Source organism: Carcharhinus amblyrhynchos, unplaced genomic scaffold (genome assembly GCF_965287045.1).
Source record: "Carcharhinus amblyrhynchos unplaced genomic scaffold, sCarAmb.v2.hapA scaffold_699, whole genome shotgun sequence".
NCBI classification, from domain to species: domain Eukaryota; kingdom Metazoa; phylum Chordata; class Chondrichthyes; order Carcharhiniformes; family Carcharhinidae; genus Carcharhinus; species Carcharhinus amblyrhynchos.
Genome location: NW_027650439.1, coordinates 6227 through 77503, shown reverse-complemented (window position 1 = coordinate 77503; position 71277 = coordinate 6227). Strand labels below are relative to the sequence as shown.

At 53.9% G+C, this 71277-nt stretch overlaps 1 protein-coding gene across 1 annotated transcript; it reads right to left on the bottom strand.

Moving 5' to 3' along the window:
- Nucleotides 1-13752: 13752 nt before the first annotated feature.
- LOC145339840 (autism susceptibility gene 2 protein homolog) lies at nucleotides 13753-70991 on the bottom strand. The gene is given in 20 exon segments (XM_080184372.1): nucleotides 13753-15936; nucleotides 18628-18850; nucleotides 20898-20981; nucleotides 23683-23760; nucleotides 25753-25885; nucleotides 28195-28266; nucleotides 30345-30374; nucleotides 33240-33308; nucleotides 36662-36757; nucleotides 38268-38494; nucleotides 40850-40964; nucleotides 40966-41116; nucleotides 43345-43789; nucleotides 44675-44726; nucleotides 47025-47117; nucleotides 48083-48112; nucleotides 49219-49254; nucleotides 50849-50941; nucleotides 52981-53157; nucleotides 70272-70991. Coding segments are annotated over 20 exon segments (3588 nt in total). The 5' UTR covers nucleotides 70539-70991; the 3' UTR covers nucleotides 13753-14819.
- Between the last annotated feature and the right edge of the window lie 286 nt (nucleotides 70992-71277).

The following is a 71277-nucleotide window of genomic DNA, read 5'->3' as shown; positions in this document are numbered from 1 at the left end:
GCCTTCGGCTGGTGGCGGGGCGCTGCTCCTGTCCTCCGGGCGCGGGGCGGCCGAGGTTTGTGCAGTGAAGGAAGGTGTCGTGGGGGAGGGGGAAAGATGAGCGATCCAAGATGGCGGCGGAAAAGTCCCGCCTCCCCGGACAATCTCGCGAGATCCTCTCCGCCCGGCACATGCCGGGAGCTGTGGGCGCCCGGAGCCTGCCGGGAGTTGTAGTCTTTCCCACTCTCAGCCCCTTCAGACAATGGGACATCTCTCTTCCCCTCTCTGGGACTACATACTGTGACCCTGGCTAGAATCATTGAAACCCTACAGAGCTGAAAGAGGCCATTCAGCCCAGCGAGTCTGCACCAAACACAATCCCACCAGGCCCTATCCCGATATCCCCACATATTTACCCACTAATCCACCTAATCTGCTCATCTTTGGACGCCAAGGTGGATTAGCCATGCTAAATTATCCATTAGTGTCCAAAGATGTGTAGGTTAGGGTGGATTGGCCATGCTAAATTATCCATTAGTGTCCAAAGATGTGTAGGTTAGGGTGGATTGGCCATGCTAAATTATCCATTAGTGTCCAAAGATGTGTAGGTTAGGGTGGATTGGCCGTGCTAAATTGTCCCTTAGTGTCCAAAGATGTGTAGGTTAGGGGGATTGGCCATGCTAAATTGTCCCTTAGTGTCCAAAGATGTGTAGGTTCGGGGGATCGGCCATGCTAAATTGTCCCTGAGTGTCCAAAGATGTGAGTCAGGGGCAATTTAGCACGGCCAATCCAACTAACCCGCACATCTTTGGACTGTGGGAGGAAACCGGAGCACCCGGAGGAAACCCACGCAGACACGAGGAGAATGTGCAGGCTCCACACAGACAGTGACCCGAGCCGGGAATCGAACCCAGGTCCCTGGTGCTGTGAGGCAGCAGTGCTAACCCCGCTGTGCCACTGTACCGCCCCTAGTATCACTGGATTCTTCATCCAGAAACTCAGCTAATGTTCTGGATTTGAATCCCGCCATGGCCCAGGGTGGAATTTTAAATCAATAATTCAAAAAAAATCTGCAATTAAGAATCTACCAGTGACTGTCAAACCATTGTTAGAAAGACCCATCTGGTTCCCTTTCGGGAAGGAAATTTGCCGTTTTTACCCTGGTCTGCTAGCGGCAATTTTTGTTTTACAGATGCCCCATAGAAAGCATCCTTTCTGGATGTTTCACAGCTCGGTCTGGGCTCCTGCTCTGCCCAAGACCGCAAGGAACTACAAAAGGGTGGTGAACGTAGCCCCCAATCCCATCACACAAACCAGCCTCCCATCCACTGACTCCGTCTACACTTCCCGCTGCCTCGGGGAAAAGCAGCCGACATAATCAAGGACCCCCCGACCCAAACGCACCCCGGACATTCTCTCTTCCACCGTCTTCCGTCGGGGAAAAAGATACAAAAGTCTGAGGTCCCGTACCGACCGACTCAAGAACAGCTTCTTCCCTGCTGCTGTCAGACTTCTGAATGGACCCACCTCGCATTAAGCTGATCTTTCTCTACACCCTCGCTGTGACTGTAACACTACATTCTACACCCTCTCCTTTCCTTCTCCCTGCTATACTCTATGAACGGTATGCTTTGTTTAACGCGCAAGAAACAATACTTTTCACTGTATCCCGATACACGTGACAATAATAAATCAAATCCTTCTCCTTCTCCCCTCTGTACTCTATGAACGGTATGCTTTGTCTGTATAGCGCGCGAGAAACAATACTTTTCACTGTATCCCAATACACGTGACAATAATAAATCAAATCAAAGCCTCTCACCCACTCGAGCCTGTCTCCTGAACTGGCTGCACTCCTCTCTTGTACTCATTAGAGTTTAGAAGAATGAGGGGAGATCTCATTGAGACGTATAAGATGATGAATGGGATGGATAGGATAGAGGTGGAGAGACTCTTCCCGCTCAGAAAGGACAGTAGGACTAGGGGACACAGCCTCAAGATAAAGTGGGGGGCGGTTTAGAACGGAGTTGAGGAGGAACTTCTTCACTCAAAGGGTGGTGAATCTCTGGAATTCTCTGCCCGTTGAAGTGGTGGAGGCTGCCTCGCTGAATATTTTTAAGACGCGGGTTGATGGGTTTTTGATAAGAGAGGGGATTAAGGGTTATGGGGAGAGGGCGGGAATGTGGAACTGAGCCACGACAGATCAGCCATGATCTTATTGAATGGCGGGGCAGGCTCGAAGGGCCAGATGGCCTACTCCTGCTCCTATTTCTTATGTGTAATCCCAAGTGCACCCCCTGACCAGGGTGGAGCTTGGCTTACTGACCAGGGTGGAGCTTGGCTTACTGACCAGGGTGGAGCTTGGCTTACTGACCTCTACCTCGCAGAGTTTGAGTACCAACCCTCAAATGCTGCTTCTTACCTCTCCGCTGGACACTGACCCCCAGCGCCGAGCGCTGTTTCCCGGAGGGTAGGGAACGAAGGGATCCTTTCCAGGCTGGCGTTCCACGGGGGTCAGCGTAGGGACCACAGCGTTTCACTATCTATACGGACGATCTGGAAGATGGAGCTGGGAGCATGGCCCCTCGAGCCTGCTCCACCATTCAATGAGGCTGATCTCTTCCTGGACCCAGCTCCACTTACCCGCCCGCTCCCCTTAATTCCTTTACTGTCCAAAAATCTCTCTATCCTTGCCTGGAAAACATTCAACAAGGGAGCCTCAACTGGGCAGGGAAGGCCACAGATTCCCTTTGTGTGAAGAAGTTCCTCCTCAACTCAGTCCTAAATCTGCTCCCCCTTATTTTGAGGCCATGCCCCCCAGTTCTAGTTTCACCCACCAGTGGAAACAACTTCCCTCCTTCTATCTTATCTATTCCCTTCATCATCTTATATGTTTCTATAAGATCTCCCCCCTCATTCTTCTGAATTCCAGTGAGTATAGCCCCAGTCTACTCGGTCTCTCCTCATAAGCCAACCCTCTCAACTCCGGAATCGAACCCTAGTGAATCTCCTCTGCCTCCCCCTCCAGTGCCAGTATATCCTTTCTCAAGTAAGGAGATCAAAACTTGTACACAGTAACTCCAGGCGTGGTCTCACCAGCACCTTATACAGCTGCAACATAACCTCGCTGTTTTCAAACTCCATCCCTCTCGCAGTGAAGGATAAAATTCCGTTTGTCTTCTTAGTTACCCGCTGCAAACCAACTCCTTGAGGTCCAAGACGGGACATAAGGTCAAGAATGTAAAGTGAGGCACTTTGGGAGGGAAAGTAAAGGACCTGAGGCTTAGCTAACTGGAGAAGGGCTGCAGAAAGTGGCGGCATGGAGAGATCTGCCTGTCCCTGTGTATCGGTCGGGGAAAAGCCAGATAGCATGGTGAGTTAGCACTGCTGTCTCACAGCGCCGAGGACTGGGCAGGCACCGGGGTGTGGGCGACTCGGGGATTTTCACAGTAACTTCATTGCCGTGTTAATGTAAGCCGACTTCATAGCGAGGGGGATTGAATATAAAAGTAGGGAGGTCTTGCTGCGGCTGTATAGGGCATTGGTGAGGCCGCAGCTGGAGTACTGTGTGCAGTTTTGGGCGCCATACTTACGCAAGGATATTTTGGCCTCGGAGGGAGTGCAGAGGAGGTTTACTAGGCTGATACCGGAGTTGAGGGGGTTGAGCTATGAGGAGAGGCTGAATAAACTAGGCTTGTACTCGTTAGAGTTTAGAAGAATGAGGGGAGATCTCATTGAGACGTATAAGATGATGAATGGGATGGATAGGATAGAGGTGGAGAGACTCTTCCCGCTCAGAAAGGACAGTAGGACTAGGGGGCACAGCCTCAAGATAAAGGGGAGGCAGTTTAGAACGGAGTTGAGGAGGAACTTCTTCACTCAAAGGGTGGTGAATCTCTGGAATTCTCTGCCCGTTGAAGTGGTGGAGGCTGCCTCGCTAAATATTTTTAAGACGCGGGTTGATGGGTTTTTGATAAGCGAGGGGATTAAGGGTTATGGGGAGAGGGCGGGAATGTGAAACTGAGCCACGACAGATCAGCCATGATCTTATTGAATGGCGGGGCAGGCTCGAAGGGCTAGATGGCCGACTCCTGCTCCTATTTCTTATGTTCTTATGTTTCTTATGACTTGTGACACCAAAGAAAATTACAGCACAGGAACAGGCCCTTCGCCCCTCCAAGCCTGCACCGACCCATGCTGCCCCCCAACTGAAATAAAACCCTTCCGGGGACCATATCCCTCTATTCCCCATCCTATTCATGGATTTGTCCAGACGCCCCTTAAAACTCACTCCCGTATCCGCTTCCACTCCCTCCCCCCGAGTTCCAGGCACCCACCACCCTCTGTGTAAAAAAATCTGCCTCGTACATCTCCTTGCCCCTTAAACCTGTGCCCCCCCGCGTAATTGACTCTGGGGAAAAAGCTTCTGACTGTCCACTCTGTCCCTCCTCATCTTGTAGACTTCTATCAGGTCTCCCCCTCAACCTCCAGTGAGAACAAACCAAGTTTCTCCAACCTCTCCTCATAGCTAATGCCCTCCGTACCAGGGGCAACATCTTGGTAAATCTTTTCTGTAACCCTCTCCAAAGCCTCCACATCCTTCTGGTAGTGTGGGTGACCCAGAATTGAACACTAGATTCCAAGTGCGGCCTCACTAAGGTTCTATAATGTGACTTGCCAATTTTTAAACTCAGTGCCCCGGCCGATGAAGGCAAGCATGCCGTATGCCTTCTTGACCACCTTCTCCCCCTGCGTTGCCACTTTCAGTGACCTGTGTACCTGTACACCCAGATCCCTCTGCCTATCAATACTCTGTGTGCCTGTACACCCAGATCCCTCTGCCTATCAATATTCTTCTGCCATTTACTGTATATTTCCTATCTGTAGTAGACCTTCCAAAATTCATCACCTCACATTTGTCCAGATTAAACTCCATCTGCCATCTCTCTGCCCAAGTCTCCAACTGATCTATATCCTACTGAATCCTCTGATGGTCCTCATTGCTCTCCGCAAATCCACCAACCTTTGTGTTGTCTGCAAACTTACTAATCAATCCAGTTCCATTTTCCTCCAAATAATTTCTATATATTACAAACAGCAAAGGTCCCAACACTGAGCCCTCAGGTACACCACTTGTCATAGCCCTCCATTCAGAAACACACCCTTCCACTGCTACCCTCTGTCTTCTTTGACCGAGTCAGTTTTGTGTCCATCTTGTCAGCTCACCCCTGATCCCATGTGACTTCCCCTTCTGCACCAATGTGCCATGAGGGACCTTGTCAAAGGCCTTACTGAAGTCCATGTAGACAACATCCACTGCCCTACCCTCATCAATCATCTTCCTCACTTCCTCGAAAAACTTGATCAAGTTCGTGAGACACGACCTCCCCTTCACAAAACCATGTTGCCTCCCACTTATTTCCACTTATGTGCAGGTTAGGTGGATTGGCTATACTAAATTGTCCCTCAGTGTCCAAAGATGTGTAGGTTAGGGTGGATTGGCCATGCTAAATTGTCCCTCAGTGTCCAAAGATGTGTAGGTTAGGGTGGATTGGCCGTGCTAAATTGTCCCTTAGTATCCAAAGATGTGTAGGTTGGGGTGGATTGGCCGTGCTAAATTGTCCCTTAGTGTCCAAAGATGTGTAGGTTAGGGTGGATTGGCCATGCTAAATTGTCCCTTAGTGTCCAAAGATGTGTAGGTTAGGGTGGATTGGCCGTGCTAAATTGTCCCTTAGTGTCCAAAGATGTGTAGGTTAGGGTGGATTGGCCATGCTAAATTGTCCCTTAGTGTCCAAAGATGTGTAGGTTAGGGTGGATTGGCCATGCTAAATTGTCCCTTAGTATCCTAAGATGTGTAGGTTAGGGTGGATTGGCCGTGCTAAATTGTCCCTTAGTATCCAAAGATGTGTAGGTTAGGGTGGATTGGCCATGCTAAATTGTCCCTTAGTGTCCAAAGATGTGCAGGTTAGGTGGATTGGCCATGCTAAATTGTCCCTTAGTGTCCAAAGATGTGCAGGTTAGGTGGATTGGCCATGCTAAATTGTCCCTTAGTGTCCAAAGATGTGTAGGTTAGGGTGGATTGGCTATGCTAAATTGTCCCTTAGTGTCCAAAGATGTGTAGGTTAGGGTGGATTGGCCATGCTAAATTGTCCCTTAGTGTCCAAAGATGTGTAGGTTAGGGTGGATTGGCCATGCTAAATTGTCCCTTAGTGTCCAAAGATGTGTAGGTTAGGGTGGATTGGCCATGCTAAATTGTCCCTTAGTGTCCAAAGATGTGCAGGTTAGGGTGGATTGGCCGTGCTAAATTATTCCTTAGTGTCCAAAGATGTGCAGGTTAGGTGGATTGGCTATGCTAAATTGTCCCTTAGTGTCCAAAGATGTGTAGGTTAGGGTGGATTGGCCGTGCTAAATTGTCCCTTAGTGTCCAAAGATGTGTAGGTTAGGGTGGATTGGCCATGCTAAATTGTCCCTTAGTGTCCAAAGATGTGTAGGTTAGGGTGGATTGGCCGTGCTAAATTGTCCCTTAGTGTCCCAAAGATGTGTAGGTTAGGTGGATTGGCCGTGCTAAATTGTCCCTTAGTGTCCCAAAGATGTGTAGGTTAGGGTGGATTGGCCGTGCTAAATTGTCCCTTAGTGTCCCAAAGATGTGTAGGTTAGATGGATTGGCCGTGCTAAATTGTCCCTTAGTGTCCAAAGATGTGTAGGTTAGGGTGGATTGGCCATGCTAAATTGTCCCTTAGTATCCTAAGATGTGTAGGTTAGGGTGGATTGGCCGTGCTAAATTGTCCCTTAGTATCCAAAGATGTGTAGGTTGGGGTGGATTGGCCGTGCTAAATTGTCCCTTAGTGTCCAAAGATGTGCAGGTTAGGTGGATTGGCCATGCTAAATTGTCCCTTAGTGTCCAAAGATGTGTAGGCTAGGGTGGATTGGCTATGCTAAATTGTCCCTTAGTGTCCAAAGATGTGTAGGTTAGGGTGGATTGGCCATGCTAAATTGTCCCTTAGTGTCCAAAGATGTGTAGGTTAGGGTGGATTGGCCATGCTAAATTGTCCCTTAGTGTCCAAAGATGTGTAGGTTAGGGTGGATTGGCCATGCTAAATTGTCCCTTAGTGTCCAAAGATGTGCAGGTTAGGGTGGATTGGCCGTGCTAAATTATTCCTTAGTGTCCAAAGATGTGCAGGTTAGGTGGATTGGCTATGCTAAATTGTCCCTTAGTGTCCAAAGATGTGTAGGTTAGGGTGGATTGGCCATGCTAAATTGTCCCTTAGTGTCCAAAGATGTGTAGGTTAGGGTGGATTGGCCATGCTAAATTGTCCCTTAGTGTCCAAAGATGTGTAGGTTAGGGTGGATTGGCCATGCTAAATTGCCCCTTAGTGTCCAAAGATGTGTAGGTTAGGGTGGATTGGCCATGCTAAATTGTCCCTTAGTATCCAAAGATGTGTAGGTTAGGGTGGATTGGCCGTGCTAAATTGTCCCTTAGTGTCCAAAGATGTGTAGGTTAGGGTGGATTGGCCGTGCTAAATTGTCCCTTAGTGTCCAAAGATGTGTAGGTTAGGGTGGATTGGCCGTGCTAAATTGTCCCTTAGTGTCCCAAAGATGTGTAGGTTAGGTGGATTGGCCGTGCTAAATTGTCCCTTAGTGTCCCAAAGATGTGTAGGTTAGGGTGGATTGGCCGTGCTAAATTGTCCCTTAGTGTCCCAAAGATGTGTAGGTTAGATGGATTGGCCGTGCTAAATTGTCCCTTAGTGTCCCAAAGATGTGTAGGTTAGGTGGATTGGCCGTGCTAAATTGTCCCTTAGTGTCCCAAAGATGTGTAGGTTAGGGTGGATTGGCCATGCTAAATTGTCCCTTAGTGTCCAAAGATGTGTAGGTTAGGGTGGATTGGCCGTGCTAAATTGTCCCTTAGTGTCCAAAGATGTGTAGGTTAGGGTGGATTGGCCGTGCTAAATTGTCCCTTAGTGTCCCAAAGATGTGTAGGTTAGATGGATTGGCCGTGCTAAATTGTCCCTTAGTGTCCCAAAGATGTGTAGGTTAGGGTGGATTGGCCATGCTAAATTGTCCCCTTAGTGTCAGGGGCACTAGCTGGGGTAAACGTGTTGGGTTACAGGAATGGGGCTGGGGTGGGATTGTCGTCAGTATAGACTCAATGGGCCGAGTGGCCTCCTTCTGCGCTGGAGGGATTCTGTGAGGACATATTTCGTGTGTGTGTGTGTGTGTGTGTGTGTGTGTGGAGCGATTCCGAGGAAATCGAGGGGTTCTGGCCTCCTTTCCGTGGCTGGGCGTGAAGGTTGACGTAGAAACGAGGGGCCGAGGGAGGCTGTTTGGCCCTTCCAGCCCGCCCCGCCATTCATTCCCATCATCCAATTCAATAGCCCTCTCCCTCGCCCTATCCCTCCATCCCTTTCGCCCCAAGAGTGAAATCCCCTTCCTTCTGAAATCGCGCAATGAACCAGAGAGGTGGATAAGGGTGAGGTGAAGAGAATGGGAGTCAAGTGAGGTTCACGACACTCTGTGGGGATTGCGCACATTCCCCCACCCTCTGGGTGAGGACATTTTCCCCCCTCACCCTCCGTCCCTATAAGGTTCACCCCCTTATCCTCAAACTGTGACCCCCCCCCGCCCCACCACGGGGAACATTCCCACCCTGTCTAACCCCGTTCCGAATTTGATAAGTTTCTATCGGATCCTCCCCTCTTCCAATCCCCGGTGAACAGAATCCCAACCCACTCAGCCTCTCGTTTCGCTCGTGGCTGATCGTATGGGAATCCAGCTCCTGATTCCACCCCCCCACTCCTCTTGCTCCCTTTTTTTCCCCCCCAGGAGTTTTATCTAATTCCTTCTACATCTCACAACAGGAGGGCGGGCTAGTGTGGGGCAGACGCAGTTCAGTATGGATCAACTTTGGCAGCAATAAGGGGAAGACAGATTATTACCATCCACACCCTCTGGGTGAGGACATTTCCCCCCTCGCCCTCCGTCCCTATAAGGTTCACCCCCTTATCCTCAAACTGTGACCCCCCTCCCCTGGGTTCTGGACTCCCCCCTGCCCCACCATGGGGAACATTCCCACCCTGTCTAACCCTGTTCCGAATTTGATAAGTTTCTATCGGATCCCCCCCTCTTCCAATCCCCGGTGAACAGAATCCCAACCCACTCAGTCTCTCCTCGTATCGACGGACCCGGGGATCAGCCTGGGAAACCCCTCGCTGCGCGCTCTCTCTATAGCGAGGATGGTGAGTGTCCCCCCCCCCGTATATCTGCTGCCCTTGTCCTTCTGGGAGGGTAGAGGTGGTGGGTTTGGAAGGTGCTGTGGAAGGAGCCTTGGCAAGTCGCTGCGGGGCATCTTGTAGACGGTACACACTGTGTGGGGGTGGGGGTGGTGGGGGGAGTGAGTGTTTGTGGTTAGTGTGTCGATCGAGCGGGGAGGGGGGGGTGTGCTGCTTTGTCCTGGACGGTGTCGAGCTTCTCGAGTGTTGTTGGGAGCCGTCCAGGCGAGTGGGGGAGAGCGTCCCATCACACTCCTGACTTGTGTCCTTGCAGGCGGTGAGTTATCAGATGGGTCAACCCAGTCTAACCCCATCTAATTAACTAAGCGCTTACATATCATCACTAACTCTGTAACAGTGAGATCGACCCAGTAACATCGCTGCCTTCACTTCCCCTGGCAGCAAAAACATTGAGTCTCTGTATACCTAGGGACAAATACACCCTAAGCAGCAAGGCTTTTGGACTGTGGGAGGAAACCGGAGCACCTGGAGGAAACCCACGCAGACACGGGGAGAACGTGCAGACTCTGCACTGACAGCGACCTGAGCTGGGAATCGAACCTGGGGCCCTGGAGCTGTGAGACAGCAGTGCAAAGCAGGTGTTGCCGTGGGATTCCAGGTCAATCACTGAAGGCTAGATCACGCCACACGGGAGGGTCAGTGCCCAGGGAGAGTCTACATGACTGGAGCGCCACGCTGCAGGAGGGTCGGTGCTGAGGGAGTCCCGCACTGTGGGAGGGTCGGTGCCGAGGGAGTCCCGCACTGTGGGAGGGTCGGTGCCGAGGGAGTCCCGCACTGTGGGAGGGTCGGTGCTGAGGGAGTCCCGCACTGTGGGGGGGTCGGTGCTGAGGGAGTCCTGCACTGTGGGAGGGTCGGTGCTGAGGGAGTCCTGCACTGTGGGAGGGTCGGTGCTGAGGGAGTCCCGCACTGTGGGAGGGTCGGTGCTGAGGGAGTCCCGCACTGTGGGAGGGTCGGTGCTGAGGGAGTCCCGCACTGTGGGAGGGTCGGTGCTGAGGGAGTCCCGCACTGTGGGAGGGTCAGTGCTGAGGGAGTCCCGCACTGTGGGAGGGTCGGTGCTGAGGGAGTCCCGCACTGTGGGAGGGTCAGTGCTGAGGGAGTCCCGCACTGTGGGAGGGTCGGTGCTGAGGGAGTCCCGCACTGTGGGAGGGTCGGTGCTGAGGGAGCACCGCACTGTGGGAGGGTCGGTGCTGAGGGAGTCCCGCACTGTGGGAGGGTCGGCGCTGAGGGAGCCCCGCACTGTGGGAGGGTCGGCGCTGAGGGAGCACCGCACTGTGGGAGGGTCGGTGCTGAGGGAGCCCCGCACTGTGGGAGGGTCGGCGCTGAGGGAGCGCCGCACTGCGGGAGGGGGTTTGCGTCCCCACTCAGTGCGTCTGATCCCTGGGCGTCCAGACGATGGGAGTTCCTTCTCTTCCGCCACTGCATTGCAGAGCTCTCCGGCCAGTGGGATGCGCAAGTACCCCCCCTCACCCCCTACCCTCATTTCCCGGGAAGTCTCATGAGCCACTGCCATTGGCACAGGGGGCTGGTTCACACCCAAACCCTGCTGACCCTGCGTGCGGTGTTCAATGTGTTCTCACCAGTGATTGAACTCTTCCCCCTATCTCCCCCACCCCCCGTGCCAAAACCGGACGGGGGTGAGAGGGAATGAAACTTGAAACCGCCAGTGGAAGGGTCAGTCATGCCCTGTTGTCCTCGGTGGTGCCCAATGTTCACGGCAAGCCTTGACGGTGACCCCACACACGCCTGCTCCCTCCCCTGTAGCCCATCCCTGCCACTCCCCTCCCCTCCTCCATTTCCCAAAGCAGCCCCACAGTACAGCAGGAGGCCATTTGGCCCATCCACTCTCATCGACCACCGTCGCCCTATTCCCATGACCCTATACATTGACGTTGCGAGTCCCCCCCCCCCCGGCACAGAGCAGCACAGCGGGGCTCACACTGCTGCCTCACGGCGCCAGGGACCCTGGGTTCGATTCCCGGCCTCGGGTCACTTTCTGTGCGGAGGCTGCATGTTCTCCCCGTGTCTGAGTGGGTTTCCTCCCACGGTCCAAAAGATGTGCGGGGTTAGGTGGATTGGCCGTGCTAAAATGCCCCTTCAAGTGCCAGGGTGCACAGGTTAGGGGGATTAGTGGGGTAAACACGTGGGGCTATGGGAATGGGGCTAGGTGGGATTGTGACTGGAGGAGTCAATGGGCCAAATGGCCTCCTTCTGCACTGTAGGGATTCTAAGGGACAATTTAGCACGGCCAATCCACCCTAACCTACACATCTTTGGGACACTAAGGGGCAATTTAGCATGGCCAATCCACCCTAACCTACACATCTTTGGACACTAAGGTACAATTTAGCATGGCCAATCCCCCCTAACCTACACATCTTTGGACACTAAGGGGCAATTTAGCACGGCCAATCCACCCTAACCTACACATCTTTGGACACTAAGGTACAATTTAGCATGGCCAATCCCCCCTAACCTACACATCTTTGGACACTAAGGGACAATTTACCATGGCCAATCCACCCTAACCTACACATCTTTGGACAGTAAGGGACAATTTAGCATGGCCAATCCACCCTAACCTACACATCTTTGGACACTAAGGTACAATTTAGCATGGCCAATCCCCCCTAACCTACACATCTTTGGACACTAAGGGGCAATTTAGCAAGGCCAATCCACCCTAACCTACACATCTTTGGACACTAAGGTACAATTTAGCATGGCCAATCCACCCTAACCTACACACCTTTGGACACTAAGGGACAATTTAGCACGGCCAATCCACCCTAACCTACACATCTTTGGACACTAAGGGACAATTTAGCACGGCCAATCCACCCTAACCTACACATCTTTGGACACTAAGGGACAATTTAGCACGGCCAATCCACCCTAACCTACACATCTTTGGACACTAAGGGACAATTTAGCACGGCCAATCCACCCTAACCTACACATCTTTGTACACTAAGGGGACAATTTAGCACGGCCAATCCACCCTAACCTACACATCTTTGGACACTAAGGGACAATTTAGCATGGCCAATCCACCCTAACCTCAGTGCAGAAAGAAGCCCTTCGGCCCATCGAGTCTGCACCAAACACAATCCTACCCAGCCTGTACCCTCATATCCCTACACATTATACCCACCAATCCCTCTAACTTACACATCCCTGGACACTAAGGGGCAATTTCTTAGCATGGCCAATCAACCTAACCCGTGTATCTTTTGGACTGTGGGAGGAAACCGGAGCACCCGGAGGAAACCCACGCAGACACGGGGAGAATGTGCAGACTCCACACAGCCCGGGAATCGAACCCTGGTCCCTGGAGCTTTGAAGCAACAGTGCTACCCCCACTGTGGCACCCAATTCCCTCCCACCTGCACCACTCCCTGAGTAATCACCCCCTCCCTTCCGATATCATTAACCCACCTCCTGAACAGGAGTACAGAGTATAGGGCTAATGGAAGAACTCTTGGTAGTGTTGACGAGCAGAGAGATCTCGGGGTACATGTGCATAGATCCCTGAAAGTTGGCACCCAGGTTGATAAGGTTGTTAAGAAGGCGTACGGTGTGTTAGCTTTTATTGGTAGAGGGATTGAATTTCGGAGCCGTGAGGTCATGTTACAACTGTACAAAACTCTGGTGCGGCTGCACTTGGAGTATTGTGTACAGTTCTGGTCACCACATTATAAGAAAGATGTGGAGGCATTGGAAAGGGTGCAGAGGAGGTTTACCAGGATGTTGCCTGGTATGGTGGGAAGGCCTTATGAGGAAAGGCTGAGGGACTCGAGGTTATTTTCGTTAGAGAGAAGAAGGTTACGAGGTGACCTAATTGAGGCATACAAGATGATCAGAGGGTTAGATAGGGTGGGGAGTGAGAGCCTTTTTCCTCGGATGGTGATGGCTAACACGAGGGGACATAGCTTTAAATTAAGGGGTGGTAATTATAGGACGGATGTCAGAGGTAGATTCTTTACTCAGAAGGTAGTAAGGGCGTGGAATGTCCTGCCTGCAGCAGTTGTGGACTCGCCAACTTTAAGGGCGTTCAAATGGTCAGTGGATAGGCATATGGATAACACTGGAATAGTTTAGGTTAGAGGGTCATTAGATTGGTTCCACTGGTTGGCGCAACATCGAGGGCCGAAGGGCCTGTACTGCGCTGGAACGTTCTATTAAACGTACTCGGTGGGGGATGAGACGCCAAGACCCTTCCCTCCTGGTTTCCCCGTCCTTGGTGCCCCTGTGGGGAGAGTTGGAGGGTGGGACGGGGTGGAGGGGGAGGGCCGCCGAGACTCCAAAAGCAGAGATCCGACGGAGCTCGAGGTGCCGGGGGGAGCGGAACAGAAAGAACCACAATCCGTTTTCCCAATTTGTTATAATTCAGACTGATTCTCTTAAGCAGAGGAGTCGGGAAGTCTTTTACAACGTAGATACAGTTTACAAAAGAGATGCAGTAAAAACTGTCCGGGGGGGTGGGGAAGGGAAGGGGAGAGAGGAGGGGGAGGAAGAAAGAGAGGGGGGGGGGAAAGACTTAAAAGGAAATTTTAAAAAAAGGCATCGCTTAAAAGCGCACCCCTCCCCGAGCCCCTTTTGAAAAATGTACAAAAAAAAACAAGAATTTTGAGGTGTCTCGGCTCGCCTAAGCCAAGCAATCTCTCGCTGGTTATAATATAAATATTTACACGGCGCCCGTTACGTTGGAAAGCCTGCTCGCTTCCTTCTTTTCTTAAAAAAAAAAGCAGAGTTCTACATGTGCATTAAATGTCACGCTGGGTCTCTCCAAAGTCTGTGCCAGTCCAGTGCAGTCCTCGCTGCTCGCAGTGCCGCTGCTGCCCGCTTCGATCATCCTCGCTGCTCCCCCCACTGCTCACAGTGCTGCCTCCGCTCCATCATCCTCGCTGCTCCCCCCTCTGCTCGCAGTGCTGCCTCCACTCCATCATCCTCGCTGCTCCCCCCACTGCTCGCAGTGCTGCCTCCGCTCCATCATCCTCGCTGCTCCCCCCTCTGCTCGCAGTGCTGCCTCCGCTCCATCATCCTCGCTGCTCCCCCCTCTGCTCGCAGTGCTGCCTCCGCTCCATCATCCTCGCTGCTCCCCCCACTGCTCGCAGTGCTGCCTCCGCTCCATCATCCTCGCTGCTCCCCCCTCTGCTCGCAGTGCTGCCTCCGCTCCATCATCCTCGCTGCTCCCCCCACTGCTCGCAGTGCTGCCTCCGCTCCATCATCCTCGCTGCTCCCCCCACTGCTCGCAGTGCTGCCTCTGCTCCATCATCCTCGCTGCTCCCCCCACTGCTCGCAGTGCCGCCTCCGCTCCATCATCCTCGCTGCTCCCCCCACTGCTCGCAGTGCTGCCTCCGCTCCATCATCCTCGCTGCTCCCCCCACTGCTCGCAGTGCCGCCTCCGCTCCATCATCCTCGCTGCTCCCCACTGCTTGCAGTGTCGCCTCCGCTCCATCATCCGGATGCTCCCCCCCTGCTCGCAGTGCCGCCTCCGCTCCATCATCCTCGCTGCTCCCCCCACTGCTCGCAGCGCCGCCGTCACCCCCTCCATCATCTGGAGTCCCTGTCCTTCTGGGCGTAGGCGGCCAGATCGCGCAGCTCGCTGGCCGAGAGCGGGGTGGCCCGGGGGACGGGGGAGCCTGGCCTGCCTCCCCCTCCGCCGCCGGTGGAGGAGGAGGAGGAGGAGGAGGAGGAGATGAGGGGGGGCGGGGCCCCCAGGGTGGCCATGGGCGGGGTCTTACTGAGCAGGCCGGCCGCCGGGTGAACCAGGGAGGGGCTGACGCGGGGGTAAGGGTGGTGGTGAGGGTGAGGCCCCAGGTAGCCGAGCAGCCGGGCCCGCTGGTCGTACTCCTCCTGCAGCAGGAGCTGGGGCGGAGAGGGCTGCTCCAGGAAGCCCCCGGCCTCCTGCTCCCGCCGGGCCTCCGCCAGCAGGGTCTCGGGCACCATCGAGTCCCGCAGCAGCGCCCGCTCCCGGTAGGCCCTCTCCGCCTCGTAGTAGCGGGGCTGGGCGGGCGGGTAGCGGGAGGGCAGAGGCGGCGGGGCCGCCACCACCACCTCGGGGCCCCGCCAGGGCTCCCAGCCGGCGGCGGCGGCGACGGAGGGGTGCCCCACCCCCCCCAGGTAGGGGCCGGCCAGCACCCGGCCCCTCTCCAGCACCCCCAGGCCGTTGACCTGCCCCACCACGGCCAGGGGCACGGGCAGCGGGTGCAGGGCGTGCAGGGCCCCCGCCGGCAGGTGGGCCCGCTGGAGCTGGGCCGGCTCGAAGCCGGGCAGAGGCAGCGCGGGGCCCGGGGCCGCCGCCACCACCATGTCGTGTTCCTCCTTCCGCTCCTCCTTCACCTTCACCTCGTGCCGCCTGGCCAGCTCGCGCAGGAGGCCGGGCCGGGGGGCCTCGGGGGGGCCGCCCGGGCGGGGGTAGGGCGAGGGCTCCCTGCCCGCCTCCCCCAGCCTCCTGGGCGGGGGCTGCTGCTGCTGCTCTCGGCCGCGCTGCTGCTGCTGCTCCTGCTTGAACTGGTCCCTGGGGGGGTCCCGACTGGGACCCCGCGGCTCGACGCTGCCGCCGCTGCTCCGGGGGCGACCCCTCTCCTCGTCCGCAGCCGGGGGGGCGTTGCCGGTCTTGTGGGCCGCCGGAGAGACTCGGACCTGGTGACGGCCGTACACAGCTTCCCTGCAGGGAGACGGGAGAGGCAGCCGGTTAACCGGGGAGGTGGGGGGCAGGAGGGATTAGCAGGCGAGGAATGGGGGGAAGAGGGGGTGGGGGAGGAGGAGAGGGGAGGGTGGGACGCTCGAGAGGGACGGGGTGTGGGGGGACGGAGGGACGCGGCGGGGGAGGAGGAGAGGGGAGGGTGGGACGCTCGAGAGGGACGGGGTGTGGGGGGACGGAGGGACGCGGCGGGGGAGGAGGAGAGGGGAGGGTGGGACGCTCGAGAGGGACGGGGTGTGGGGGGACGGAGGGACGCGGCGGGGGAGGAGGAGAGGGGAGGGTGGGACGCTCGAGAGGGACGGGGTGTGGGGGGACGGAGGGACGCGGCGGGGGAGGAGGAGAGGGGAGGGTGGGACGCTCGAGAGGGACGGGGTGTGGGGGGACGGAGGGACGCGGCGGGGGAGGAGGAGAGGGGAGGGTGGGACGCTCGAGAGGGACGGGGTGTGGGGGGACGGAGGGACGCGGCGGGGGAGGAGGAGAGGGGAGGGTGGGACGCTCGAGAGGGACGGGGTGTGGGGGACGGAGGGACGCGGCGGGGGAGGAGGAGAGGGGAGGGTGGGACGCTCGAGAGGGACGGGGTGTGGGGGACGGAGGGACGCGGCGGGGGAGGAGGAGAAGGGAGGGTGGGACGCTCGAGAGGGACGGGGGGGGGGCGAGGGACGGGGAGCAGGGGATGGAGGTCCCCTGTGTCCAGGGTTGCTTAGGTTAGAGAGATTAGTGGGTAAAATATGTAGGGATGTGGGGGTAGGGGGTCTGGGTGGGATTGTGTTCGGTGCAGACTCGACGGGCCGAAAGGCCTCTTTCTGCACTGTGGGGTTTTTATGATTCTATGGACACTAAGGGACAATTTAGCACGGCCAATCCACCCTAACCTACACATCTTTGGACGCTAAGGGACAATTTAGCACGGCCAATCCACCCTAACCCACACATCTTTGGACACTAAGGGACAATTTAGCTTGGCCAATCCACCCTAACCTACACATCTTTGGACACTAAGGGACAATTTAGCATGGCCAATCCACCCTAACCTACACATCTTTGGACACTAAGGGACAATTTAGCACGGCCAATCCACCCTAACCTACACATCTTTGGACACTAAGGGACAATTTAGCACGGCCAATCCCCCCTAACCTACACATCTTTGGACACTAAGGGACAATTTAGCATGGCCAATCCACCCTAACCTACACATCTTTGGACACTAAGGGACAATTTAGCTTGGCCAATCCACCCTAACCTACACATCTTTGGACACTAAGGGACAATTTAGCACGGCCAATCCCCCCTAACCTACACATCTTTGGACACTAAGGGACAATTTAGCATGGCCAATCCACCCTAACCTACACATCTTTGGACACTAAGGGACAATTTAGCTTGGCCAATCCACCCTAACCTACACATCTTTGGACACTAAGGGACAATTTAGCACGGCCAATCCACCCTAACCTACACATCTTTGGACACTAAGGGACAATTTAGCTTGGCCAATCCACCCTAACCTACACATCTTTGGACACTAAGGGGCAATTTAGCACGGCCAACCCACCCTAACCTACACATCTTTGGACACTAAGGGACAATTTAGCACGGCCAATCCACCCTAACCTACACATCTTTGGACACTGAGGAGATAGGGCCGTAGTGAAATGGCGGAGGCAATGGCGTGTGGGGTGCCTGACTTGCTCCTAGGTCAGGGGGCGAGGGGGCTGTCCCAGGGCTGAGGATGAGAGGGCCATTCGGGAAGGGAGCGGGACAGGCTGGATGGGCCAAATGGCCTCCTTCTGCACTGTAGATTCGATGGATTTTGAATTAAACAAAATGAAGGAGAAACAGAAAGGGAGAACCGCCAGACAAACACAATGAAACTTAGAATCAAAACGCGACTGAGAGGGGGCAGTAATACACCCCGGTCCCCGCGGTCCCCCCACAGAGCACGGGAAGCCTCGATGGTCGTCCGTGTACTCTGCTGACCCCCCCAGGGACACCCGGCTGCCCCACGCTGGAGGGGCAGACAGTCAGGGTCAGACCGGCCCCTCTCTCGGTCCCCTGCTGGACCTGACGGTGGTCAGTTTGGCCCGGGAATGGCTTCACGAAGATGAGGTCACCCCCCCCCGCTCCTTCCCCATTTCTCCCTACTCTCCACCTCCCCCCCAGTCAGAGGATCTGCAAGGGAGAACGCACCAGGGGAACAGTTAACCGCTGAGCTTTGGCCCAGATTCTGATGAGGTCAGTCTGCTCCGGTATCCTTGACCAACAGGTCCTGCTGAGTGCAAAGCGGAAAATGTTGGCAGGGTGACCACCACCCCCCCCACCCGCCCGATCGACAACAGCCGGTGGAAATGATCCCGAAAGGTGAAGACAGGCTCAATAACAGTGACCGTCACAACCATTGCTGGTGGCCATAAAGACCTTAGTACCTTGAGGGAAGGAAATCAGCCATCCTCACCCGGTCTGGCCTACCTGTGACTCCAGCCCGCACCGCCCCCCTTCCCTACCCCAGCACACAACGCTGTGATCGACTCTAACTGCCCCGAGTGAAGTGCTGAGTGAAAGGGGCCATTGGGGAAGGCCAGCAATGATGGCCTTGTCAGGGACCCCCACGTCCCTCCTCCCAAAGGGGCACCCGGAAGCTTCTGTGCCTCTCACCTCTCCTTCTCCTCCTTGATGAAGGCGATCTCGTGCTTGTCCGAGTCCAGCTCCTTGTCCAGCAGGCCGCCCCGCTCTCGCTCGGCCTCCGCCAGCCTGGGCCACACCGGGGGAGAGGTGGGGAAGGACGGGGGTGTCTGGTGGAGGCGGTTCCAATGGTCGCGTGGGTGGCCCGTGCTCTGGGCTGCGGCATTGTCCTTGTGGGAAAAGACAGTGCTGACCGCTGGAGGGGAGAGGGGGAGAGAGAGAGAGAGAGAGTTAAAGCAGGTCACATCCACAACATTAGGGAGTCCCGCACTGTGGGGGGGTCGGTGCTGAGGGAGTTCCGCACTGTGGGAGGGTCGGTGCTGAGGGAGTCCCGCACTGTGGGAGGGTCGGTGCTGAGGGAGCGCCGCACTGTGGGAGGGTCGGTGCTGAGGGAGTCCCGCACTGTGGGAGGGTCGGTGCTGAGGGAGCGCCGCACTGTGGGAGGGTCGGTGCTGAGGGAGTCCCGCACTGTGGGAGGGTCGGTGCTGAGGGAGTCCCGCACTGTGGGAGGGTCGGTGCTGAGGGAGTCCCGCACTGTGGGAGGGTCGGTGCTGAGGGAGTCCTGCACTGTGGGAGGGTCGGTGCTGAGGGAGTCCCGCACTGTGGGAGGGTCGGTGCTGAGGGAGTCCCGCACTGTGGGAGGGTCGGTGCTGAGGGAGTCCCGCACTGTGGGAGGGTCGGTGCTGAGGGAGTCCCGCACTGTGGGAGGGTCGGTGCTGAGGGAGTCCCGCACTGTGGGAGGGTCGGTGCTGAGGGAGTCCCGCACTGTGGGAGGGTCGGTGCTGAGGGAGCGCCGCACTGTGGGAGGGTCGGTGCTGAGGGAGTCCCGCACTGTGGGAGGGTCGGTGCTGAGGGAGTCCAGCACTGTGGGAGGGTCGGTGCTGAGGGAGTCCCGCACTGTGGGAGGGTCGGTGCCGAGGGAGTCCCGCACTGTGGGAGGGTCGGTGCCGAGGGAGTCCCGCACTGTGGGAGGGTCGGTGCTGAGGGAGTCCCGCACTGTGGGAGGGTCGGTGCTGAGGGAGTCCCGCACTGTGGGAGGGTCGGTGCTGAGGGAGTCCCGCACTGTGGGAGGGTCGGTGCTGAGGGAGTCCCGCACTGTGGGAGGGTCGGTGCTCAGGGAGTCCCGCACTGTGGGAGGGTCGGTGCTGAGGGAGTCCCGCACTGTGGGAGGGTCGGTGCTGAGGGAGTCCCGCACTGTGGGAGGGTCGGTGCTGAGGGAGCCCCGCACTGTGGGGAGGGTCGGTGCTGAGGGAGTCCCGCACTGTGGGAGGGTCGGTGCTGAGGGAGTCCCGCACTGTGGGAGGGTCGGTGCTGAGGGAGTCCCGCACTGTGGGAGGGTCGGTGCTGAGGGAGTCCCGCACTGTGGGAGGGTCGGTGCTGAGGGAGTCCCGCACTGTGGGAGGGTCGGTGCTGAGGGAGTCCCGCACTGTGGGAGGGTCGGTGCTGAGGGAGTCCCGCACTGTGGGAGGGTCGGTGCTGAGGGAGTCCCGCACTGTGGGAGGGTCGGTGCTGAGGGAGTCCCGCACTGTGGGAGGGTCGGTGCTGAGGGAGTTCTGCACTGTGGGAGGGTCGGTGCTGAGGGAGTCCCGCACTGTGGGAGGGTCAGTGCTGAGGGAGTCCCGCACTGTGGGAGGGTCGGTGCTGAGGGAGTTCTGCACTGTGGGAGGGTCGGTGCTGAGGGAGTCCCGCACTGTGGGAGGGTCGGTGCTGAGGGAGTTCTGCACTGTGGGAGGGTCGGTGCTGAGGGAGTCCCGCACTGTGGGAGGGTCGGTGCTGAGGGAGTCCCGCACTGTGGGGGGGTCGGTGCTGAGGGAGTCCTGCACTGTGGGAGGGTCGGTGCTGAGGGAGTCCCGCACTGTGGGGGGGTCGGTGCTGAGGGAGTCCCGCACTGTGGGGGGGTCGGTGCTGAGGGAGCGCTGCACTGTGGGAGGGGGTAGGGGTGACGGTGCTGAGGGAGGGTCCCAGATCTCGACTTGAGAGAGTCGCTGACCAAGTATGACATTCCGTGTTGGGAAACCCACGCACCCTCCTCAGCCAGGTGGAAAATCCTACGGGAAGACCGCGTCCGGCCCGAGGAACAGGCCCCGTCGGGAAGTGTTTCCCGAGTGTGGAGGGGAGAGTGGGGGGGGGGGTGGTGACGCTGAGGGTCTTGCCCCTGGAGAAGGGGCAAAGGGACAAGGCGGAGAATTGCGGCCCGGGACGGCGGGGAGCTGGAGGGTTCGCGTTACCGAGTTCTCACTTACCCACTGCCGGGTTCCCTAGCCCCCCAAAGGCTCTGCTCGTCAACTGTCCAATCGCACCGTAGGCTGGAGTCCTGCCGTAAGGATCTGCGGCACGAGGGGGGTGGGGGGAGAGAAAGAGAACACACGGCGGGTTACAACATCAGCTCCCCACTGTCGACCTTGACCCTTCTCCGCCCCCCCCCCCCCCGCCCCTCCCCCATTATCTCCCTTGCGTTCCGGAGAGACGTCCAGGACTGCTAGGCACCCCCTCCCCACCCTGTCAGCAGCCACGCTGAAACCTGGACCGTCGCCCAAGCGGCGCGAATTGTCACGAGAGACGCCGGAGCTCTGAGGCACAGAGGGATCTGGGCGTCCTAGCGCACGGATCACAAAAGGCTGGTCGGCAGGGACAGCGAGGAACTGGGAAAGCGAATACCGTCTATCGGGCGGGGAATTCATTACAGAAGCCGGGACGTTGTGTTTCAGTTGTATGGGGGGGGGGTGGGGGGCGGCATTGGTGAGAACACATCTGGTATATTGTGTGTGGTATCAATCTTATTTCAAGAAAGATGTGGATCTGTTGGAAGCAATTCAGAGAAGGCGTACCAAACTATTTATTTATTGTCACAAGTTGGCTTACATTAACACTGCAATGAAGTGTTTCAAGTGTTTTGGGAAGCTGTGTTTGTCTTCGAACCATTTGACTGCAGAACTCAACTAAAGCCTTCCACCCCAGTATCACGTGAGCATTAGTCTGTGCTCTGTTAAACCTGTCAAAAGGGTTTTTGTCTGTGGGACGTTTTGGTTTAGATTGGGACAGCCTATATATTTTTCTTCGTTCCTGGGACCTGGGCGCCGCCGGCTGGTAAGTTAACGTGCAGTTAAGTTAAAGTCCGTTGGAGATAATTTTCAGTAAAGTTAATGCGTAGTTAAGAGTTAAAGTTCAGGAACAGGCAATGAATGAGTTGCAACTGTTCGTGTTTGAGTTGGTATTGGAAGTGCTAAAGAGGGGAATTAGTGAATGATTAAAGAGTTGATTTTACGAAGTTTACTTGCGGCTGTCACAAGCAGGCTTTCATTAACACTGCAATGAAGTTACTGCGAAAATTCCCAAGTCGCCACACTCCTGAGGGAGAATTTAGCACCTAACCTACACATCTTTGGCCACTAAGGGGCAATTTAGCACGGCCAATCCCCCCTAACCTACACATCTTTGGCCACTAAGGGGCAATTTAGCACGGCCAATCCCCCCTAACCTACACATCTTTGGACACTAAGGGACAATTTAGCACGGCCAATCCACCCTAACCTACACATCTTTGGACACTAAGGGACAATTTAGCATGGCCAATCCCCCCTAACCTACACATCTTTGGACACTAAGGGACAATTTAGCACGGCCAATCCCCCCTAACCTACACATCTTTGGACACTAAGGGACAATTTAGCACGGCCAATCCCCCCTAACCTACACATCTTTGGACACTAAGGGACAATTTAGCACGGCCAATCCCCCCTAACCTACACATCTTTGGACACTAAGGGACAATTTAGAACGGCCAATCCACCCTAACCTACACATCTTTGGACACTAAGGGGCAATTTAGCACGGCCAATCCACCCTAACCTACACATCTTTGAACACTAAGGGACAATTTAGCATGGCCAATCCCCCCTAACCTACACATCTTTGGACACTAAGGGACAATTTAGCACGGCCAATCCACCCTAACCTACACATCTTTGAACACTAAGGGACAATTTAGCATGGCCAATCCCCCCTAACCTACACATCTTTGGACACTAAGGGACAATTTAGCATGGCCAATCCACCCTAACCAGCACATCTTTGGCCACTAAGGGGCAATTTAGCACGGCCAATCCACCCTAACCTACACATCTTTGGCCACTAAGGGGCAATTTAGCATGGCCAATCCACCCTAACCTACACATCTTTGGCCACTAAGGGGCAAATTAGCATGGCCAATCCACCCTAACCTGCACATCTTTGGCCACTAAGGGGCAATTTAGCATGGCCAATCCACCCTAACCTACACATCTTTGGCCACTAAGGGGCAATTTAGCATGGCCAATCCACCCTAACCTACACATCTTTGGCCACTAAGGGGCAAATTAGTATGGCCAATCCACCCTAACCTGCACATCTTTGGCCACTAAGGGGCAATTTAGCACGGCCAATCCACCCTAACCAGCACATCTTTGGCCACTAAGGGGCAATTTAGCACGGCCAATCCACCCTAACCTACACATCTTTGGCCACTAAGGGGCAATTTAGCACGGCCAATCCACCCTAACCTACACATCTTTGGACTGCGGGAGGAAACCCACGCAGACAGTGACCGGAGGCCGGGAATCGAACCCGGGTCCCTGGCGCTGTGAGGTAGCAGTGCTAACCCCGCTGTGCTGCCTCATCCGGGGGATGGTGGGGGGAGCAGTCTTGCCATATTTGATATGAAAAGGAAGATCCAGGCAACCGTGTGGTCCTCGCCAGGGGAAGCGAACTTGCCAATTTGGGTCTTTTTGGCTCCTTCCAGGCTCGCGTGGCAAGGCGGGCTCGGATGGCACCCGTTAAATCCAGGGACCCTGCTGTCCAAAGGGAAGAACGGGAGGTCCGTTCCTGGAATCACAGCAGGGAAGAGGGGGGGCTTGTACGCTTCCCAGGATGGGGGTCTGAACAGTGATCCACCCTGCGCGACGGGAGGAGAGAGACAGAGGTGGAGCGGGAGAAAAGGTTGTGGGAGGGCAGAGTATGCCAACCCCCGGCGCCCCTCTCCTCCAGACTTACCGAGGTGGGGCGAGGGACTGAGGAATGTGTTGAGGGCGTTCGGGGGAACAAACGGCGAGGATGCTGCGTGCCCAGGATCTGAAATGAGAGAGAGAGAAGGGGCAGGCTGAGTGGCGAGTAACATTCACGCTACAAGTGCCAGGCAATGGCCATCTCCGACAAGAGAGAATCGAACCATCTCCCCCCTTGATGTTCAATGTTTTTACCATCGCTTAATCCCCCTCCCCCCCACTATCAACATCCTGGGGGTTACCATTGACCATCACTGAATCCCCCCCCCCCCGACTATCAATATCCTGGGGGTTACCATTGACCATCACTGAATCCCCACCCCCCGCTATCACCATCCTGGGGGTTCCCATTGACCATCACTGAATCCCCACCCCCCGCTATCACCATCCTGGGGGTTCCCATTGACCAGAAACTGAACTGGGTCCCAGCCATATCAATACTGTGTCTCCCAGAGCAGGTCAGAGGCTGGGGATCCTGCGGAGAGTAACTCACCTCCTGACTCCCCCTCCCCAAAGCCTGTCCCACCATCCACAAGGACACCAGTCAGGAGTGTGATGGGACGCTCTCCCCACTCGCCTGGACGGCTCCCAACAACACTCGAGAAGCTCGACACCGTCCAGGACAAAGCAGCCCCCCCCTCCCCGATCGATCGACACACTAACCACAAACACTCACTCCCTCCACCACCCACACACACACAGTGTGTACCGTCTACAAGATGCCCCGCAGCGACTCGCCAAGGCTCCTTCCACAGCACCTTCCAAACCCACCACCTCTACCCACCCAGAACAGCAGACGCAGAGGGAAAACCCACCGCCTGTAAGATCCCTCCATGCCCTCCCCACCCCCCCATCCCACACACAGCCCCCGCAACACCGCTTCTGACTCGGACATACATCCATTCCTTCACTGTGGCTGGGGTCAAAATCCTGGAGCTCCCTCCCTAACAGCGCCGTGGGTGTACCTACACCACGGACATGGAGACTGCAAGCGGGGTCAAGATGGCGGCTGACCCGCCCCCCCCCTGCGCAAGGGGGCAATGAGGGATGGGCAATGCGTGCTGGGGCTTGGCCGTGACGCCCAGATCCTGCACCGTCTCGTAGGAAGACCATCAGGAACACGCAGTGAGCACGTCCCTTACGAAACCAGCCCCCAGCTACCTCCCCACCCCGCCACCGAAACCTCCCTCAGATCAGGGAGATATAACGCGGTGAGGGACTGGGGGGTAAATGAGTATATCGGGAGGGGGGACATCTACAACGGGGTACCACCTCTCAAATATCTCCGAGAGGGACTGAGAGGACGGTGAGCAAAATGCGATTCCCCCGACACACCCACTCCACCCACCTCCCCCCCCAACACTCTCTCCTCTCTCCCTCCCATCCCCGCAGTGCCTCCTTCCCTGCACATCTCAGAGAGGCAGAGGGGGGAGGCCTTGGAGGGAGTGCAGAGGAGGGTCACTCGGCTGATACCGGAGATGAGGGGGTTGGACTATGAAGAGAGACTGAATAGACTGGGTCTGTACTCGTTGGAGTTTAGAAGGATGGGGGGGGGGGGATCTTATAGAGACGTATAAGATAATGAAGGGGATGGATAGGGTAGAGGTAGAGAGATTCTTCCCGCTTAGAAAGGACAGCAGGACTAGAGGGCACAGCCTCAAGATAAAGGGGGGGCGGTTTAGATCAGAGTTGAGGAGGAACTTCTTCACTCAAAGGGTGGTGAATCTCTGGAATTCTCTGCCCGTTGAAGTGGTGGAGGCTACCTTGCTGAATATATTTAAGTCACGGGTAGATAGGTTTCTGATAGACAGGGGAGAAAGCGGGAAAGTGGAACTGATCCACTATCAGATCAGCCATGATCTTATTGAATGGCGGGGCAGGCTCGAAGGGCTAGATGGCCAACTCCTGCTCCTATTTCTTATGAGGGAGCGCACGCGTTATCCCGTTCAGTCACAGAGCTCCTCCCTCCCGCTCAGCCCAGTGTCCCAGCCGTTACCGAGTTAGCTCTGAGACAACCCCGTCTCCCGACAAGAGACGCCAACACCACCCCCCACGATACCTGCGGCGGCGAAGAGCGTGGCTGAGCGAGCCATCTCGTGCGAGTGCGTGACCGGCCCAAAGAGGCTGCTGGGATTGCGGCTCAGGAGATCCGTCTTGGTGAAGTCCAGCTTGTGGTGGTCGGGGTGGATCATCTGTAAGGGGGGGTATTGGGGAGAGAAGAGCAGAGAAGCGGGGTGAAGGACACGGGACACAGAACGGTACAGCGCAGGAACAGGCCCGACATGTTGCGCCGAGCATGACGCCAAATTAAATCATGGAACCCGGCAGTACAGGAAGAGGCCCTTCGGCCCATCGAGTCTGCACCGAACACAATCCCACACAGGCCCTACCCCCATATTGGTAGGGGGATTGAATTTAGGAGCCGCAGCGTCATGTTGCAACTGTACAAAACTCTGGTGCGGCCGCACTTGGAGTATTGTGTGCAGTTCTGGTCCCCACATTATAGGAAGGATGTGGAGGCTTTGGAGAGGGTGCAGAGGAGGTTTACCAGGATGTTGCCTGGTATGGAGGGGAGGTCCTATGAGGAGAGACTGAGGGATTTGAGGTTGTTTTCGCTGGAAAGAAGGCGGCTAAGAGGGGATCTTATTGAAACGTATAAGATGATTAGAGGTTTAGATAGGGTGGATAGTGATAGCCTTTTTCCTCGGATGGACAAAGCTAGCACGAGGGGGCATGGCTTTAAATTAAGGGGGGGTAGTTATAGGATGGATGTCAGGGGTAGGTTCTTTACCCAGAGGGTGGTGAGGGATTGGAATGCCCTGCCTGCTGCAGTTGTAGATGCGCCTAGTTTGGGGGCGTTTAAGAGATCCGTGGATAGGTTTATGGACGGAAAGGGTTTGGTTTAGGTTAGAGGGTCATTGTTTTTTAACTGGCCGGCGCAACATCGTGGGCTGAAGGGCCTGTTCTGCGCTGTAATGTTCTATGTTCTATATCCCTACATATTTTAACCTCTAACCTACACATCCCTGACACTAAGGGACAATTTAGCACGGCCCATCCACCCTAACCTACACATCTCTGGGACACTAAGGGACAATTTAGCATGGCCAATCCACCCTAACTACACATCTTTGGGACACTAAGGGACAATTTAGCACGGCCAATCCACCCTAACCTACACATCTTTCGGACTGTGGGAGGAAACCGGAGCACCCGGAGGTTTTTTAGGTTCTTTACCCAGAGGGTGGTGAGGGATTGGAATGCCCTGCCTGCTGTGGTTGTAAATGTGCCTAGTTTGGGGGCGTTTAAGAGATCCGTGGATAGGTTTATGGATGAAAAGGGATTGGTTTAGGTTAGTGGGTCATTGTTTTTTAACTGGTCGGCGCAACATCGTGGGCCGAAGGGCCTGTTCTGCGCTGTAATGTTCTATGTTCTATGAAACCCACCCGGGACATAGCTGTCCTGAGAAATGGCTTAAAAATTTCCCAGATCAAAAAGGCGAAATTTGGGCGGTTTAAAGTGTATTTATTAGCGCCACAAGTAAGGCTTACATTAACGCTGCAATGAAGTCACTGTGAAAATCCCCCTAGTCGCCAAATCTCCTGAGCGGGTTACACTGAGGGAGAGTTTAGCATGGCCCCAATCCACCCTAACCAGCACGGCTTGCGGAGTGTGAGAGAAAACCGGAGGAAACCCACGCAGACACGGGGAGAATGCGCAGACTCCGCACAGACAGTGACCCGAGCTGGGAATCGAACCTGGGTCCCTGGAACTGTGAGACAGCAGTGTGCCCACCGTAGGTATGGAGAATCTCTGCCCTCAGTGTTGCCCGAACAGGTGCCAACTAGGGGATTTTCACAGTGACTTCTTTGAGGTGTTAATGTAAGCCTTCTCATGATAATAAGTGATCTTTATATGCTCGTCTAGGTTACCAAAGATGTCAAGCGCACTGGTGGACGCCACTTACTCCCTCCCCAAGGACACCCGGGTTCAAACGTAGCTACTGAAGGCAGGTAGACAGCCAGGCCAGACCATGCCACCATCTCCTACCCGGACCTGACGAGCACGCATCTTGGCGCAGCATTCCCTCCTTATACGTACTCAAAGCACCGGTTGGAGCTGGACGATAAACGGAGTGAGTAATTAACACTCCCTTTTCCTCCCTCGCTCCCCAGGGATGTGTAGGGGGACGTCGGGGGGGGGGAGTCGCGCTGGAACGGGACCCCGGGTCGAGGGAACGTTTTGCCGCACGGAGGAGCTGGGAGGTTGTTCCCCCTGGAGCCGGTGAAGGGTGAAGGACGAGCGAATCGAGGAGTTTGACGCTGGGATGGGGGGAGGGTGGGGCGGGGGCGGGGGCGGGGGCGGGGGGAGAGTGAACATGACGTGAGCAGCCGAAAAGGGGCAGGGAAGGGGAAAGTTGAAAGGCAGAATCGACGGGCGCCCGCGCCACTACGTATGCAACGGTTGGGGGGGGGGGGGGGCAGACGCACGGCACACGCACCTTGTTCTTCTCCTGATGTTGATAGATCATCCACGCAATCTGCACGTGCATCGCGCACCATTTCCCTGGCTTCTGCGGGGGGGGGGGGTCAAAGACATAAAAGAAAGGAGAGTGAATCCAATCTCCAGGTACCACACAGCTTTCTAAAGGGGCAGCAGGGGGTGGGGGTGTAGGGGAGGAATATAAATATTGCTGCAAAAGGCTCCCCCTGATCCCCATCCCCATTCTCCTGCCTTTCCCCCCTGATCCCCATCCCCATTCTCCTGCCTTTTCCCCCTGATCCCCATCCCCATTCTCCTGCCTTTTCCCCCTGATCCCCATCCCCGTTCTCCTGCCTTTCCCCCCCTGATCCCCATCCCCATCCTCCTGCCTTTTCCCCCTGATCCCCATCCCCGTTCTCCTGCCTTTCCCCCCTGATCCCCATCCCCGTTCTCCTGCCTTTCCCCCCTGATCCCCATCCCCATCCTCCTGCCTTTTCCCCCTGATCCCCAACCCCATTCTCCTGCCTTTTCCCCCGATCCCCATCCCCATTCTCCTGCCTTTTCCCCTGATCCCCATCCCCATTCTCCTGCCTTTTCCCCCTGATCCCCATTCCCATTCTCCTGCCTTTCCCCCCTGATCCCCATCCCCATTCTCCTGCCTTTCCCCCTGATCCCCATCCCCATTCTCCTGCCTTTTCCCCCTGATCCCCATTCTCCTGCCTTTCCCCCCCGAACCCCTTATTAATCAGGAACCGATCTATCTCTGTCTTGAAGACACTCAGTGACCCGGCCTCCTCTGGGGCAAAGAGTTCCCACGCATTCCCCACTCTCTGGGCTGAAGAAATCCCTCCCCATCTCTGTTTTAAAGGACCGTCCCTTTACCCTGAGGTTGTGCCCTCTCTGGTTCGAGTTTTTCTGACTAGTGGAAACATCGTCTCCACCTCCACTCTATAAGAACATGAGAACATAAGAAATAGGATACTATCCTCGCAGTATCCTGTAAATTTCAATAAGATCCCCCTTCATCCTTCTAAACTCCAACAATAAGAACATAAGAAATAGGAGCAGGTGTAGGCCATCTAGCCCTTCGAGCCTGCCCCGCCATTCAATAAGATCATGGCTGATCTGTCGTGTCTCAGTTCCACATTCCCGCCCTCTCCCCATAACCCTTAATCCCCTCTCTTATCAAAAACCCATCCACCCGCGTCTTAAAAATATTGAGCGAGGCAGCCTCCACCACTTCAACGGGCAGAGAATTCCAGGGATTCACCACCCTTTGAGCGAAGAAGTTCCTCCTCAACTCCGTTCTAAACTGCAATTTAATATAAAAAATATTCCATTTGGAGTATTGAGAGCAGTTTTGGGTCCCCGTATCTAAGGAAGGATGTGCCGGGCCTCGGAAAGGGTCCAGAGGGAAGTTCACAAGAATGATCCCTGTAATGAAGAGCTTGGCGTGTGAGGAATGGGTTGAGGACTCTGGGTCTGTACTCGTTGGGAGTTTAGAAGGATGGGGGGGGGGGAGGGGATCTTATTGAAATTTACAGGATACTGCGAGGCCCTGGGTAGAGTGAACGTGGAGAGGATGTTTCCAATAGTTGGGAGACTGGGATCCGAGACATGGCCTTTGGAACGGAGATGAGGAGGAATTTCCTCAGCCAGAGGGTGGTGAATGTGGGGAACTCATTGCCTCAGAGGAGGCCGGGTCACTGAGACAAACTGACGAACAGGGATGGGAATAGAGGGATACAGTCCCCGGGAGAGTAGGGGATTTTAGTCCACGCGGAGGCAGCATGGTTGGGACAGGCTTGGAGGGCCGAACGGCCTATTCCTCTGCCATAACTTTCTTTGTATTTAAGACAGATAGGTTCTTGAGGGGATCAAAGGTTTGGAGGGCAAAGAATGGGGTTGAGGAACTTATCAGCCGTGGCGGAGAGGACACGAGGGACTGAATGGCCTCGCTCTGCTCCTATATCTGGTGGTCTAAGTCCTTTGCAGGGTGGTCTTCGGAGCATTTCAATGCAGTCTCTCATACTTCTGCCCCACCCCCAAACCCCTTGCCCTCCCCCCATCGCCTGAGGGCACTCGGTTTTACACCTCTTAAGCAGCGAACAAGACCAATGGTAGGAAAGTGAAGGCAGTATTGAAGAACAAAAGGACCCTGCTACTCACCCGTATCGTTGGTCTGTACGCCTCAGTTAACTGTGGGAGGGAAAGCGAGAAGGGAGAGTTACCATCTCACCCAGATTTATTTTCAGATACGTTATTCTTTTTCAAAAAAAAAACAAGAACCGAGAATTGAGATCACCGCGAGTTTATTCAGTGACGGGGAGAGATTGGAGGGACTGTCCTCCTCGGGGGGGGAGGAGACGGGCGACAGGAGATTTGGATCGAGGTCTTCACGATCACGAGGGGGTCCCGGGACAGAGTCGAGAGGGAGAGAGAAACCGCTCCCCGTTGGCAGGAGGATCGGAGAACCAGAAGCCGGGGGGGAGGGACACAGATTGAAGGCGATTGGTTAAAAGAAGTGATGGAGACACGGGGAGAGACTGTTTCTCTCTGCTGAATATCAAGGAGTGGGGGAGGGCGGATACGGTTCGATTCTCTCTAACCGGCTGGGTCCCAGTTCAGTTTCTGGTCAATGGTAACCCTCAGGATGTCCTTTGCGGGGAGGGAGGGAGACCACCGATGGTAATAACATTGAACATCGAGGGGGGAGATGGTTGGATTCTCTCTCTCGTTGGAGACGGGTGTTGCCTGGAACTTGTGGGAGGTGCGAACGTTAGTTGCCATTTTTCGGCCCAACTGATCTTGTGACCTGTCCAAACAGCCCTGGGTTTTTGGTTCCTGACGATAGTTTGAGGAAAGATTCAGAGGTTTACAGAATGGAAACAGGCCCTCCAGCCCAACTTCTCCATGCTGCCCAGGTTTAATCCCTAAACTAATGTCAATTGCCCGCATTAGGCCCATATCCCTCTATACCCATCGTACCCATGTAACTGTCTAAACGCTTTTTAAAAGATAAAAAATTGTACCCGCCTCTACTACTGCCTCTGGCAGCTCGTTCCAGACACTCACCACCCTCTGGGTGAAAAAAGTTGCCCCTCTGGACCCTTCTGTATCTCTCCCCTCTCACCTTAAACCTACACCCTCTAGTTTTAGGCTCCCCTACCTTTGGGGAAAAGATATTGACTATCTCGCTGATCTGTGCCCCTCATTATTTTATAGACCTCTATAAGATCACCCCTCCTACGCTCCAGAGAAAAAAGTCCCAGTCTATCCAGCCTCTCCTCAATCCATCAAGTCCCGGTAGCATCCTAGTAAATCTTTTCTGCGCTCTTTCTAGTTTAATAATATCCTTTCTATAATAGGGTGACCAGAACTGTACACAGTATTTCCAAGTGTGGCCTTACCAATGTCTTGTACAACTTCAACAAGACGTCCCAACTCCTGTATTCTGACCGATGAAACCAAGCATGCCCAATGCCTTCTTCACCACTCTGTCCACCACTTTCACGGAGCTATGAACCTGTCCCCCTCGATCTCTCTGTTCTGTAACTCTCCCTGACCATTAACTGAGCAAGTCCTGCCCTGGTTCGATCGACCAAAATGCATCACCTCGCATTGATCTAAATTAAACTCCATTCGTCAGCCCACTGGCCCAATTGATCAAGATCCCATTGCGATCCTAGATACCAAGATGTTCTGATGTTCAAGGGAGCCGGTGGGGGGTGGGGGGGGTGGGGGGAGCCCTTTCTGTGTGCGCGCTCACATGGGGGACGAACAGAAGTCCCAGCCCGGAATCTCGTGGCCACCGCAGTGGGGGACAAGTCAGTTGGAGCCCTGACCAGCGAGAGGGGCCAATGGGAGGTGGAAAGGGCGGGAGAGCTTGGCGGGGACGGGGAAAAGAGTACCTCTCCCGCTTGCCCCACAGCGCTGTCAGAGGGAGCCTGCCGGCTGTCCCACGTGCTGACGTGAAGTTTTAAGAGGTCGAGTGTGTGGAGGGTGCTTGGCTCTGTGTTTTTGGGAGAGATGTGGAGATGCCGGCGTCGGACTGGGGTGAACACAGTAAGACGTCTGACAACACCAGGTTTAAATCCAACCGATTTATTTGATAGTAAACTCACAAGCTTTTGGGATTTCCCTCTTCGTCAGGAGAATGAAGAGTTCTGGCCTCAGACAGAGCATATAACATAAGAACATAAGAAATAGGAGCAGGAGTCGGCCATCTAGCCCTTCGAGCCTGCCCCGCCATTCAATAAGATCATGGCTGATCTGTCGTGGCTCAGTTCCACATTCCCGCCCTCTCCCCATAACCCTTAATCCCCTCTCTTATCAAAAACCCATCAACCCACGACTTAAAAATATTTAGCGAGGCAGCCTCCACCACCTCAACGGGCAGAGAATTCCAGAGATTCACCACCCTTTGAGTGAAGAAGTTCCTCCTCAACTCCATTCTAAACCGCCTCCCCCGCTTTATCTTGAGGCTGTGCCCTCTAGTCCTACTGTCCTTTCTGAGCGGGAAGAGCCTCTCCACCTCTATCCGATCCATCCCATTCATCATCTTATACGTCTCAATGAGATCTCCCCTCATTCTTCTAAACTCTAACGAGTACAAGCCTAGTTTATTCAGCCTCTCCTCATGGCTCAACCCCCTCAACTCCGGCATCAGCCTAGTAAACCTCCTCTGCACTCCCTCCAAGGCCAAAATATCCTTGCGTAAGTGCGGCGCCCAAAACTGCACACAGTACTCCAGCTGCTAACAGCACAGACAGTTTACAGATTACTGATTAGAATGCGAATCTTTACGAATAACAGGCACCGACAATAATCTGTAAACTGTCTGTGCTGCTATATGTTCTGTCTGAGGCCAGAACTCTCTATTCACCTGAAGAAGAGGCAAACCTCGAAAGCTAGTGAGTTTACTATCAAATAAATCGGTTGGACTTAAACCTGGTGTTGTTAGACTTCTGGCTGTTTTTTGGGAGGGTGCAGCTTTTGGGGAGGGAAGTAAAGAGTCAGACAGAGCGGCAGCAGGCGGAGGAGTCGCAGGAGGGTCTTGCTCACCCGGGGGTCTTTCTGCAGCAAGGTGTGAGGCACCGGTCCCGACCTCGGGGTAAGCTCGGGATTGGGGGTCTGCAGGGGGAAAAGAGAGACAAAAGACTTGAGTATTTCAGCGTCACGCACGTCATAGCGCACCCCCCCCCCGCCCCAACAACGTCGCTGCATTCACATTGGATAACGCCACATGTTTACCTGGGGGGTTGAAGTGTTGGCTGCAAGGTGCGTCAATCTGGGCCGCACTGTGGGAGGGTCGGTGCCGAGGGAGCGCCGCACTGTGGGAGGGTCGGTGCTGAGGGAGTCCCGCACTGTGGGAGGGTCAGTGTCGAGGGAGCGCCACACTGTGGGAGGGTCGGTGCCGAGGGAGAGCCACACTGTGGGAGGGTCGGTGTCGAGGGTGCGCCGCACTGTGGGAGGGTCGGTGTCGAGGGTGCGCCGCACTGCGGGAAGTTTGGTGCTGAGGGTGCGCCGCACTGCGGGGAGGGTTGGTGCAGAGGGAGCACCGCACTGCGGGGGGGTTGGTGCTGAGGGAGTCCCGCACTGCAGGAGGGTCGGTGCTGAGGGAGCGCCGCACTGTGGGAGGGTCGGTGCTGAGGGAGTCCCGCACTGTGGGAGGGTCAATACTGAGGGAGTCCCGCACTGTGGGAGGGTCGGTGCTGAGGGAGCGCCGCACTGCGGGAGGGTCGGTGCCGAGGGAGTGCCGCACTGTGGGAGGGTCGGTGCTGAGGGAGTCCCGCACTGTGGGAGGGTCAGTGCTGAGGGAGCGCCGCACTGTGGGAGGGTCGGTGCCGAGGGAGTCCCGCACTGTGGGAGGGTCGGTGCCGAGGGAGTGCCGCACTGTGGGAGGGTCGGTGCTGAGGGAGCGCCGCACTGTGGGAGGGTCGGTGCTGAGGGAGTCCCACACTGTGGGAGGGTCGGTGCTGAGGGAGCGCCGCACTGTGGGAGGGTCGGTGCTGAGGGAGCGCCGCACTGCGGGAGGGTCGGTGCCGAGGGAGTGCCGCACTGTGGGAGGGTCAGTGCCGAGGGAGCGCCGCACTGTGGGAGGGTCGGTGCCGAGGGAGTCCCGCACTGTGGGAGGGTCGGTGCCGAGGGAGTGCCGCACTGTGGGAGGGTCGGTGCTGAGGGAGCGCCGCACTGTGGGAGGGTCGGTGCTGAGGGAGTCCCTCACTGTGGGAGGGTCGGTGCTGAGGGAGCCCCGCACTGTGGGAGGGTCGGTGCCGAGGGAGCGCCGCACTGCGGGAGGGTCAGTGCCGAGGGAGCGCCGCACTGCGGGAGGGTCAGTGCCGAGGGAGCGCCGCACTGCGGGAGGGTCGGTGCCATTCCTCCTTCACCACAGCAAGCATCATTTGGACAGTGCCCCAATGGACTGCAATGCAGTGTTTCAGGACATTCTCCAGAAGGATGACTGTGAGACACCCTGCAAGGCACAGAGTGGGATGGGGATGAGGGTGTTTTTTTTGGGGGGGGAGGGGTGCCTGGAGGGATAAGCGACCATTACTACATGCGATAGATAGGGTGCAGAAGGCACAGCAGAGAGGTGAAGGAGAAAGGAAGGGGGTGGGGGAAGGAGGGGATGTGAGATATACGCAGCAGCACGTTCAGCAGGGGAGAGAGAGGTGAGGATGGAGGCGAACAGTCCCAAGGGTGAGGGAATTCGGCAACAGGGAGAAGTTGGGGACTGTTCTCCTTGGGGAGGAGACGGGTGACAGGAGATTTGGATCGAGGTGTTCAGGATCACGAGGGGGTCCCGGGACAGAGTCGAGGGGGAGAGAAACAGTTCCTCATTGGCAGGAGGATCGGGAACCAGAGGGGGAAGGACACAGATTGAAGGGGGTTGGTTAGAAGAAGCGAGGGAGGCACGGGGAGAAACTTTATCACACGGCGAGTGGTTAGGATCTGGAATGGAGCTGTCCCAGAGTGTGGGGGGAGGAGGCAGATTCACACGGCGAGTGGTTAGGATCTGGAACGGAGCTGTCCCAGAGTGTGGGGGGAGACAGAGATACAGTGAGGGAGTTGCGAGACCATGCTTTGTAACATCTTACGCGCTTCTGATTTTGACATTGAAGGAAAGATTCACCCCCATTGATTGGAGGTGGAGGTGCATTGGTTTGCGCCCTGGGATGGGTGGCGGGGGGGGTCTCGGTCCTGTGATGAGAGGCTGTGTGAATTCCACATACTCTGGAATTAACAAGCCCGGGGGGGCGGATGGGGGGATATCACTGAAACATTAACAATCGCCATGGGGGTTTGATCGGGGAGAGACTGAGGGGCCAACCAGAGAGCAGAGCTGTGGGTTAAAACAACGTGGGGAGACTCTTCAGAAACATGGCTGGATGGGGCTGGGGGAGCCCGAGAAAGAGAACCGGGGGTGGGAGAGAGACAGAGAGACACGGGGGGAGAGCTCGAGAGAGAGACAGACAGACAGACAGACGGGGAGAACGGGGGGGTGGGGGGAAACGGGAGATACGAGAGAGACAGAGAGAGAGAGACGGGGGAGAGCTCGAGAGAGAGAGAGGGAGGAAACGGGAGGAACGAGAGAGAGAGACAGAGAAAGAGAGAGGGAGGAAACGGGAGGAACGAGAGAGAGAGACAGAGAGAGAGAGGGGGAGACGGGGGAGAGCTCGAGAGAGAGGCGGAAATGGGGGTTGCTAGAGAGAGAGAGGGGGGAAACGGGAGGAACGAGAGAGAGAGAGAGAAAGAGAAATGGGAGGAATGAGAAAGGGGGAGAGGAGCACGAGAGAGAGGGGAACGGGGGGGGAAACGCGAGAGAGAGGGGAACGGGGGGAAACGCGAGAGAGAGGGGAACGGGGGGGAAACGCGAGAGAGAGGGGAATGGGGGGAAACGTGAGAGAGAGGGGAACGGGGGGGGAAACGTGAGAGAGAGGGGAACGGGGGGGGGGACGTGAGAGAGAGGGGAACGGGGGGGAAACGTGAGAGAGAGGGGAACGGGGGGGAAACGTGAGAGAGAGGGGAACGGGGGGGAAACGCGAGAGAGAGGGGAACGGGGGGGGGACGTGAGAGAGAGGGGAACGGGGGGGAAACGCGAGAGAGAGGGGAACGGGGGGGAAACGCGAGAGAGAGGGGAACGGGGGGGAAACGCGAGAGAGAGGGGAACGGGGGGGGGGGACGTGAGAGAGAGGGGAACGGGGGGGGGAAACGTGAGAGAGAGGGGAATGGGGGGGAAACGTGAGAGAGAGGGGAACGGGGGGGGAAACGCGAGAGAGAGGGGAATGGGGGGGGGAAACGCGAGAGAGAGGGGAATGGGGGGGAACGTGAGAGAGAGGGGAACGGGGGTTGGGGAATCGCGAGAGAGAGAGGAACCGGGATTGGGGAATCGCGAGAGAGAGAGAGCGTGAGCAATAAAGCGAAGCTCGAAGCCCCAGTCACCCTGTTGTGTGGCGGGTACGAGGGTGAGCGACAGACAGTACCTTGGGTTGAAAGGCTCCCTGTACAGAACCAAAGGGGCCAGCTGGTGGCAGCACAGAGGGGATCCCAGACACCGGAGTGTGATAGCCCTGGAAATACTGCAAGATTCCAAGCACAGGACAGGAAGGGTTAGTACGCCACTGCTTCAGTCGATCCGCAAAGGGTGAGGGGGTGCAGGGGGCTGGAAAAATTAGAATCCTCCTCGCTCCTCCCCCACCCTATCAGCACAGTACGGGCTGTGATTGTACAGCACCAACGCACATAGTTTATCTTTGAAAGGGGACTGCTTTAAGTCACTGTCTTTTCTTACAAGCAGTCGGTTTGTCTGGAAGGAACGCAGCAGACGTTGGAAAGCTGGATAATTACCCCTCTTAGCCACGTTCATTCAGCAGAAGGCTCAACGAGCTTTTGTGTACCAAAAGAAAAAAGGATCTTTGGAGTGTTTTCTCGATTCCAGTATGGAAAGGGGAGTTAGGTACACAGGATTATACAGTCAGCTTTCCGAGTTTCAGTTGTGGGAGAGGACTGCCTAAAGATGACAGCCAACAAGCAGCCGTCTCGCTCTCTACACAATATCTCGAAGCTCCAAAGCTAGTAAGCCAAGTCAAAGCAAGTATGCTTGGCGTTACCAACAACTTTTCAAGTGGCATTTAAGTTTATAAGAGAAATGCTGCTTAATTGGAACTGAATCATGATAAGTTAGAGCTGGTTCTTTCCACGTTTAATGGTTGCTCAACAGTTAATAGTCAAACTATCTTAAGAAATGCTGCTTAATTGGAAATGAATTGCCATCAGTTAGAAGTTAAGGGGTGTTTCTTTTCACGTTTAATGGTTCAGAGTTATTTTGTTTTGAGAAAAGTTGCTCAATTGGAACTGAACCGCAATCTGTTAGAAGTTAAGGGGCGTTTCTTGTCAATATTTAACAGTTCAGAGTTAAACTGTTTTGATAAGTGCTGCTTAATTGGAACTGAACTGTGATAAGTTAGAAGAGGTGTTTCTTTTCATGTTTATGTTCATGGTTAAGAGTTAAACCATTTTGAGAAAGATTGCTCAATTGGAACTGAATTGCGATCAGTTAGAAATTAAGAGGTCTTTCTTTTTAGAATTAAACTGTTTTGAGAAATGTTTAATTGGAAATGAGTTGTTTCTTGTCATGTTTAATGGTCAAGAGTTATTTTGTTTGAGTAAGGTTGCTTAATTGGAACCGAATTGCCATCAGTTTGAAGTTAAGAGGTGTCTCTTTTCACCTTTAACTGCCAAGAGTTATTTTGTTTTGAGAAAGGTTGCTTAATTGGAACTGAATTGCCATCAGTTTGAAGTTAAGAGGTGTCTCTTTTCATCTTTAACTGCCAAGTGTTATTTTGTTTTGAGAAAGGTTGCTTAATTGGAACTGAATCATGGTAAGTTAGAAGTTACGGGCTGCTTCTTTTCACCCACCACCCTTTTAGGGAACAATCAGGGATGGACGCCAAATGCTGCCAGGAAACACCTACAACCAGAGCAGGAAAAGAAAAGACACAAAGCAGACCGATCCCTCCACCCCAGCTCATCATCCCAACAACCCCCCACTCCCCACCACAACAGACAGCGTTTGCTACTTATCCTCACGTTTCGGCAGGGGGTACGCACCATGGATGGTGCCGGAGCCGGTACCAGGCCGGGCTGTGGGATCGTCGGGTAGGGGGCGAAGTGCTGGTGCGTGTGTTGGTGCGTGTGCTGGTGCTGGTGGCTGTGCTGGTGGAACTGAAAGGAGGGCGGGCCCAGCGCGGCGCCCCGCTCGCTGCCCTGCGAGCTCAGGTAACGCGAGTTCAACTCCTGGCGGATCAGCTCTTGTTCTGCGGGGAAGGAAAGAGAGAACACAGAGGGGGGAGCGAGGGAGGCGGAGGGAGGGAGGTGGAGCGAGGGAGAGAGAGAGAGGCGGAGCGAGGGATGGAGGGAGGGAGGAGGCAGAGCGAGGGATGGACAGGAGAGAAAGAGACAGAGCAGGGGGTGAGAGGGAGGGAGAGTGACAGAGAGAGAGAGAGAGACGGAGCGAGGGATTGGAATGAGAGAGGGCGAGAGAGACGGAGCGAGGGACGGGGAGGGAGAGTCACAGAGATGGGCCGAGGGATGAGAGAGACACAGGGAGGGGGAGAGAGAGAGATGGAACGAGGGACGAGAGGGGAGAGAGACAGAGAGATGGAACGAGGGATGAGAGGGAGACAGAGATGGGACGAGGGACGAGAGGGGGAGAGACAGAGAGATGGAACGAGGGATGAGAGGGAGAGAGACAGAGATGGAACGAGGGACGAGAGGGGAGAGAGACAGAGAGATGGAACGAGGGATGAGAGGGAGAGAGACAGAGATGGAACAAGGGACGAGAGGGGGAGAGACAGAGATGGAACAAGGGATGGGAGGGGGAGAGAGAGAGACAGATAGAACGAGGGATGAAAGGGAGAGAGAGACAGAGAGGTGCAATGAGGGGTGGGAGAGAGAGACAGTTTGTTAAAACAGAGTAATTGAAACTGTGGCGGTTCTCCACGCTGCCCCAGTCTGACCTCCCCCCTCCCCCTAATCCCCGCCAGTGGCTCACTGTCCACTGTGAGCAGTCAGCGTGGTCTCTGAGGCACCCAACACCCGAACCAGCCACGGCACGGGGACGCGAGGGCCAGAGGGAGCGCCACACTGTCAGAGGAGCGTTCCCTCACTGGACTACCCCACCGTAACTGGCATGTTTCAGCTGAGCGCTGGAGGAGCTACAGACACCTTGGGAACTCGTTGGCAATTTATTTTCTCATTTCACAAGTCAGCTTACATTAACGCTGCAATGAAGTTACTGTGAAAATGCCCCAGTCACCACACTACAGCACCTGTTCAGGTTACACTAAGGGACAATTTAGCATGGCCAATCCCCCCTAACCTACACATCTTTGGACACTAAGGGACAATTTAGCACGGCCAATCCACCCTAACCTATACATCTTTGGACACTAAGGGACAATTTAACATGGCCAATCCACCCTAACCTACACATCTTTGGACACTAAGGGACAATTTAGCACGGCCAATCCACCCTAACCTACACATCTTTGGACACTAAGGGACAATTTAGCACGGCCAATCCCCCCTAACCTACACATCTTTGGACACTAAGGGACAATTTAACATGGCCAATCCCCCCTAACCTACACATCTTTGGACACTAAGGGACAATTTAGCATGGCCAATCCACCCTAACCTACACATCTTTGGACACTAAGGGACAATTTAGCACGGCCAATCCACCCTAACCTACACATCTTTGGACACTAAGGGACAATTTAGCATGGCCAATCCACCCTAACCTACACATCTTTGGACACTAAGGGACAATTTAACACGGCCAATCCCCCCTAACCTACACATCTTTGGGCACTAAGGGACAATTTAGCACGGCCAATCCACCCTAACCTACACATCTTTGGGACACTAAGGGACAATTTAGCATGGCCAATCCATCTAACCTGCACATCTTTGGACACTAAGGGACAATTTAGCATGGCCAATCCACCCTAACCTACACATCTTTGGACACTAAGGGACAATTTAGCACGGCCAATCCACCCTAACCTACACATCTTTGGACACTAAGGGACAATTTAACACGGCCAATCCACCCTAACCTACACATCTTTGGACACTAAGGGACAATTTAGCATGGCCAATCCACCCTAACCTACACATCTTTGGACACTAAGGGACAATTTAACACGGCCAATCCCCCCTAACCTACACATCTTTGGGCACTAAGGGACAATTTAGCACGGCCAATCCACCCTAACCTACACATCTTTGGGACACTAAGGGACAATTTAGCATGGCCAATCCATCTAACCTGCACATCTTTGGACACTAAGGGACAATTTAGCATGGCCAATCCACCCTAACCTACACATCTTTGGACACTAAGGGACAATTTAGCACGGCCAATCCCCCCTAACCTACACATCTTTGGACACTAAGGGACAATTTAACACGGCCAATCCCCTAAGGGGGAGACGCTCAATCTCCACACAGTGACGTGAGCCAGGGATCAAACCCAGCTCCCTGGCACCGAGAGGCATTAGAGAAGACCCGAAGCTCTGTCAGTCAGTCCAATCCCTACCATCCCCACCCCCAGTGCATCTCGCGACCAGATACCCCCCCACCCCCCCCGCCACCGCCCAGCTTACCTGAGAAGGCAGCCACGGCAGCTGGGGAGGGGTGCCCCGCCACCTGCAGCATGGCGGAGGTGAGCGGGGGCGGAGGGGGCAGGCCAGGGGAGGGCGTGAACATGCCCGGGTGAGGGGTGGGCGGGGTGCGAGGAGGGCCGCAGGGCGGGGACGAAGCCGTGCGAGGACGCCTGGCTGCTCAGGCCCAGCGAGGTGAGCGAGGAGGGCGTGGAGGCTCGATGTGGGAGCTGAGATGCTGAGGTCAGGGTCTTCGACGGTGTGCTGCTCCTGGAGAGAGGGACAGAGAGAGAGAGAGAGAGAGAGGGGGGGGGAGGCGAGGGGGAAAGAGAGAGGAGAGAGGGGAGAGAAAGGGAAAGAGAGAGAGAGAGGGAGAGAAAGGGGAAAGAGAGAGAGAGGGGAGAGAAAGGGAAAGAGAGAGAGAGAGGAGAGAAAGGGAAAGAGAGAGAGGGGAGAGAAAGGGAAAGAGAGAGAGAGAGGGGAGAGAAAGGGAGAGAGAGAGAGAGGGGAGAGAAAGGGAAAGAGAGAGAGAGGGGAGAGAAAGGGAAAGAGAGAGAGAGAGAGGGGAGAGAAACAGAAAGAGAGAGAGGGGAGAGAAAGGGAAAGAGAGAGAGAGAGAGGGGAGAGAAAGGGAAAGAGAGAGAGAGAGGGGAGAGAAAGGGAAAGAGAGAGAGAGAGGGGAGAGAAAGGGAAAGAGAAAGAGAGAGGGGAGAGAAAGGGAAAGAGAGAGAGAGGAGAGAGAGAAAGGGAAAGAGAGAGAGAGGGGAGAGAAAGGGAAAGAGAGAGAGAGAGAGGGGAGAGAAAGGGAAAGAGAGAGGGGAGAGAAAGGAAAAGAGAGAGAGAGGGGAGAGAAACAGAAAGAGAGAGAGGGGAGAGAAAGGGAAAGAGAGAGAGAGAGAGGGGAGAGAAACAGAAAGAGAGAGAGAGAGGGGAGAGAAAGGGAAAGAGAGAGAGAGAGAGGGGAGAGAAAGGGAAAGAGAGAGAGAGAGGGGAGAGAAAGGGAAAGAGAGAGAGAGAGAGGGGAGAGAAAGGGAAAGAGAGAGAGAGAGGGGAGAGAAAGGGAAAGAGAGAGAGAGAGGAGAGAAAGGGAAAGAGAGAGAGAGAGGGGAGAGAAAGGGAAAGAGAGAGAGAGAGGGGAGAGAAAGGGAAAGAGAGAGAGAGAGGGGAGAGAAAGGGAAAGAGAGAGAGAGAGGGGAGAGAAAGGGAAAGAGAGAGAGAGAGGGGAGAGAAAGGGAAAGAGAGAGAGAGAGAGGGAGAGAAAGGGAAAGAGAGAGAGAGAGAGAGGGGAGAGAAAGGGAAAGAGAGAGAGAGAGGGGAGAGAAAGGGAAAGAGAGAGAGAGAGGGGAGAGAAAGGGAAAGAGAAAGAGAGAGGGGAGAGAAAGGGAAAGAGAAAGAGAGAGGGGAGAGAAAAGGGAAAGAGAGAGAGAGAGAGGGGAGAGAAAGGGAAAGAGAGAGAGAGAGGGAGAGAAAGGGAAAGAGAGAGGGGAGAGAAAGGAAAAGAGAGAGAGAGGGGAGAGAAACAGAAAGAGAGAGAGGGGAGAGAAAGGGAAAGAGAGAGAGAGAGAGGGAGAGAAACAGAAAGAGAGAGAGAGAGGGGAGAGAAAGGGAAAGAGAGAGGAGAGGGGAGAGAAAGGGAAAGAGAGAGAGAGAGGGGAGAGAAAGGGAAAGAGAGAGAGAGGGGAGAGAAAGGGAAAGAGAGAGAGAGAGGGGAGAGAAAGAGAAAGAGAGAGAGAGAGGGGAGAGAAAGGGAAAGAGAGAGAGAGAGGGGAGAGAAAGGGAAAAAGAGAGAGAGAGGGGAGAGAAAGGGAAAGAGAGAGAGAGGGGAGAGAAAGGGAAAGAGAGAGAGAGAGGGGAGAGAAAGGGAACGAGAGAGAGAGAGAGGGGAGAGAAAGGGAAAGAGAGAGAGAGAGGGGAGAGAAAGGGAAAAAGAGAGAGAGAGGGGAGAGAAAGGGAAAGAGAGAGAGAGGGGAGAGAAAGGGAAAGAGAGAGAGAGAGGGGAGAGAAAGGGAACGAGAGAGAGAGAGGAGAGAGAAAGGGAAAGAGAGAGAGAGAGAGAGGGGAGAGAAAGAGAAAGAGAGAGAGAGGGGAGAGAAAGGGAAAGAGAGAGAGAGAGAGGGGAGAGAAAGGGAAAGGGAGAGAGAGAGAGAGGAGAGAAAGGGAAAGAGAGAGAGAGAGAGAGGGGAGAGAAAGGGAAAGGGAGAGAGAGGGGAGAGAAAGGGAAAGGGAGAGAGAGAGAGAGAGGAGAGAAAGGGAAAGAGAGAGAGAGAGAGGGGGAGAGAAAGGGAAACACAATTCAGTAAATTTGAATCAGATGAGTTCAGACCACACAGTGTCACACACTCCACCCCAGGGAGAGAGCTCAACCCACAGGCCCCTCTACCCCATCTTCCCAACCCCGAAACCCCCTCCCTCCCCGCTCTCCCTCACCCCACCCCCCCCCCCCCTCCCGACGGCCCCGCAGACACTCCCAGGCGCGGCGCTGCGAGCAGGGGCCTTACCTGCTCAGGTACACCAGCTGCTGCTGGCTGAATGGCTGTACTTTGGGCTGGCTCTGTACCGGGGTCTGGGGTTTGGGCTGAGGGTTGACCCTGGCCGGCGTGGACTGTCGATGCTGCTGCTGCTGCTGCGGCGGGTTGTGGTGGTGCTGATGGTGGTGGTGATGGTGGTGGTGATGGTGACTGGAGAGCGAGGGCAGCACCGGGGTCCGGCTGCGGGCGGGGGCGCTGGCCGCCACCTCCGGCTGGGCCTGCGGACCCTCGGGGGCCTGAGCAGAGCCGGAGGCAGCGGCAGGGGCCGCAGGGGCGGCCTGCGGCGCCAGCTCCGCGGGCAGGGAAGGCACTAGCAGGGGGTCCTTATCGGAGCCGTGGTTTCGCTCCTGGCTCCTCTCCAACCCGGAAACTTTGGTTTCGCCCTTGGGAATCACCGTGCCGTTCACATCGGAGCCTGCAAAGGGAGGGCGGGGGGGGGTGGAAAGCAGGAGACGTTAGTGGGCCGAAAGGCCTTGCAAAAACCCCACAGTTAAATTAAACAGCACTTTCTGAACAACACTGAGTGCGCCACAGACAAATTTACGATTAACAACCAGGCTCGCAATGTCGCCCATTTATACGGGCTCAGCGACATCTATTAATTCATGGCCCTCTGCAGCCAAAAGGAATGTGACCAGGCATCGCAGAAGCGGTTAAACACAAGCCTGGGGGGACCGACGATGGGGAGGGGGAATAAACAGTAACTCCCCTGTGCATTCTCCATGGCAATGCCTTAGCCAATCATGGTTGACATGCCAAGGGACGCGTACTCTCTTGCGCAGGAGAGATTGTGGCTGGCAAGAAAAGATTTGGTATTATCGCAGCCTGACCTGATGAGTCCCAAGGGGGCAAACTTTGACTGCCCACCCCTTTTTCTCCAGCGACGAAGAGGCAACTCACCCCTTGGTGAATATCCATGTTCTGGTGAAGCAGTGTAACCAAGGGTAGGAAAAGGAACTAAGTGGCAGGAGGGATACGAGGGACCTGGGTAGAAGGTCACCACTGCCCTTCCTGGTCCTGGCCAGGAGGAGGGTGGTGGGGACCTTGGGCTTGACAACTGAGCACCTCTTGACGGTGTCACGTCGAGCTGGGCATGAGGAGGTGGTGGCGGCGAGATGCTGGCCCAGGCTGACTCCAACCTCACGAAACAGAGGCCAAACAGGCACCACAGCCCTGGCAAGGCGCGACCCTTGTCCGTGGGATAACGAGGGGCTGATAAACCCAAACAGGAGGGGCGTTGGGGAAATAGGAACGTGCCAAAGACAGGGGGCTGAGCGAAGAGAGGCAGCAAAACACTCACCTATCTTGGTGGCCGCGGTGAAGAAATTTGAGAGTCCATCATCAGAGGCGGCCTGCCAGAGAGAGAGAGGAGATGTTTTATCAAGCAAACATTTCATTTGGGTATTCCCGAAAGCTCACACTTCAATCCCCTGGTCTGCATCTCACTCCTATTCAGGTCTTACGATGGAGGGACAGTCATCGAGGAAGCAGCTGAGGACGATCGGGGCCTGGGACACAAACCCTGAGAAACTCCTGCAGGGATGTCCTGGAGCTGAGATGATTTGACCTCAAACCATCACAACCATCTTCCTTCGTGCCGGGAATGACTCCAAACAGCACGGCCAATCCACCCTAACCTACACATCTTTGGACACTAAGGGTCAATTTAGCATGGCCAATCCCCCCTAACCTACACATCTTTGGACACTAAGGGACAATTTAGCATGGCCAATCCCCCCTAACCTACACATCTTTGGACACTAAGGGTCAATTTAGCATGGCCAATCCACCTAACCCATATATCTTTGGACTGTGGGAGGAAACCCACGCAGACACAGGGAGAACGTGCAGGCTCCACACAGTTCCCCAAGCTGGGAATCAAACCCGGGTCCCTGGTGCTGTGAGGCACAATGTCAAGGGCAGTCACTCTCGCCTCACCTCCGGACTTGAGCTCTCGTGTCTTGTTTGGACCAGGGCTGCAACGAGGTTGGAAACTGAGGTACCTCTGGGGGACCCTAAGCCGAGCGTGGGTGAGCAGGCCATTGCTGAGTAAATGCCACTCAATAGCACAGTCAAAGGACCCATTCATCACGTCACTGATGATCGAGAGTAGACTGACGGGGCTGCAACTGGGCGAGTCAGATTGGTCTAGCTTTTTGGGGACAGAGTACATTACCCCCCATCACTGGGCAGATGCCAGTAGGACAGCAATGGTTTCTGATCGATGCACAGTTTCCGGAAAAAGACAGAGCTTGTCAAAGTAGCCCGTAGAAACAGGTAACAAAAATTGGACAACATTCAGGGTTTGGATAATCTGACGTGGGGACCATTCCATGGACACACTTCCACCACCGTAAACATTCACTCCCTCCTCTCATTCTCAGTTATTCGATATATAACCCATTCCTCCCGAATCCCTTGATCAGATTCCAGTCTGTAACTCACCCCCAGGTATCTGTTATTCGATATATAACACACCCCGAACCCCTCAATTAGATTCCAGTCTGTAACTCACTCCCGGGTATCTGTTATTCTATATATAAACCACCCCGAACCCCTCGATTAGATTCCAGTCTGTAACTCACTCCCGGGTATCTGTTATTCTATATATAAACCACCCCGAACCCCTCGATTAGATTCCAGTCTGTAACTCACTCCCGGGTATCTGTTATTCTATATATAAACCACCCCGAACCCCTCGATTAGATTCCAGTCTGTAACTCACTCCCGGGTATCTGTTATTCTGTATATAAACCACCCCGAACCCCTCGATTAGATTCCAGTCTGTAACTCACTCCCGGGTATCTGTTATTCTATATATAAACCACCCCGAACCCCTCGATTAGATTCCAGTCTGTAACTCACTCCTGGGTATCTGTTATTCTGTATATAAACCACCCCGAACCCCTCGATTAGATTCCAGTCTGTAACTCACTCCCGGGTATCTGTTATTCTATATATAAACCACCCCGAACTCCTCGATTAGATTCCAGAATGTAACTCACTCCCGGGTATCTGTTATTCTATATATAAACCCCACCGAACCCCTCGATTAGATTCCAGTCTGTAACTCACTCCCGGGTATCTGTTATTCTATATATAAACCACCCCGAACTCCTCGATTAGATTCCAGTCTGTAACTCACTCCCGGGTATCTGTTATTCTATATATAAACCACCCCGAACCCCTCGATTAGACTCCAGTCTGTAACTCACTCCCAGGTATCTGTTATTCTATATATAAACCACCCCGAACCCCTCGATTAGATTCCAGTCTGTAACTCACTCCCGGGTATCTGTTATTCTATATATAAACCACCCCGAACCCCTCGATCAGATTCCAGTCTGTAACTCACTCCCGGGTATCTGTTATTCTATATATAAACCACCCCGAACCCCTCCATCAGATTCCAGTCTGTAACTCACTCCCGGGTATCTGTTATTCTATATATAAACCACCCCGAACCCCTCGATTAGATTCCAGTCTGTAACTCACTCCCGGGTATCTGTTATGTAAACCATTATTTGATTTATAATGCTCTCTCAATGATGGTACTGAGACAGGGGTTCAATGGGGATGATAGTGAGGGGGGAGATTCCTTTCGGGGAGGGAGTTTCCACACTCTGACAGTCCGCGACATCCCAACTCACAAATGAGATCCTTTGCCACACGCTGTGCACAGCCTTGTCCTGGGCCGAGGGGTAATCCGACCTGCGACTACACAGCGCCTCATCTCCCAGAGGCTGTGGATACAAAAGAACACACATTTTAAATCGGCCCATTGGTGTCTCCCCAATGGGAACGTCTCCGTCAGCAGGACTGGCGAGTGGTAAGCAGGTCCAATGGTAAACTCACACCCCGGCCCAGGCTCCGTTGACAGCTCTGACCCCTGCCCCTCCCAGAATCTGCCTCCCCCCACACTCTGGGACAGCTCCGTTCCAGATCCTAACCACTCGCTGTGTGAATCTGCCTCCCCCCCCCACACTCTGGGATAGCTCCGTTCCAGATCCTAACCCCTCGCTGTGTGAATCTGCCTCCCCCCCACACTCTGGGACAGCTCCGTTCCAGATCCTAACCACTCGCTGTGTGAATCTGCCTCCTCCCCCCACACTCTGGGACAGCTCCGTTCCAGATCCTAACCACTCGCTGTGTGAATCTGCCTCCCCCCCCCACACTCTGGGACAGCTCCGTTCCAGATCCTAACCACTCGCTGTGTGATAAAGTTTCTCCCCGTGTCTCCCTCGCTTCCTCTAACCAATCCCCTTCAATCTGTGTCCCTCCCCCTCTGGTTCCCGATCCTCCTGCCAACGGGGAACAGTTTCTCTCCCCCTCGACTCTGTCCCGGGACCCCCTCGTGATCCTGAACACCTCGATCCGAATCTCCTGTCGCCCGTCTCCTCCCCAAGGGGAACAGTCCCCCGACTTCTCCAATCTCTCCCCGTCACTGAATCCACTCATCACCGGAACCGCTCTCCTCCACCTTTTCCCCTGTTCCTCCCCCTCCCCTCTTTCTCCAGCATCCCCCCACCCCCCGCCCTCCAGAATAAGGGCCATGCCCTGCTCTCCCACTCAATAACAGGTTCCTCCCTGTGTAACCCCCCCGTTCCCATCCTGCCAAAACCCCTCCGGTGAATCGCCAGGGAGTACGGGGGGGGGGGGGGGAAGAGAGAGAGAGAGAGAGAGAGAGGTGAAAGGGAGGTCCACTTACCTTGTCGTCGGGGTCACTGTCAATGTCACACTGCAAGGTAAAAGAGAAACCAAACACAGCGATGAGAGAGATAGCGAGAGAGAGATACAGACCTGCAGGGAGAGACTCAACTCATTTCTATCCCTGTTACCACAGTGCAGGGGGAGTGGGGACGGAGGGCGAGGGGGGTGTGGGGAGGTGGGGGGGCGGAATGAAACAAGGGGGAGGAAACAGACCCAGTGATGCCCGACCTGGGAAAGTGAACAAAGAACAAAAACAGCCCGGGGAAACAGGCCCTTCGGCCCAACGAGCCCGCGCCGCCATCTTAACACCACCAGTACCCCCCCCTCCACCCATGACCCTTATCTATTGTTTTATGGCCATCCACATTGAGGGAAACTAATTTAGGGACAATTTATTCCCTCCAATCAGCCTAACAGCACACCTTTGGGGTGTGGGAGGAAACCGGAGCACCCGGAGAAAACCCATGCAAGCACGGGGAGAATGCGCAAACTCCCACAGACACTGGCCCAAATCCACGTGTCTGCACAGCAATCAGTGATCGTCACTGAGCTGTCGTCTTGCCCAGTATCTGGTCCAGTTTAGGCACACACTAACGACGTGAAGCACTCGGCCAATCTCGAACAACCAAGAGCAGCCCCAGTGCGACCCATCGCGTGTCTGCCCCTCGCTGGACAACAAGGCAGACCAACAAGTGGCAGGTTCACCTTAGAGAACTGGGGCAGCACAGCGGGGTTGGCACTGCTGCCTCACAGCGCCAGGGACACCGGGTTCGATTCCCGGCTCGGGTCGCTCTGTGTGCGGAGTCCGCACGTTCTCCCCGTGTCTGCGTGGGTCTCCTCCCGCACTCCAAAAGCACGCTGGTTAGATGCCAAATTCTCCCTCAGCGTAACCCGAACAAGTGTGGGGCGACCGGGGGGGGGGAATTTTCACAGTAACTTCACTGCAGCGTTAACGTAAGCCAACTCGTGACACTAATAAATGAACGTACTTAGTAACGGCACGTCTTAAAAATCGATACCCTGCGTTTGCCGAGTCTCCGTATTTAGCTGAAGTTTAGCAGTACGTAGCCCAAAGAGGAGGACCCCCCCGCCCCCCCACCCTCCACCCCCACCACCTACACATTAAGTACTCACAAAGTAGCCTGTTCCCAAGCTGGAGTGTGCGGAGACCTGGGGGGAAAAGGACAGCGAGGCAGGTAAGAGACTCAAATCGACGCTGGACAAGGCCACACAGTTACACCACAAACGCAGACTCGAACGCGTAAAAACGCGGACCCCCCCCCCCCCGTCAGCGGCGCAGCGTCCCGGCGGATACGTAACCGGCCCGCGCAGCGGTCTCCGTTGATCCCACGCACGTAATTCCAGCACCCCCCCGCCTCCGCTCCCAGAGTGAAGACATCCCAAAATCCCTCACAGACGTGTGAATTGGATGCCCACCCACCACCTACACCGGCCCCCACCCCCCCGGAGACTGCACGTTCTCCCCGTGTCTGCGTGGGTTTCCTCCGGCTTCCCCCCACAGCCTGAAAGACGCGCAGTGGGTTGGCCGAGCTAGACTGCCCCTTAGCATCAGGGCAATGAGCAGGGCAAATAAGTTGGACGACGGGGATAGGGCCTGGGTAGGATTATGGTCGGTGCAGACTCCATGGGCCAAATTGCAGGGATTCGATGGGTCTTTGGTCAGGGAGGGTTGGAGGAGATTACAAATGATGTGGAGATCCGGCGTTGGACTGGGGTAAACACGGTAAGAAGTCTCACAACACCAGGTTAAATCCTGGGATTACTATCAAATAAACTGGTTGGATTTAACCTGGTGTTGTCAGACTTCTTATGAAGATTACAGAGTTTGGGAGGGGGTGTAGGGGGGCTGGAGGAGGTTACAGAGATGGGGAGGGGGTGTAGGGGGGCTGGGGGGAGTTACAGAGATAGAGAGGGGATGTAGGGGAGCTGGGGGGAGTTACAGAGATAGAGAGGGGATGTAGGGGAGCTGGAGGAGGTTACAGAGGTAGGGAGGGGGTGTAGGAGGTTACAGAAATAGGGAGGGGGTGTAGGGGCTGGAGGAGGTTACAGAGATAGGGAGGGGGTGTAGGGGGGCTGGAGGAGGTTACAGAGATAGGGAGGGGGTGTAGGGGGCTGGAGGAGGTTATAGAGATAGGGAGGGGGTGTCGGGGTGGATTCCAGTGTGAGGAAATGTAGAGAGGTCAGTGGTCATTGCTGGAATTAAGAGGTTGGTTCGTTCTTACGAAGGATAAAACGGCCCGAGGGTGATTTTTTTAAAAAAAACGTACATTTTGACGAACAAAAAGCTGCCAGTGGCGGATCGAAGCAGAGGCGGTGAGGGAGGAGTCAGGGACGGGAGGAAGGAGGGGGGGGTTGTACGCGGGACCTGTGGTGGGGCAAGCCTCGAGAGCGGGGAGGTGGTGACAGGGGCTGGGGAAGAGGCGAGAAACCCTCTCGCTCCTGTCAAACCCGAGCTCAAGCGGGGCGCAGACACGAGTGAGACAAGCACACCCTGCTTCCACAGCTCGAAGCTGGGCGAGTGCAACGGAATGCTCCCGTGACGCAGCGATTGCGCTCTGACTGACCCCCGGCGTGCCGTGGGCGGGGAACAGACTTTTAAAACATGGTCACCGGTCAGCAGTTCAACAAAGAGTCGGGCGCGGCGGACGCAGAACACGCTGGGCAGAGAGCAGGCTCTCCTGCACATGCCCCCACAACACCCCCGCCCCCCATCTTCCAAGATGGCGGCCCACACGATACTCACGTCACTGCCTGCGCCACGCGAGCTGCTACGCTGGGAGCTACCGTTCTCGCCGCCGGTGCTCTCGTTCCCTCGGGTGGGGCCCTTGGTTTTCACCTGCACAGCGGGACAGAAAGGGAGGCGACGGATGAGCGGCTGGGATGACTTGGTCGGTCGAAACAAGCTCGGGCAAAAGAAGGTGCAAGAACGTGGTGGTCGGGCATCGATGCCCCCCCCTCCTCTGTCACCTGGTTCTCCACCTCTCAGATAGCCAGGAGAGCAGCCACAGATGACCACCCCCCCCCCTCACTATATAAACCACCCCGAACCCCTCGATTAGATTCCAGTCTGTAACTCACTCCCGGGTATCTGTTATTCTGTATATAAACCATCCCAAACCCCTCGATCAGATTCCAGTCTGTAACTCACTCCCGGGTATCTGTTATTCTATATATAAACCACCCCGAACCCCTCGATCAGATTCCAGTCTGTAACTCACTCCCGGGTATCTGTTATTCTGTATATAAACCACCCTGAACCCCTCGATTAGATTCCAGTCTGTAACTCACTCCCGGGTATCTGTTATTCTATATATAAACCACCCCGAACCCCTCGATTAGATTCCAGTCTGTAACTCACTCCCGGGTATCTGTTATTCTATATATAAACCACCCCGAACCCCTCGATTAGATTCCAGTCTGTAACTCACTCCCGGGTATCTGTTATTCTATATATAAACCACCCCGAACCCCTCGATTAGATTCCAGTCTGTAACTCACTCCCGGGTATCTGTTATTCTGTATATAAACCACCCCGAACCCCTCGATTAGATTCCAGTCTGTAACTCACTCCCGGGTATCTGTTATTCTATATATAAACCACCCCGAACCCCTCGATTAGATTCCAGTCTGTAACTCACTCCTGGGTATCTGTTATTCTGTATATAAACCACCCCGAACCCCTCGATTAGATTCCAGTCTGTAACTCACTCCCGGGTATCTGTTATTCTATATATAAAGCACCCCGAACCCCTCGATTAGATTCCAGTCTGTAACTCACTCCCGGGTATCTGTTATTCTATATATAAACCACCCCGAACCCCTCGATTAGATTCCAGTCTGTAACTCACTCCCATGTATCTGTTATTCTATCTATAAACCGCCCCGAACCCCTCGATTAGATTCCAGTCTGTAACTCCCTCCCGGGTATCTGTTATTCTGTATATAAACCACCCCGAACCCCTCGATTAGATTCCAGTCTGTAACTCACTCCTGGGTATCTGTTATTCTATATATAAACCACCCCGAACCCCTCGATCAGATTCCAGTCTGTAACTCACTCCCGGGTATCTGTTATTCTATATATAAACCACCCCGAATCCCTCGATTAGATTCCAGTCTGTAACTCACTCCCGGGTATCTGTTATTCTATGTATAAACCACCCCGAACCCCTCGATTAGATTCCAGTCTGTAACTCACTCCCGTGTATCTGTTATTCTGTATATAAACCACCCCGAACCCCTCGATTAGATTCCAGTCTGTAACTCACTCCCGGGTATCTGTTATTCTGTATATAAACCACCCCGAACCCCTCGATTAGATTCCAGTCTGTAACTCACTCCCGGGTATCTGTTATTCTATATATAAACCGCCCCGAACCCCTCGATCAGATTCCAGTCTGTAACTCACTCCCGGGTATCTGTTATTCTATATATAAACCGCCCCGAACCCCTCGATCAGATTCCAGTCTGTAACTCACTCCCGGGTATCTGTTATTCTATATATAAACCGCCCCGAACCCCTTGATCAGATTCCAGTCTGTAACTCACTCCCGGGTATCTGTTATTCTATATATAAACCACCCCGAACCCCTCGATCAGATTCCAGTCTGTAACTCACTCCCGGGTATCTGTTATTCTATATATAAACCACCCCGAACCCCTCGATTAGATTCCAGTCTGTAACTCACTCCCGGGTATCTGTTATTCTATATATAAACCACCCCGAACCCCTCGATTAGATTCCAGTCTGTAACTCACTCCCGGGTATCTGTTATTCTATATATAAACCACCCCGAACCCCTCGATTAGATTCCACTTTCTCTGGGCGGGGGGGGGTGATTGGATCCGAAGTGGAGGCCTCTCTGGGCGACTGACCTTTTTGGTGGGTGGCGGATTTCTCTCCCCGTTGTGCCGGTTCTGCTCGCGCTCCGAGCCCTCCGCTCCCCTCGGTCCCGCGCACGGCGAGCCCGGCTGGTTCTCCTCGGGTTTCCGCTTCTCCTGATGCTTGCGCTGGCTGTCCACTCGCTCGGGGGGTTTCGGCACGGCGTCCTTCTGGGACGGGGGTGGGGGGAGAGAGAGAAGAGGAAAGAACGTGGGTGTTAAGGAGTTACGGACAGGGAAAGTCCTCGGGCGCTGGCACCAGGACATGCTGCAAGTAACATTGTGAGTCCCCTCTCCACCCATGACCCTTGTCTACGCTAATGGCAGTCCACATTGGAAACCAGATTGAGGAGAGACTAACTTAGGGACAATTTGTTACACCAATTAGCCTAAGAGCTCGTTTTTTGGGGTGTGGGAGGAAACCGGAGCACCCGGAGAAAACCCACGCAAGCACGGGGAGAACGCATAAACTCCTACAGACACCGGCCCAAATCCATGCGTCTGCACAGCAGACAGTGATAGTCACTGAGGTGTTGTGGAGTCGAAATGGTTGACAGAGCTTCAGGTTTCTAGGTGTCCAGATCACCAACAACCTGTTCTGGTTCCCCCCCATGCCAACACTATAGTTAAGAAAGCCCCACCAACACCTCTGCTTTCTCAGGAGGCTAAAGAAATTTGGCATGTCCGCTACGACTCTCTCCAACTTTTACAGATACCCCATAGAAAGCATCCTTTCCGGATGTGTCACAGCTTGGTCTGGGCTCCTGCTCTGCCCAAGACTGCAAGGAACTACAAAAGGGTCATGAATGTAGCCCAGTCCCATCACACAAACCAGCCTCCCATCCATTGACTCCGTCTACACTTCCCGCTGCCTCGGGGAAAAGCAGCCAGCATAATCAAGGCCTCCCCCGCTCCCCGTTTCCCCCACACACACACACCCCAGACATTCTTTCTTCCACTGGGAAATGGATGCAAAAGTTTGACGCCACATTCCGACCGATTCAAGAACAGCTTCTTCCCTGCTGCTGTCAGACTTTTGAATGGACTTATCTGATATGAAGCTAATCTTTCTCTACGCCCTCGCTGTGACTGTAACATTCCTGGAAAGTTGGCACCCAGGTTGATGGGGTTGTTAAGAAGGCGTGTCAGCTTTTATTGGTAGAGGGATTGAATTTCGGAGCCGTGAGGTCATGATGCAGCTGTACAAAACTCTGGTGCGGCCGCACTTGGAGTATTGCGTACAGTTCTGGTCGCCACAGTACAAGAAGGATGTGGAGGCATTGGAAAGGGTGCAGAGGAGGTTTACCGGGATGTTGCCTGGTATGGTGGGAAGGTCTTATGAGGAAAGGCTGAGGGACTTGAGGTTATTTTTCGTTAGAGAGAAGGTTAAGAGGTGACTTAATAGAGGCATACAAGATGATCAAAGGATTAGATAGGCTCTCACTGTCCACCCTTTTTCCTTGGATGGAGATGGCTAGCACGAGGGGACGTAGCTTTAAATTGTGGGGTGATAGATGTAGGACAGAGGTAGGTTCTTTTCTCAGAGTAGTAAGGGTGTGGAACGCCCTGCCTGCAACAGTAGTGGACTCGCCAACATTAAGGGCATTTAAATGGTCATCGGATAAACATATGGATGATACTGGAACAGTGTAGGTTAGATGGGCTTTAGATTGGTTTCACAGGTCGACACAACACCGAGGGGCCTGTACTGCGCTGTAATGTTCTACTACATTCTGCACTCTCTGCTTTCCTTCTCTATGAATGGCATGCTTCATCTGCATAGCGTGCAAGAAACAATACTTCTCCCAATACACATGACAACAGTAATTCAAATCCTTTTCCTTCTCCCCTCTGTACTCTATGAATGGTATGCTTTGTATAGTGCACAAGAAACAATACTTTTGACTGTATCCTGATACACGCAACAATAATAAATCAAATCCTTTTCCTTCTGTACTCTATGAATGGTATGCTTTGTCCGTTTAGGGGAGAGAATTCCAGAGATTGGCCATCCTCCGAGCAAGGCGCAGGGAGAGAAAATAACCTCTCCCTGTCTTCTCTGTCAAGCTCTCAAAGAGTTTATCTTGTTTCATTTCAAACAGACACAACAGAATCTCGCCCCATTAACTGATCCTTTTTCCAGCAGCCTGTCAGAGGACAGGCCCGTTCCGATCAGTAATCTCTCCCTGGAGGAGTCGCTGAACCGCAGACTGGCACATTCCTCTCCCGAGGACAACGCACACTTCGGAGAAAGGAAGGCTGGCACCAGATCGTATATAACCCAACTCAATCCCGATAATGCTTCACCAGATCCCACTGCCCCCACATCATCCTGTATCAATCCCCAAACTAATCCCACTGCCCCACTCTCCCCAAACTAATCCCACTGCCCCGCTCTCTCCCCAAACTAATCCCACTGCCCCATTCTCTCCCCATAGCCCTGTATCAATCCCCAAACTAATCCCGCTGTCCCAGCTCTCTCCCCATAGCTCAATCCCCAAACTAATCCCACTGCCCCGCTCTCTCCCCATAGCCCTGTATCAATCCCCAAACTGATCCCACTGCCCCGCTCTCTCCCCATAGCTCAAATCCCCAAACTGATCCCACTGCCCCGCTCTCTCCCCATAGCTCAAATCCCCAAACTGATCCCACTGCCCCGCTCTCTCCCCATAGCCCAAATCCCCAAACTAATCCCACTGCCCCGCTCTCCCCATAGCCCAAATCCCCAAACTAATCCCACTGCCCCGCTCTCTCCCCATAGCCCAAATCCCCAAACTAATCCCACTGCCCCGCTCTCTCCCCATAGCCCTGTATCAATCCCCAAACTAATCCCACTGCCCCGCTCTCTCCCCAAACTAATCCCACTGCCCTGCTCTCTCCCCATAGCTCAATCCCCAAACTAATCCCACTGCCCCGCTCTCTCCCCAAACTAATCCCACTGCCCTGCTCTCTCCCCATAGCTCAATCCCCAAACTAATCCCGCTGTCCCAGCTCTCTCCCCATAGCTCAATCCCCAAACTAATCCCACTGCCCCGCTCTCTCCCCATAGCCCAATCCCCAAACTAATCCCACTGCCCCGCTCTCTCCCCATAGCCCTGTATCGATCCCCAAACTGATCCCACTGCCCCGCTCTCTCCCCATAGCTCAAATCCCCAAACTAATCCCACTGCCCCGCTCTCTCCCTATAGCCCTGTATCAATCCCCAAACTGATCCCACTGCCCCGCTCTCTCCCCATAGCTCAAATCCCCAAACTGATCCCACTGCCCCGCTCTCTCCCCATAACCCAAATCCCCAAACTAATCCCACTGCCCCGCGCTCTCCCCATAGCCCAAATCCCCAAACTAATCCCACTGCCCCGCTCTCTCCCCATAGCCCAAATCCCCAAACTAATCCCACTGCCCCGCTCTCTCCCCATAGCTCAATCCCCAAACTAATCCCACTGCCCCGCTCTCTCCCCATAGCCCTGTATCAATCCCCAAACTAATCCCACTGCCCCGCTCTCCCCATAGCTCAATCCCCAAACTAATCCCACTGCCCCGCTCTCTCCCCAAACTAATCCCACTGCCCTGCTCTCTCCCCATAGCTCAATCCCCAAACTAATCCCGCTGTCCCAGCTCTCTCCCCATAGCTCAATCCCCAAACTAATCCCACTGCCCCGCTCTCTCCCCAAACTAATCCCACTGCCCTGCTCTCTCCCCATAGCTCAATCCCCAAACTAATCCCGCTGTCCCAGCTCTCTCCCCATAGCTCAATCCCCAAACTAATCCCACTGCCCCGCTCTCTCCCCAAACTAATCCCACTGCCCTGCTCTCTCCCCATAGCTCAATCCCCAAACTAATCCCGCTGTCCCAGCTCTCTCCCCATAGCTCAATCCCCAAACTAATCCCGCTGCCCCGCTCTCTCCCCATAGCCCAATCCCCAAACTAATCCCACTGCCCCGCTCTCTCCCCATAGCCCAATCCCCAAACTAATCCCACTGCCCCGCTCTCTCCCCATAGCCCTGTATCGATCCCCAAACTGATCCCACTGCCCCGCTCTCTCCCCATAGCTCAAATCCCCAAACTAATCCCACTGCCCCGCTCTCTCCCCATAGCTCAAATCCCCAAACTAATCCCACTGCCCCGCTCTCTCCCCATAGCTCAAATCCCCAAACTAATCCCACTGCCCCGCTCTCTCCCCATAGCCCAATCCCCAAACTAATCCCACTGCCCCGCTCTCTCCCCATAGCTCAAATCCCCAAACTAATCCCACTGCCCCGCTCTCTCCCCATAGCCCAATCCCCAAACTAATCCCACTGCCCCGCTCTCTCCCCATAGCCCTGTATCGATCCCCAAACTGATCCCACTGCCCCGCTCTCTCCCCATAGCTCAAATCCCCAAACTAATCCCACTGCCCCGCTCTCTCCCCATAGCCCTGTATCAATCCCCAAACTAATCCCACTGCCCCGCTCTCTCCCCATAGCTCAATCCCCAAACTAATCCCACTGCCCCGCTCTCTCTCCCCATAGCTCAATCCCCAAACTAATCCCACTTCCCCCACTCTCTTCCCATAGCCCTGTGTCACTCCCCAAACTCATCCCATTGCCCCCACCCTCTCCCCACAGCCCTGCGTCAGTGCCCAAACTCTTCCCACTGTCCTGCTTTCTCCCCATAGCCCTGTACCCATCCCCAAATTAATCTGGAACGGCCAGCTTCTTCCCTCTGAGAGGACCTACCTCGCATTAAGTTGATCTTTCTCTACACCCCAGCTGTGACTGTTACACTACATTCTGCACCCTCTCCTTTCTTTCTGCCTCTGCACTCTATGAATGGTATGCTTTGTCTGTGTAGCGTGCAAGAAGCAATACTTTTCACTGTGCCCCAGTGCACGTGACAACAATAAATAAAATTAGTAGCAAACACAGACTCGCACTGCAAGATTTATGGGTTTTAATTCAAAACAACAAAAGGTTTATTACTTGGACTCTTCAAATCAAGGAAAGTAACGTGTGTTTTTTTTAAACAGTTGCATTTCAAATGTCTGTAGCTGTGCAGTCCCTTTATCCTTTTATTCCGTTTTAACACCTCTGTGTTCGGAATGGTGTGATCACAACTGTGAGTTCAAAGACTTCTCGACAAACCAGTCACGCCATGTCTGTCCACACAGCAGGGCGTCTGGTTCCACAGGAAACCCACCAGAAAGATGATGCTAACGCTTCTCAAAACCAACTACTTCACACCTCGCTCCACAGCCACAAGCGCTGGGGTGTTAGCAGCACAGCCGTGAGACCTGAGCCACTCAGTCCCACCGTACAAACCTACAGTGCAGAAGGTGGCCATTCAGTCTGCACTGACCACAATCCCAGCCAGGCCCTATCCCCGTAACTCCATACATTTATCCCAGCTAGTGTCAGCAGGGGACTATGGCCAATCTACCCTAACCTACACATCTTTGGACACTAAGGGACAATTTAGCACGGCCAATCCACCCTAACCCACACATCTTTGGACACTAAGGGACAATTTAGCACGGCCAATCCACCCTAACCTGCATATCTTTGGACTGTGGGAGGAAACCGGAGCACCTGGAGGAAACCCATGTAGACACGGGGAGGATGTGCAGATTCCACACAGACAGTGACCAACGCTGGGAATCGAACCTGGGTCTTTGGCGCTGTGGGGCAGTGTAAACTACTGTGCCACCCCATGTGGGTTCCTCACCTGGCCTTTCGGAACGAGCTGCGTGTGTGTCAGTAAAGTTAAACACCAGACGCTCCTTGGGCCCTGCTACCTCAATCAAATCCCCGCCTCCCCGCCGGGCCCCTGCTAACAGCTCCCCGCCTCTCCATCTCTGCTCCATCTCCTCCCCCCACGGTTCGAGATTCTCACACTAGAGGAAATTGTCAAACAGCCGCCCAGTCCAAGGAAACCCTCTCAGATACAAAACCTGCGATCAAAGCGCCTCTCGCTCTTCCAAACTCCAGCCCACCCTCCCAAGACAGAGAGCTCCCTCGCCCTCCCCTCGGCGCCGGCCCTCCCTCCCTCCCTCTGCACTGACCCTCCCACAGTTGCAGCGCTCCCTCGGCGCCGACCCTCCCACATTCAAGGGATCGCTGGTTTGACCCCAGTATTTATTGCCCATCCCTAAATTGGAGCAAATAGCCTGATGCTTACAATGGGGCTGCTCGTGATGGAGTTACGTACAAGCAACTCCCTTCCAGCCCCCTCTCTGCTTAACATTCATTTTGTTAAAAAAAAAACCGGCATAGATCGAAACAGGTTTGATTGCTTTAGTGGGTTCAATTAGGGAATGGGTGGGGTCAATTCCAGAAGCGTGGGCTGGTCAGGTGCCCCACAGTGAGACAGTTCCAATCGCTGACACACACCCCTCAGGCAATCCATTTCCCACTCGGGAACGAGGCCACGGCACTCAGAGCGATAGCTATGCGACATCATTGACAATTCCAATTACTACCCCCAGCCAGGTACGCACTCCCTCACCTCCTACCCACCCGGACAAACACAAGAATCCCCAAATTTCAGCCCCGCACCCATCAGGACAAACACAAGAATCCCCACATTTCAGCCCCGCACCCATCAGGACAAACACAAGAACACTCAAATTTCCCATGGATAACCTCACGATGCTCCACTTCTCCAGCTTCCACCCTAAACATGTTAAAGAAGCCATCCCCTACGGACAAGCCCTCCGTATACACAGGATTTGTTCAGATGAGGAGGATCGTGACAGACACCTCCAGACGCTGAAAGATGCCCTCATAAGAACAGGATATGGCGCTCGACTCATCGATCGACAGTTCCGATGTTCCACAGCAAAAAACCACACCGACCTCTTCAGAAGACAAACACGGTACACGGTAGACAGAGTACCCTTCATCGTCCAGTACTTCCCCGGAGCAGAGAAGCTACGACATCTTCTCTGGAGTCTTCAACATATCATTGATGAAGACGAACATCTCACCAAGGCCATCCCCACACCCCCACTTCTTGACTTCAAACAACCGCACAACCTCAAACAGATCATTGTTTGCAGCAAACTACCCAGCATTCAGGAGGAGAACAGTGACCACAATACCACACAACACTGTCACAGCAACCTCTGCAAGACATGCCAGATCATCGACATGGATACCATCATCTCACGTCTGAACACCATCCACCAGGTACACGGTACAAACTCTTGCAACTCGGCCAACGTTGTCTTCCTGATACTCTGCAGGAAAGGATGTGCCGAGGCATGGTACATTGGGGAGACCATGCAGACTCTACGACAACGGATGAATGAACATCGCACGACAATCACCAGGCGAGACTGTTCCCTTCCTGTTGGCGAACACTTCAGCGGTTACGGGCATTCGGCCCCTGATCTTCGGGTAAACATTCTCCAAGATGGCCTTCACGACACACGACAGCGCAGAGTCGCTGAGCAGAGACTGATAGCCAAGTTCTGCACACGAGGACGGTCTCAACAGGGATCTTGGGTTCATGTCAAGCTATCTGTAACCCCCACGACTTGTCTGGGCTTGTAAAATCTCACTTACTGTTTTATCTGGAGACAAGACACATCTCTTTAACCTGTATTTAATGCTATCTCCACTCACGCTGTCTGCACCTTTAAGACTTAATTAGCTGAAAAGACTCACATTCTGATCAGTATTCTGTAAATTGAGTTTGTGTCTTTACGTGCCCTGTTTGTGATCAGAACCGCCCCACTCACCTGACAAAGGGGCAGCACCCCGAAAGCTAGTAGTGTTAATTACAAAGTAAACCTGCTGGACTTTAACCTGGTGTTGTGAGACTTCTTACCGTTTTTCCCTCAGGAATGATGTGGAGATGCCAGCGTTGGACTGGGGTAAACACAATAAGAAGTCTGACAACACCAGGTTTGGGTCCAACTGATTTATTTGATAGTAAACTCTCAAAGCTTTCAAGGTTTCCCTCTTCGTCAGGTGAATGGAGAGCTCTGGCCTCAGACAGAGCATACAAAGTACAGACAGTTTACAGATTATTGATTAGAATGCAAATCTTTTGGAGCAGAGACTGATAGTCAAGTTCAGCACACATGAGGACGGTCTCAACAGGGATCCTGGGTTCATGTTGCACTATCTGTAACCCCCGTGACTTGCCTGGGTTTGCTAAACCTCACAAACTGTACAGTCTGGAAACAATACACATCTCTATAACTTGTGCTTAATGCTCCTTCCACTCACATTGTCGGCCACTTTAAGACTTCAATAGCAGGTTAGTTGTAAAGACTCGCATTCTAATCAGTAATCTGGAAACTGTCTGTGCTGTAATATGCTCTGGTACAAAACTCTGGTGAGGCCGCACTTGGAGTATTGTGTACAGTTCTGGTCGCCGCATTATAAGGAGGATGTGGAAACATTGGAAAGGGTGCAGAGGAGGTTTATCAGGATGTTGCCTGGTATGGTGGGAAGGTCTTATGAGGAAAGGCTGAGGGACTTGAGGTTATTTTCATTAGGGAGAAGGAGGTTACGAGGTGACCTAATTGAGGCATACAAGATGATCAGAGGGTTAGATAGGGTGGACAGTGAGAGCCTTTTTCCTCGGATGGTGATGGCTAACACAAGGGGACATAGCTTTAAATTGAGGGGTGGTAATTATAGGACGGATGTCAGAGTTCTTTACTTAGAGGGTAGTAAGGGTGTGGAATGCCCTGCCTGCAGCAGTTGTGGACTCGCCAACTTTAAGGGTGTTCAAATGGTCAGTGGATAGGCATATGGATAACATTGGAATAGTTTAGGTTAGAGGGTCATTAGATTGGTTCCACTGGTTGGCGCAACATCGAGGGCCGAAGGGCCTGTACTGCACTGTAATGTTCTATGTTCTATGTTTAGTTACTTCGATCCAGTGCTCACTTTTGGATGCTCTCGAGTAATCCTTATTTCACTTTCTGGAAAATGCTTGCGACAGACGCTTAAATAAAGGAGAATTAACATTGAATCAGTCATGCTTAAGTGCGTTCTAAAACAAGCAGACCCTGCAAGGTGTTGCATTTTGCAACGTCAAGCCAGGATAAGATTTGCAGCACGGTAGCACAGTAGGTTAGCACTGCTGCCTCACGACGTCAGGGAACCTGGTTCTTATATTTAAGTCACAGGTAGATAGGTTTCTGATAGACAGGGGAATTAAGGGTTATGGGGAGAAAGCGGGAAAGTGGAACTGATCCACTTCAGATCAGCCACGATCTTATTGAATGGCAGGGCAGGCTCGAAGGGCTAGATGGCCAACTCCTGCTCCTATTTCTTATGTTCATATGATTCCCGGCTCGGGTCACTGTCTGTGCTGAGACTGCACATTCTCCCCGTGTCTGCATGGGTTTCCTCCGGGTGCTCTGGTTTCCTCCCTCAGTCCGGAAGTCGTGCTGGTTAGGGTGGATTGGCCGTGCTAAATTCTCCCTCAGTGTAACCCGAACAGGCGCCGGAGTGTGGTGGCTAGGGGAATGTCACAGTAACTTCATTGCAGGGTGAATGCAAATCTACTTGCGACAAACAGATCAATAAACTTTGGGAAAAAGAAGTTTAAAACTACTGGGAGAGGGGGAGAGAAAAAGTGTGTTGAGGAACAGAGGGACCAAAGTACATAGTTGGCTAAAATTGATGTCACAGGTAGACAGGGTGGTGAAGGAGGTTCACTAGTCTGCATCAGTCAGGATATTGAGTACAGGAGTCGGGACTTTATGTTACAGTTGTGTAAGTAGCTGGTGAGGCCACACTTGGGAGTATTATATACAGTGGTTGCCTTGTTATAGGAAAGACATTGATGAGCGAGAAAGAGTGCAGACAACACTAACGAGGATGTTGCCAGGGCTAGTGGGCCCAAAAGAAGTCTACAAGATTACGAGGGGCAGAGTGGATAGTCAGAAGCTTTTTCCCAGGGTCAATTGCTAGGGGGGCCACAGGTTTAAGGTGCGGGGGGCAAGGTTTAAAGTAGATGTACGAGGTAGATATTTTTGTTTTTTTTTTTACACAGAGGGTGGTGGGTGCCTGGAACTCGCTGCCGGTGGTGGAAGCGGATACGGTACTGAGTTTTAAGGGGTCTCCTGACAAATCCATGAACAGGATGGGAATGGAGGGATATGGTCCCTGCGAGGGTTTTAGTTCAGACGGGGGGGCAGCATAGGTCGGTACAGGCCTGGAGGGGCCGAAGGGCCTGTTCCTGTGCTGTAATTATCTTTGTTCTGAGAGTTACAGGCAGAGGACGGCTAGGTTTGGATTTCGTGCCTTGCGACATCAGAGGGGTGACTTATTGAGGTGGACAAAACCATCAAGGGCAGAGATAGGATGAACGCACAGTCTTTTTCCCCCAGGGGAGGGGAATTGAAAACTAGAGGGCATAGGTTTAAAGGAGGGGGGGGGAAAGAGAGGAGGAGGAGGATTTAAAAGGGAACCGAGGACAACTTCTTCACGCAGAGAGTGGCGCGTCTATGGAATGAGCTGCCAGAGGTGGTGGTTGAGGCAGGTTCAATACATAAAATCCTACAGTGCAGGAGGCCATTCAGCCCATCGCATCTACACCGACCACAATCCCACTCAGGCCCTATCCCCATAACCTCATGTATTTACCGTAGCCAGTCCCCCTGACACTAAGGGACAATTTAGCACGGCCAATCCACCCTAACCTACACATCTTTGGACAGTAAGGGACAACTTAGCATGGCCAATGGCCAATCCACCTAACATTCTTTCAGACTGTGGGAGGAAACCGGAGCACCTGGAGGAAACCCACGCAGACACGGAGGGAACGTGCAGACAATGATCCAAGCTGGCAATCAAACCCACATTCCTGGAGTTGAGAGGCAGGAACGCTAACCCACCGTGCCACCCGACATTCGACTAATTAGGTCTGCACCTACCTATCTACCCCAAGGGGTGCTGATCCCATTTTCCTGCACTCGTCCTGCATCCTTGAATGTTTTGATGTTTGAAGTGCTCGTCCAAAGACTTTTTCTTCAAGGTTTTAAAGTTTCTAGCCTCCATCACCTTCCCAGGCAGTGCATTCCAGATTCCCCACCATCCTCTGAGTGAAGAGGTTCTTCTCAAATCCCCTCTGAACCTCCTGCCCCTCATCCAGAGATCATGCCCCCCTCGTGACTGGTCCCTCAAGCGAGGGGGAACAGCCCCTTGCTATTGTTGGTATTGGTAAAAAAAAGTATGGTGCGTATGGTGCCAGTATACAGACTGAAACACTGCCACAATAGCCAAACAGCAGGGTCGACCTGGTGGATCATTCTTCTTTCATTAATGTTTGTATAAGCTGTTTATTGATGCCTCTTTTTTTTTTTACATGTGCAGGTGATTCGGTCCGCCTTGTTGTCCATCAAGGGGCATACCCGCAGTGGGTCGTGCGAGGGCTGCTCTTGGATTTTGCTTCGAGAGTTACCTCGTGCTTCACATCATCAGTGCGCGCTTAAACTGGACCATCTGACGGACAACACGACAACTCAGCGACTATCACTGTTTGCTGTGCAGATACGTGGACCCAGGTCGGATTTCCAGCTTGGATCAATGTCTGTGGGAGTTTGCACATTCTCCCCGTGCTTGTGTGGGTTTTCTCCGGGTGCTCCGGTTTCCTCCCACACCCCAAAAACGTGCTTTTAGGTTGACTGGTGTCAATAAATTGCCCCCAAATTGGATCTCCCTGAATCTGGCGTACATACAATTCCCTAAGTTTGAACCCCTTTATTGTGGAGTCCACTAGCTGTAGACAAAAGTCGTAGGTAGAAGGAGGACTTGAATAAGGCACTCACTGAGTGATAATGTAGGCGGTGCGGGCACGTAGGGCCAAAGGGCCTGTTTCCTGTGCTGTTCTTTCTTCTGAGAAAGATTAGCCAGTCGACACGCAAGCTCAGCTCACTCAGACGTCGTCCCTCTCTGTCTCCAGCACAGTGAGGGTGGGGAGGTTGCATCTTTCAAGGACTCAGCACTCCTCCCCAGGTTTCTACCCCAGGAGCCAGAAAGCAGACACCTTGATGGGCTGTAAGAGTGCAGAATGCACAGACATGTATTGCCTCTTTGGAGAGCCAACGTAAGCCAGGGAATTCCTCTCCCTATAACTCAAACCATCAAGTCCCCGGTAGCATCCTAGTAAATCTTTTCTGCACTCTTTCTAGTTTAATAATATCTTTTCTATAATAGGGTGATCAGAACTGTACACAGTACTCCAAGTGTTGCCTTACCAACATCTTGTACAACTTCAACAAGACCTCCCGACTCCTGTATCCTGACCGATGAAACCAAGCATGCCGAATGCCTTTTCACCAACCTACTGAACCTTCTCTAGACTGCCTCCGATCCCGATATATCTTTCCTTAGATAAGTGGGAACCAAAAACTCTTCACAGTACTCTGGGTGTGGGTCTAACTCAGGCCGTGTATAGTTTCATAGAAACCCTACAGTGCAGAAAGAGGCCATTTGGCCCATCGGGTCTGCACTGACTACAATCCCACACAGGCCCTAACCCCATGTCCCTATATATTTTACCCACTATACTACTCATCTCAAGACACTGAGGGGCAATTTTCGTATGGCCAATTAACCTAACCCGCACATCTTTGGATTGTGGGAGGAAACCCACGCACACTCGAGGAGAATGTGCAAACTCCACCCGAGCCAGGAATCGAACCCAGGTCCCTCAAGCTGTGAAGCAGCAGTGCTACTGTCCTGCCCTTTCCCTATGTTGAAACTCCGTTCCCCAGGAAACAAAAGCCAATTTACCTTCCCTGTGGCCTGCTGACCCTACCCAATAGCACGAGGGATCCGCCAATCTCTTCGTGCCGCCACTTTCTGCAGCCTCTCTCCATTTAAACCACCCTTAGCTCCTTTATTCTTCCTATCAAAGTGCCTCACTTCACATTTTCTGAGGCTATACTTCATCAGGCCAGTTCTTCTCATAGAAACCCTACAGTGCAGAAAGAGGCCCTTCGGCCCATCGAGTCTGCACTGAACACAATCCCACCCGGGCCCTACCCCCATATCCCTAATCCCTCTAACCTACACATCCCTGTGCACTAAGAGGCAATTTCTTAGCATGGCCAATCAACCTAACCCGCATATCCTTGGACTGTGGGAGGAAACCGGAGCACCCGGAGGAAAGCCACGCAGACACGAGGAGAACATGCAAACTCCACACAGACAGTGGCCTGAGCCGGGAATCGAACCCAGGACCCTGGAGCTGTGAAGCAGCGGTGCTAACTCACTGTGCTACCGTGCCACTCACCTGACCTGTCCACATCCCTCCGCAGCGTTGTGAAGCGGAGTTGATCCCCCTCTCCGGGAACTAATACCAAACCGCTCACGGAGTACCACCTCCCTTCACGATCTGTTGAAGCGCGTGTGAGAAGGAGGAATGTCTGCACTTCGACTTTTAGCAGCTAAATTAAACTACCTCAGACTCTCTGTAAAATCGACAAGTAACACTCTACTTCTCCAACAATGGGGGAAGCAATGGCCTCGTGGCATTATCGCTGGACTGTTAATCCAGAAACTCGGCTGACGTGCTGCGGAACTGGGTTCGAATCCCCCCCACGGCAGAGGGCGGAATTTGAATTCAATAAAAAGTATCTGGAATTGACAATCTGCTGATGACCCATTGTCAGGAAATACCCATCTGGTTCCCTTCAGGGAAGGAAATCTGCCGTCCTTACCCCGGTCTGGCCTACACGTGACTCCAGAGCCACACAGTAACGTGGTTCAACTCAACTGTCCTCTGGCAGCGAGGGATGGGCAATAAGTGCTGGACCCAGCCAGCGATGCCCATGTCCCATGAATGAATTAAAAAAAGCTAACAGTGAACAGTTTAACTAAAGTATTAACAAACTGAATGAACACAGTTCTAATGAGATGCTGTTTAGAAAAATACAATCCCCACTTATTAACACTGAAATAGAATTATTAGTCACTCTCTAAATTACAAACGGGTTTTATCTTCCGGAATCTTCTGTCTGGAATCTCTCTCCTTTTGCTATCTTTTCTATTCAGATGAGCGGTGGCAGAGAGCAGTTGCTGTGTCTTTCTGGAGCTGAGAGTTGTCTCTCATACCCCTGGTGACCTATCAACATCCCCACAACAGGACTGGTTCTCAGGCAACCAAATTATCACATTTAAATCTAATAGGCTATCATTCAAGTCAGACCATAGGACACAGGAACAGAATGAGGCCACTCGGCCCATTAAATCTGCTCCCCCATTCAATCATAGCTGATATTTTTCCCATTCTCCTGCCTTTTCCCCGTAACCTCTGACCCCTTCATTAATCAAGGACCTATCTCTGTCTTGAAGACACTCAGTGATCTGACCTCCACAGCCTTCTGTGGCAAAGAGTTCCACACATTTCCCATTCTCTGGGCTGAAGAAATCCCTCCCCATCTCTGTTTTAAAGGATCGTCCCTTTACCCTGAGGTTGTACCCTCTGGCTCTAGTTTTTCCTACTCGTGGAAACATCGTCTCCACATCCACTCTATCCTCACAGTATCCTGTTAAGTTTCAATAAGATCCCTCCCTCATCCTTCTAAACTCTGAGTACAGACCCAGAGTCCTCAACCCATTCCTCACACAGCAAGCTCTTTATTCCAGGGATCATTCTTGTACACCTCTTCTGGACCCCTTCCAAGGCCGGCACGTCCTTCCTTAGATACGGGGCCCAAAGCTGCTCCAATTGGAGTCTGACCAGAGCCTCAGAAGTCCACCCCTGTTCTTGTATTCTAACCCTCTCCATGTGAATGCTAACATTGCATTTACCTTCCTAACTGCCGACTGAACTGCACGTTAACCTCAAGAGAATCTTGAACAAGGATTCCCAAGTCCCTTTGTGTTTATTTCCTAAGCATTTCCCTGTTTAGAAGTTGGTCTGTGCCTCCATTCCTCCTCACACTTTTCCACACTGTATTCCATCTGCCACTTCTTCGCCCACTCTCCTAACCTGTCCAACTCCTTCTGCAGCCTCCCTGCTTCCTCAATACTACCTGTCCCTCTTTGTCTCACCTGCAAACTTCCCAACAGTGCACCTTGATTCCTCTTCCAAATCGTTAACGTACAGTGCATTGGGATTCCCCCTCCAAATCATTAATGTGTAGAGTGAAAAATTGTGGTCCCAGCACTGACCCGAGGCACACCATTCATCACCGGCTGCCATCCTGAGAAGGACCCCTTTATCCCCACTATCTGCCAGTCAACCAATCCTTTATCCATGCCAGGATCTTACCCTTAACACCATGGGCACTCTTAACAGTCTCCTGTGTGGCACCTTGTCAAAGGCCTGCTGGAAACTTAAATACATCACATCCACTGGTTCTCCTTTATCTCACTTCCTTGTTGCCTCCTCAAAGAACTCTTAACAGGTTTGTCAGACATGATTTCCCCTTGATGAAGCTATCCTGACTCCGGCCTATTTTATCATGCACTTCCAAGGGCTCTGTCATCTCATCTTTAACCATGGAATCTAAAATCTTGCCAATGACTGAACTCAGGCTAACTGGCCTATAATTTCCCGTCTGCTGCCTCCCTCCCTTCTTAAACAGCGTTGTTACATGAGCTACTTTCCAGCCCACCCTGCCATGATGTGGCGATGCCGGCGTTGGACTGGGGTAAACGCAGCAAGAAGTCTGACCACACCAGGTTTAAGTCCAACCCATTTATTTGATAGTAAACTCGCAAGCTTTTGGGGTTTGACCCTTTGTCAGGCGAAAGGAGAGTTCTGGCCTCAGACAGAGAGGCTCTGTCTCAATTCACCTGACAAAGGGTCAAACTCTGAAAGCTGTGAGTTTACTATCAAATAAATCGGTTGGACTTAAACCTGGTGTTGTCAGACTTCTTACCCTCCCTGCCTCCAGTGATTGGACACTAAGGGACTATTTAGCACGGCCAATCCACCCTAACCTGCACATCTTTGGATGCTAAGGGACAATTTAGCACGGCCAATCCACCCTAACCTACACATCTTTGGACACTAAGGGACAATTTAGCACGGCCAATCCACCCTAACCTACACATCTTTGGATGCTAAGGGATAATTTAGCACAGCCAATCTACCTAACCGACATTTGAGCTTTCAATCCCCTACTCAAGGCTCTCCCATACTGGAGACAGTGTTGGGTTCAGCAATACCCCTTCAGGAAGCTGGGTGGGGCATGTTTAAGGGATGCCGTTTGACAGGATCAGTCCTGGGGCCTTGGGTAGCGCGCTCCAGGGTCAGGGACAGAAGGATGGAGGCACAACTGCTTTCCAGTCCGGGCTTCAGGCTCTGTCCCACACACTGGAGCACGGTCCAGGTTAAACAGCTGCCAAGAGGCCGAGGGGGTGCTGCCCCGACAAGTGGGACTAGTTCAGTTTAGGTAACCTGGTCGGCATGGACAAGTCGGGCTGGAGGGCCTGTTTCCATGCTGTTCGTCTTACATTAAGTTTATTTATTAGTGTCATAAGTAGACTTACATTAACACTGCAATGAAGTTACTGTGAAAACTCCGTAGTCGCCAGCACCTGTTCAGGTAACACTGAGGGAGAATTTAGCACGGCCAATCCACTCTAACCAGCACATCTTTCGGAGCGTGGGAAGCAACCGGAGCACCCGGAGGAAACCCACGCAGACACGGGGAGAACGTGCAAACTCGGCACAGACAAGTGACCTGAGACTGGGAATCAAACCCAACTTCCTGGCGCTGTGAAGCACCAGTGCTAACCCACTGTGCCACCCGTTTCCTCCCACAGTTCAAGAGATGTACAGATTAGGTGGGTTGGCCATGCTAAATTGCCCCTTAGTGTCCCAAAGATGTGTAGGTTAGAGTGGATTGGCCATGCTAAATTGCCCCTTAGTATCCAAAGATGTGTAGGTTAGGGTGGATTGGCCGTGCTAAATTGTCCCTTAGTATCCAAAGATGTGCAGGTTAGGGTGGATTGGCCATGCTAAATTGTCCCTTAGTGTCCAAAGATGTGTAGGTTAGGGTGGATTGGCCATGCTAAATTGTCCCTCAGTCTAATAAGAGTGTGGTGACGAGGGGATTTTCACAGTAACTTCACTGCGGTGTTAATATAAGCCTACTTGTGACAATAATAAATGTAAAATAAAGTTTAACGTACTCTTAAATAAACTTTGTTTGATAAAAGCTCCCCCTTACATCACTTGAATCCTAACTGAAGTGAAACATCACATGCCTACTCTTGCCAAATTCAAATTGAAAACAGTTTACGCTCCAGGCGGATTTCATGGCGTCCATCCTGAATTCTAACACAGGGAGAGCCGCACCAGGATACCTTCGGTGAGCCGCTTACCTCCAGGGCCTCCAGCGTCGGAAAGCTGGCGATGGCAAACCCGTCGATGATGTCCTCCTCGCAAGACGTGGACTCCCTCCTCCGCCGCCTGGGGGGCCGGGGCCTGGAGGAGCCGGGCGCCTCCCCGGCCTCGCGGTCCGAGCCGGAGGAGGGCGAGTAGGGCCTGGGGTCCCTGCCCCCAGCCCCCGTCATCTTCCTCTCCCTGTCCCGCTGGGAGCGGGAGCGCCGGCTCTGGCGATAGCCACCCGCCCTGGGGGGTAACTCCATCTTGGCTTGCCTGCCACGAGTCCGGCGCCCACTGTCCGGGTTTATATATTAAAAAGGGGGGATCTCTCTCTTCTCCGAGATGCACAATAATATATATAAAAAGAAGGTCCACTCCCTTTTTTTTCCCTGAAGTCTCGAAACGGTAGTGGAGACCGCAACGTCTCTCTCACGCTACCTCCTCCTCTTCTCCCGCTGTCTCTCCGTTAAGGCAAGAATATCCGGGATCCGGCCAAGGCGCGCGGTTCCGGGGAGGGGGTCCAGAAACGAGAAGCACCAAGGGGCGAGACCTCCTCAGACGCATTCCATGTGCCGGGCTTCACGGAAACAAGGCTCCCCGGAGCGTCCCCCTTCGCAACGGGGAAGACAGGTATCCTTCGGATGGACTTGCTGGGGAAGAGAGGGTGAGAAAGAGGGAGCGAGAGGCCGGGAAAGAAAGATTGGTTTGGGGTGGGGGGGGGGGGGGGGGGTAAATAGGGACTCTCAAGTCTTGAGAGACAATAAAATGGAGGAAAAGGGACACAGGATTGGCAAAACTGAGTCGGTTCCTGGGGAGACAGGAGGTTGGGGAGGGGGAAGGGAGGTCAAGGTGCTTGGGTGAGGTGTGATTATTGAACGATTTGGGTGGGAGAGAAGTTTATGTTCTTTAAGAGGGGGCGAAAATGGGGGTAGAGAGAGAGAGAAGCTGCTTTTTTTCCCCCAAGGGGGAAGTGGGTGTATTTAATGTAGATTTGAGGGAGAG